This window comes from Nicotiana tabacum, chromosome 6 (genome assembly GCF_000715075.1).
Source record: "Nicotiana tabacum cultivar K326 chromosome 6, ASM71507v2, whole genome shotgun sequence".
In the NCBI taxonomy this organism is placed as follows: domain Eukaryota; kingdom Viridiplantae; phylum Streptophyta; class Magnoliopsida; order Solanales; family Solanaceae; genus Nicotiana; species Nicotiana tabacum.
In genome coordinates, this window is record NC_134085.1 from 116354829 (window position 1) to 116426917 (window position 72089).

Sequence of the window (72089 nt, forward strand, 5' to 3'; positions counted from 1 at the left end):
TGGCACCATACATTGTCAATGGCAAGGTAGTAGTGAAATTAGACAAAGAGGAGGTCGAGAAGGAAATCATAAAATGGAAGAATGCTCTAATTGTATACATTGTCGGTGAGACACCTGGATATAATTACATGAAACAGTTTGTCGCTCGCACCTGGTGCAATGTGACTGAACCAATTATTTACTTCCACGAAGAAGGTTATTACATTGTGAAGTTCCAAAATATAGAAGATCTTCGGGAAGTTTTGTATGGAGGGCCTTATACTATCAATAGCAAACCTATGATCTTAAAGCAATGGGCACCAGATTTTGATATATCAAATGAATTCCTAACAGAAATTCCTTTGTGGGTCACTTTTCCCAAATTGCCAATGAACTGTTGGGGATATAAATCACTTAGTAAAATGGCTAGTGCAATTGGTAAGCCTCTATTTGTAGATCAATGTACAGCTAACCAAACTAGAGTATCATATGCTAGGATCCTAATTGAAGTGAATGTTACTAAAGAAATTCCAAGAGAGATAACAATGGAGGATCCATCTGGAAGACATTTTTAGCAAGCCATTTTTTATGAGTGGAAACCAGAATATTGTGTTGAGTGCCTCAAACTTGGGCATGATTGTAGCAAGGCCAAGAAAGAAGTAACAACAAGGCAGGCACAAAGAGGCAGAAGACAAAGGAGAGTAATTCCAACTTGGATACCTAAGGGCACAATCACACAAAAGGAGAAAGAGGATACACAAGATCAGCCACAACCAAATACTAAAGAGAATAGAGGATCTCATCAAGCTCAAGAGTACAAGGGCCAGGCACAGCATATACATGACACTAACCAGCAGGAGAATTGGCAATTAGCAAATAAGGTGGTAGGGAGCCCAAAGAAAACAACAATGCTTACACAAGGAGGAACGCAACACAATGAGGCAATTGATGAAGGATATGCTATAACAATCATGAATGGATTTCAATCACCACAAACTGTGGAAACTAAGACAGGAAAAGCCAAACCTCCTAATATAGGAGGGAAATCACAACATCAACAATGACTTGGTTAATTTGGAATGTTAGAGGATTGAATAAGAGATATAAACAAAAAGAAATAAAGCAGTATCTAAAAGAAAAATACATAAAAATAGCTGGGCTAGTGGAAACTAAAGTCAAGGAGAAGAATGTTGGGGCTATATCAAAATGGATTGCACCAGATTGGAAGATAATCAGCAACTACAACAATGCCTCCAATGGAAGAATTTGGATCCTGTGGGATGAGAAAGCATACAATGTGCAAGAAATTGAGAATGATGCTCAATTTATACACTGCTATATCACAGATACAAAAAGTACTTTTGCCTGCTATATGACAGTGGTGTATGGATACAATGCAATGGAGCAAAGGAAAGATATGTGGAAGAAGCTACAGAGTTTGGCACTTGGGAAACAACCGTGGCTGATTAGTGGAGACTTCAATGTTATGCTAACTCCACAAGACAAAATTTCTAAAGTACCTGTGACTCTAGCAGATATTCATGATTTTGCAGAATGGTACCATAATCTATATTTAACTGAAATCCCATGGAGAGGTGAATACTACACTTGGATAAACAAGAAACAAGGAGATGATAGAGTCAGAAGCAGACTGGATAGAACATTTGGAAATGATTGCTGGATGATGCAACATGGTCATCTTACTGTCAATTTTGAAGATCCCTTTATTTCAGACCATACACCAATGTTGATCCCCATTACTCATCCCACCACCAACATCAAAGTACCCTTCAGATTTTTCAATGTTTGGGTTGATCACTCGGAATTTCCCCATATAGTGGCTGCAGGATGGAATCAAAATCACGTCAGGGAAAGAATGAAGAGTATATGGTACAAGCTGAAAGAACTTAAACTAAGGTTCAAGCAACTGAATAAAGAGGAGTACAAAGAAGTTACAGAGAGAATTGATCAAGCAAGGAATAAGTTGAAGAGCATACAAGCACAAATGCACAATCAGTATACTGATTCACTAGGTGACCAAGAAAGGGATTGCTTGCAACAGTTGGAATCCTGGTCCCTAATTGAGGAAAGCATACTACAGCAAAAAGCTCAAGCTAATTGGATTCAATTGGGAGATTCAAACAATAAATACTTCTCAGCAATCATGAAAGAGAAGAAACAGAAAAGCAGATCACTGAACTTAAATCACTAACAGGAAGGAACCTTAATGAAGCTGCTGATATCAAAGAGGAGTTGATGCAATTCTATAAAGCTCTAATGGGAACATCAGCCAAAAATCTTCCTGCAGTTAATAGAATGGTTATGAAAAAAGGGCCAACCTTGACTCATCAACAACAAGTGGAGTTGTGTGCCGAAGTGACAGATACAGAGATATATACAGGATTATGCTCAATAGGCAATGAGAAGGCTCCTGGAATAGATGGCTACAATGCAGTTTTCTTCAAAAAGGTTTGGCTAATCATTAAGGAGGAGGTTTGCAATGCAATTAAAGAGTTCTTCCGGACAGGTATTATGTATAAAGCAATTAACTGTACAACCATTACTCTTCTCCCCAAAGTACCTAATCTAGAAACAGTAAGAGAATACAGACCTATTGCTTGTTGCACAATACTATACAAGCTGATTGCTAAGGTGTTAGCCAACAGAATGCAAATAGTGATGTCATGTATTATATCTTAAGCACAAGCGGGCTTTATTCCTGGAAAAAGAATCTTTGATAATATCATATTAGCTCATGAACTGGTGAAAGCTTATAATAGGAAATACATTTCTCCTAGGTGTATGATTAAAGTGGACATGATAAAAGCATATGACTCAGTTGAATGGGTATATATCGAATAGCTGATGGAGACATTACAGTTCCCAACTAAGTTCATAAAATGGATCATGGCATGTGTGTCCTCTGTTATCTACTCTATTTTGTTCAATGTTAAAGCAATGGAACCATTCCCAGCAGCAAAAGTCCTAAGACAAGGGGATCCAATATCACCTTACCTATTTGATATAGCAATGGAGTATCTGAGTAGGCTATTGGGTAATCTCAAGCAGAACAAAAAGTTCAAATATCACTCTAGATGTGGGAAACTAGGCATAACTCATCTTAGCTTTGCGTATGACTTGTTACTATTTGCAAGGGGTGACTTAGACTCTGTACAACAATTGCAAGAATGTTTTCTAACCCTTTCTGGTGCTTTAGGGTTACAGGCAAATACCTCTAAGAGTACAATATATTTTGGGGGTGTTACACCAAATACTCAGACAATCTTGTTATAGAGAACAGGGTATGCTCAAGGGGAGATGCCCTTCAGATACCTAGGGATTCCTTTGGATACAAAGAAGCTTATATTAGCACAATGGTTACCTCTCATAGACAAGATCACAGCAAAAATATCATCCTAGACAGCCAAGAAATTGTCATATGCTGGAAGAATTCAATTAGTGTAATCAGTATTATTTGGCATGCAAGCATATTGGGCCCAAATGTTCATATTACCTGTCAAGGTCGTCAAATTGATTGAGGCATACTGCAGAAGTTATGTGAGGTCAGGAGGGAATATCATCACAAAAAAGGCATTGTTGGCCTGGAAAAGAGTATGTCTACCTAAAGCAGCTGGAGGGTACAACATCACCAATATACAAGTGTGGAATAAAGCAGCAATAGCAAAGACATTCTGGGACATTACACATAAGGCAGATAAAATGGATTCATCTCTATTATATCGAAGGACAAAACATCTTCGAAATGAGCATACCAAACCAGGCAAGCTGGATGGTAAAGAAGATATTGGGGGCAAGGGATGATATCAAGCAAATACAAAGGCCTACTGTATAGAAGAAAATTATTATCAGATACAACTACAATCAACTACTAGGGGATCATCCTAAAGTTGAATGGAGGAGATTGATATATCATAACAGAGCCAGACCTAAAGCTACCTTCACTCTATGGTTGCATTGTCATGGAAAAATTGCTACTACAGACAGACTTCGCAAATGGGGTATCAATGTGCAATCACTTTGTGTGTTGTGTCAAGTCTCAGATGAAAGCAGGGATCACCTCTTTGGGGAATGCAGTTTTTCAAGAGGATTGTGGAGCAGACTACTACAGTGGTTGCAAATGCAAAGTCCAATAGGACAGATATAGATTGATCTCTTCACATGGATAATGCAGAAGACTAAAGGGAGAACAACTACATCAAAGATCATCAAAATGACATATACAGAGTTTCTACATGCAATATGGAAGGAAAGAAACAACAAAATTTTCAAAGGAGAAACTAGAGATCAAGAGAGCATAGCTAGAGAGATAGCATGTGTATGTAATATTAGAGGCACAAGTGATATAAGGAACCAGCTACAGAAGTTGAGCTTTTAAAGATACAATCCACAGCCTAGCTTACCTATATAGAATTAGACTACTGGATAGAAGAACCAACAGGAGGTAGGAGTTAGATTGTTTGTGTTCTCAGAGAAGCTAGTTGTGCATAGCTATGCTTGATTTGTAATGACTTCACTGGTGATTAATATAATATTTTAATTACCAAAAAAAAATGTCTCTATCACTTTCTAGACTGAGCGAGACTACAATTTCGCATTGCAAATACACAGGGCAAGTTCTAGACATCAAATGACATGCATAGAATATCAACAAACCTTACTTACACCTTGGCACATAACTTACTCAGCATCGGATCTATCCCCACTCTCTAGTCAAAGCAATTAAGCATAATTCAAATCAAATATTTTAAGGCACTTATACACGAGTCAAGAAAGGAGCCTGGGCGTCACAACAAAGGTGCTAACTGCTCTTAAGGCATAGCAAAGTCAAGAAATATTGTTTCACATTAGTGCAATGACACCAGATTTCCTACTCCTAAGAAAAGAAAAAAACTAACTACACCCAGTTCAATTGAAATCCTTGAAATGAACCACGGCAAAAAAAACAAGGGAGAATTGTTACACTACCTAAAAAATAAAACAAAATAAAAGACACTTTATTTTTTTCAAATTTGTTTTTTTTTGGTATGTGTGTTCAGATTTTGAACCCTCAAAAAAACTGTCTAGGAGATCCATCATCGGGAAAAGTCTATCTTTTTATTTTCTAAGAAAATGATGAAAAATATACCAAAAAATTATGGCATCTTCCAATGACACACAAATAAAAAAACAAGAGATAAAAAAAACTCCCCTGAATTTTTTTCGTTTTCGAGAACTTATAAATTCAACCCCTAATTCTGAATTTATTCCTTCTTTTTGCTCCTTTGGATTCGTTATAGAGCTCATTAGGCCAAATTTATAAAATGATATTTGTACACGCTCTTTTCTTTATTGCTTGGACTTATTTTGAGCGGTAAATTATTCTTGCAGGATGATACTCAACTTGTTTTTGTATTCTTTTACAGGATCACTCCATGCATTTTCCTGTAAATTCTCAAAAATAAAATCTACATGATCAATGATAGAATAAGAAGAAGAAAAAAAAGAAGAAAGGTCACATGGATATTCTTCTAGTATGTTTAGGACCATTTATTTCTCATTCTCTTCTAATAAAGGTTGTAAATATGGAAAGGTGGATGGAGGTTTCAACTCTTCTTTTATTGCTTCACAATCAACCAAAGTCTCATTTTCAATCATCTCAATTAAATCATAGTCTTCTTGCATAGTGGAAACTCCAATCTGTAGATGCTCATCTTCTTGGGTAGGCTTATTCTCATAGGGTATCTCCTCTATATATTCATTATCACCATGCAATGAGCTTTCTAGAAAGTATACTTACTATTTGACTCACTTGCGTTGTTAGGTTCTTAATGGCTTCATGATTTGTATAAGTCTCTCTTCAACATTATTCATGTACCTAACATAAGCTCTTCTAAACTATCATCCTCCTTTTAAGGTGGTTGACTCACTTCGCTTTTATTTCAGTCATAATAATAATATTCGTTCCATCTAGAGTTAAGATTGTGCCCATATAAAACCTCATACCTGTAAGGACTAGAAACAAAGTGAGATTTTTCAAAAGATGAAATATAGAAGGAATACTTACCTACTTGACAATCAACCTATAGATAATTTTCACTACATTTAAAAAAAATAGCACATTTGTGATAATCTTCAGTTGCTAGCTCTTCAACTGTTTTCTTAGGCTGGTTGTACTCCATATCCAGAGCATTTAGAGTTCAATATCAAGAGTATTTTCTTCAAACCTTTCTCCTTAGTACTTGTGAGGTACTATAAAAGAAATTTTGAAGACAAGTCAACTAATTAAAAAAACATAAAGAGGAAAAAATAAAAAGAAAAATAAAAAAATCTAATTCTCGAATTAGCAACAAAAAGAACACTATTGATTGACAATTCCTGACAACAGTACCAAAATTTGACGAGCGCAAAATACAACACGAAATTAATGCTCGCAACCAAAGATAGTACTTATAGTTTAATTATTGTCTCCACGGAAATAAAATTTAAACAATGTTCAAGTAATATCTGTCTTAAACACAATTCAGGATGATTAACACTTTGATTTGAAGTGATTACTTACTACAATTAACTACTAAATTAAGATTACTAATAATTAGACTTGATCATAGAGAATGAGCATTGAACTAAAACGGTTTGTAAACAATATGAGAAATAAGGGTTGCAACAAGATAGGTATAGGATAGCTATTCGGAAACTAGTTCTGGTTGAGTTCACTTCTAAGGTTCTAATGATTCTCACGAATTCACTCGACAATTAGCTTAAACGTAAGGTCAAGATTTCTCTTTCGATTAAACTCGGACTCTACAGAATAACCCAATATGAAGCACGGTGAAGATATGCAAGAACACGTTAATAGCGTAGTCTTAGAAAAATATCTCTTGAATATTCTCTTAAATTGGTTTAATCAACAATTCAGAATGCTCTCTCGATTACTTAGATGAATCCCCAAATTAAACCAACCCAGATAATGCACAGAAAATCATCAAATATTCCTCTTTCAATTTAAATAATTCGGTGAACAAAATTGCAATCAATTCAAAGTTCCATAAACGAATTCATGCAAAATAATTAGATTGAAAATTAACAAATATTAATTAAAATACCATATCCATCAAAACCCTAAAGTAAACTACTCCATAATCATAGAGAAAATCATCACAAATAGAATTTAAGAATAAGAAAACATGAATTCAATCCAAACTCGAATGTTGAGTTGAGGAAAGAATGATAAATCCTTGTGCCTTAAAGTCTCCAATGCTTTCCCAAATTCCGTAGGTCATAAGTCCTCTAAAGATAGTATTTTTTGTATATTTATACCATATAAAACGGGCCCAGATAAAACTATCCTTTCCAAGTTGAAGTGGGAAAATTAGACAGCGAAAATACACAAGCACAACGCGCCCTACGTCGCGCACTGCATCGCGCTAGCAGGACTTTTCAGAGAGTAGATTTTGTCAGACAAACCACTTTGCACTACCGCAACGCGCCTCGCGGCGCCCCATGCGGCGCGATAGTGCAAAACTCTCAGAGATTTTTTCACTTTTTGATATCCAGACTTGGTTCTCGACCCCCGAACACGATCCCGATTTAAATCCTTGGGCTTTTACTCAGACTTCAAAGCTCCAAATCATTCAATTTAGCTCCAGAATATCTTCTTAACTCGGAATCATCTCCTAGAAGGCATAAAATACACAATAAGTGCAAATCATCATCACTTAAGCTCAAACACGAATAAAGTGCAGTAATCAAAGTGCAAAATACTGACTAAAATACGGGTTTCTAGCCTACCATCAGCCATCACCGTACAAAACATGGTAACTAATTTGAGTACGCTAAAGTTGTTATGATTGATATATAAGAAAAAATATTCAAACATGGTGTTTCTTTAAAGTCATATGTATCAGTTAACTATAATTATATTAAAATGATGAGTTTAAAATTTTGCATTTGTTAATTATGGCTAAAAGATAAAAATATAAATAAAAGACATATGTCTTCTTTTTCTTTAATTTGATGTACACTGAAAACTAAGTGCAAAATATATATTTTTAGTGATATATGAATGTATTAGAATTTTACTCAAAAAAAAAATGTATTATAAATAATTCAAAATGGAAACATAAAACACGAACGAGAAGAGGCAAAAGAGATAAGGGAGAGAAGAGACAATGGAAACAAATGCATGTTGGGAGTCGGATGTCTTAGAATCATAATCCATGTGATTTGGGATTTTCACACGTTATCGTAATCCCCTACCCTTTGAGCAAATTCACCGGCCCCCAACCCCCCTCTCATTAACTCTTATTAATCTTCTGATATTCAAATATGATAATGAGACTTGTAACGCTGTCAATTCTATATCTCATCTGATCTCCACCTCTTCAAAATTTCCACCTAATCATTTACATAGGTTTCAGTATCCTAGTGATTTTGTTGAATGGATTGAAATAGATATTCATCTCTTTTTGGATCTCAATGTTTTAAAATTTATTGAGTTGTCTTTGATAGACTTAACATTATGTTCATTCCTTGTCCCATATATAACTATATCTCCAATGTAATAAGTCGAAACCGTCACAATATTTACCCAAACACAATTAAAAATCTGTTGGTCATTTGGAATTCCTTATACCGAAATATCAAATAGCTTTCTAGCTCTGGTTTTGGTTTCTTCAAATCCTATTTGTAGACCTTAGGTACTAATGATATTAACTCCACCTTTCCTGACACGAGTCTTAATGAGATCATTCTATCACCAACTTCATTTACTTCTACAAATTTATCCTCAAGTCATGGTTCCATAATAACAAGTAAACTCAACTTTAAAAACAGATTTTGAGTGGTTTCTTTGCGAGGTTGTTTGTAGCAACAAACCCTTTATCTATTTAATAAAAATAATATACGTGAACAGTTTCCTAACATCAGATTTTAGCATCAATGCAACAGGCTATCTTCTCAACCCACATTCATCCATCATACATGGTGTGAGAACCTGTGCTTATACTCTCACATCTAAGCAAGCCACGTAAGAAAAATCTTGCATCAAACAAATAATCTAGTGAGATAGTAACAAAACTCTACCAACAACCAAGTTACTTCAGATACAGGATTTAAACTTGTTAGATTCAACCTTTAATATTTTTAGCACTAACTCATTGTACTTTCACAATTGAGTTTTAGGTCTATGCAAAGTTACTGGGTTCACGAAAACATGTAATGTTTGTTCTAGATCAACCCCTGCGGCCAATGTTCATGACAAGGCACCCCATAATACGTCTTCTCCAATTTATCGTATATCTCATGCCTCGTAATAGTAATTGGATTACGCGATGCACAATTTTAAGTAAAAGCATTTTGTCAGCAACAAAGCAGATATATCGGTAAAGTACAATCAACTTCAAATTTCTGCAAGCTAATTATGCAGCAGATATAGTCCAAGGTGTAGAGCGGGTGCGCATATTAACAACACTAGCATGTACGCTCACGTCAAAATGAGGAGTTATGCGCTTACTGGATATCTTATGCAAGCTAAATTACTTACATAAAACAAAATGCCACCTGCAAAATTAAATGATACAGAAATAAGCCAAAAATTGTCGCATTTGCTACTTATTCAGAAAAGCTAGGGTGTTAGACAAGGTTACAGCCCAGCTCAGAGAGCCTACTGGGGAGAGTATATCAAACAAACAAGATAATTAGAATGTATCAGGGATAATATTTTCTACATATTGGAGGGAAATCAGAATTTATACAGATGGCGCCGAGCATCTGCAAATAGAAGAAGTGCATCAACATTTAGGACAAAAGTAAATGGGAGCATTTAGACATCAGAAAGAGAACTTTGAGCAGAAACATAATGTGCAATTATCAAGTTACTGCAAGAAAAATTACATTCTCACCATCTTGTGAATCACTTGTTCTTAGCTGCAACTGTTCTTTGCACTGTTGAGACGCCATCCACAAATTTTGTTCGGAAGAGAACATTTGCATTGTTAAACATACCCTCTTTCAAGGATACAACAATAAACTGCAGAATCCAAAATAACAGAAATTGAAAAAGGAATATTAGCAAAAGCTTCACAACAGTTGACATTTTCCATCTGACAACTATTTATGCCTTGGAGTTCTCTTCGATCTTTAGCCACTACTTAGTCATGTTATGAACATTAACGACTGTCATACATTTCACTTTTCTACAAAAGCATATGTCAACGACATAATCTGTTCCTCTCCAGACCAAAAGAATTGCTCAAGAGATATTTGTCAAAATTCAATCATAGATAGCTAATGCACCTGAGAATGTGGAAAGTGACTCTTGATCATTCTTCCAATGTTCTGTGTGTGACTTAAATCAAGAGCTGCATCAACCTGCCAAGCAAGCACAGGCGAAAGATGCAAATTACTAACAAAGTTTGTAGGTAAGTATGGATCAGTTAAAAGGTTCAGCAACCATTCCATATGCACCACTTACTATCACCAAAGTTGAGTTTGCAATAGGAAATGCCCAAACACATCATAAAGCAAGAATAGAGCATAAAAACAAATTATTCAATATGTTAAGGTGCTCCTTTATATCTTACAAGATGAAAACTTTTTGACATGACAATTATTCAGTAAGGCTAACTACCAATAGGTCAGTATTGATTATGCATATTTAGAATTTGGTACTACATAAATATGCAACATTTCCTAAAATTTCAAGTGAGTAGGACATGCAGATGGAATTTGAAGGAAACCTCATTATAACGCTGGTTCAAACCTTAAATGGGTCCTCCATCCCACATTTATGTGACACCATTTGACACGGCGCAAAGGAGAGTTGGTAATTAACTTTTTATTTAATAACACTGGTGGAAGAAAATTTTCAGGTTATTCTTTAAATGTTTGACAGAGAAAAAATCAAATTAAATATAAATTTGCCTATAACAACTATGCCTCAATTCCAAACAAGTTGATAGCGGCTTTATGAATTCTCGCTGCAAATGTCAGAGAGGATGAATTTAAATAATTGAAATTCAGGAAGCTATACAGAATAATGTAATTAATGGACAGATACCAAGTACTTTGGATGTTCCAGAGGGACTACAAATTTCTAGTTTGATAAACATCAAATATTATCTAAAAATGGAGATCACATGGATGAGAAGACATATCGTAGGAGTCACCTCGTCTATCTTAGCTTCTGCTATATGCTTCTTACAATTAAAAATATATGATAGAGGAAACCAAAAGAACATCACATTGGTGCTTTCAGTCATATTTTTCAAATAGATGTTTCTGTCACAGAATCAAAAGACATTCTCCTACGATTCACAGATAGAAATCCTTTCATTAATTCTAGGTAATAGCCACTGCCATAAAACTACATGATGCATTCTGCCAAAATAGTAACTCGCAGCACACACTTTAGGAATCTGGAGCTCATCACTGACATTACTTGGCATCTTATGAGTAGTGATATGATTAATGATCAAATACTCTTTCTTTATTATGTAAATCTCAGAGCATGTTAGTTTAAGAAATTTTAAGTACCTCATCCAGGATATAGAGTGGGGCTGGCTTGAAAAGAAGCAAAGCCAGAATGAGAGAGAGTGCAAGTAGAGATCTCTGCCCACCACTAAGCTCAGATAATGATTGTTTCCAAACTGCTCCAAATGCAACACGAACCTCCAAGCCATCTAAGAAGGTGCCTCCTTCAGGTGGTTCTAACTTTGCCATTGTGCCAGGTAACAAAGTAGAAAAGATGGATCCAAAATCTCTGAAGAGGTATGAAATATCAAAGTGAGATTTTGTAGAATCTGAAGAGTAGACTCTTGAATCAAAAGTAGAAATATATGTCAAATTAGCAGATCTTATGCCATCACACAATGAACCACTATGCTACCTGTTAACTTTCTCCCAAGTAACTTTAAGTGTTTCCTTCTTCTTCTCATCAAGCTCCTCAATCACCTTTTTGATTTTTGATTTGTCATTCTGCAACAACACAAGATAAGTAAAACAAACAACAGCAGAAAAGTATAGCTACACTGATTATACCAACCTCAATAATGTTCTTCTTTGACATTAAGTCATTGTACTCGTCTTCAGCTTTCTCAAACATCGACATAACTTTCTTATTAACCCTTTTCTCAAGCCTTCAACGGAGAGATAAACTTAGCAGTGTTAGTACTGGGAGGTAATAGAATGTTCTGCAACATTGGATATATATTTGTTAAATAAACTAGAAGGTTCTCACCCTGACTGATCGGCTTGAAGCTTTTCAAAAGTTTCCCTTGCATTACGGGGATCACAAGATCCAAAATCATAATCAGTACCACTTCTTCCAAAAAGTTGCTTCTCAGATGCAATCCAGGGATGTTTCTCGATCAATTTCTCGACCTTCAAGGAGCAATCCTTTTGGTCCATCTCCATGCGCTTCTCCTGTGACCAGGTTAGGACGAAAGAGGTTAGTTTTCCCAATAAGGACATCAAGAAGAAGAACAAGCACACAAGGATAAACGGTCAGCAAACCTCATTTTCCATTCTCTTCTTCTCAAGATTGGTCTCACTAATTTTATTCTGAAGTCGCTGCTGCTCCTTGAGAATGCTTGAGATTTGAGAATCACATTCCTTGATCTTCACACGAGCTGAGTTAAGTTCTGACTGGGCCAAACCATGATCATCTTTCAAAGAAGCAACCTGCAAGAGAAAGTCGAGAAAATTCACAACAGAAGCAGACGGAAAAAAACATATAAATATTAATGTTCTTCATTTTAATTTAGCAACAGAAGTAACTCTTCTGTTATATGTAGGTTGTCTGCAAAAATCACCTTCGCCTTTTGGGAGTCCACTTCAGATGCAAGATCATCAATCTGCTTGTTCAGAGAAACTAACTGACTCTCAAGGGATGCATGTTCCTGTTTGACAGCTTCCATCTCCATTACAAGCCTCTCCCTTTCATTGTCATGCCCCTTGAAGAATAAACAATCATGTTGTTAGGGATGACAGATTCAGAAAATCTTCGTTTGCAGTAGCCAAACTATGTCTGACAGAAGTGTCAACAATATGAAACTGAAGTATATCAGTCCTAGGATATCCTCATCTAGTCAGCTAAATTCCCAAACTGGTAAAATCTGAGACATTGTCCTTGTCTTCTGCTATTCAGATGAAAATCTTGCAATATTGTAGAAAATAAATAACTATTGGATAATTAAAAGGCCTTCAAAACTAATGGCTTTGAAAACAAAGAGACGTCTAGGAGGAGACATTCAGGAAATACCTCTGGGTTCCATGAATGATATATATTGTCCCACAGCACTATTCCATCTCAGTATGACATTTCAAAATGTTCAGATATGCATTGCTGTTCATTATTTTATTCACTTTTATATTAGTTTCTCACTAAGAAGCTGATGAATGGAGCAACATGAATAATAGGATTCATATGGGATTGAGGCACAGTTACGTTGTAAGAAGCTGGCGAATGCTCAAGTGCTACAAGAACTTTGAATTCTACAAGTGATACCAAGCTTAGAATGAAAACCATAAGACCTATCAATCATCATAAACTAGCAACAAACTGACAAACCAAAGATTGTGATGCTGAGAAGTTACTTGATTTTGAGGATAATAACTTTTCAATCAATAGGTTTCTTGTCCTTTTCCTTATCAGTTATATTTTTCATGTAATATAAGTCTAACAAGAGGATAAGGAAAACCAAGAACTGACAAAATTGTTTAATATGGACATTCAAGACATCAATCATTCTAGAAATTTGCTCCTAGTGCTTATAACTTTTACAAGTGTTGGAAACATTAAAAACCTACCTTTAGGTCCTTCAGTGCAGACTGCATCTGATTTTTTATAGTCTTAACCTTTTTTTCTAGATCTTTCAGTCTGCTCGCCCTATTACCAGCATGATCATGAATTGACTTTTCAAGACATGACACTTTGGCCAGACAGCTTTCGTAGACAAGTCTTTTCTCCTCAACAGCTGATTTTGCTTCTCCAAGCTCCTGTTCTAACCTTTTTACTAGTTCACCAAGCTACATGACAAAATAACAAATGCAAGAGATGTTACAAGCATTAATACGCTTATATTTGAAGAAGAAATAAAGGCCATACAGGAAATAACAAACTACAAAGGAAACTGAAATACCGCTCTCTATCTTTTAAAAAAATGTTACTGAATAGAATAAGGTGAACAACCTTGTGATGCTCGTTTTGCTCAGCCCTGCTCTGGGACAATGAAAGATCATATGATGCAAGTTCCAGCTGAGCCTTAAGGTCTTTGAATTTTCTTTGAAGCGGAAGGAGCTGATTAATCTGAATGCCAGAAACAAGAAAAGTTAAGTCCTCAAATGAAACCAAAAATAGACCCCGACTAATCCCACATAAGAGGGGGAACTAAGGGTCAGATAATGGAGCTCAAGCTTGTCTCCAGAATTCCATTCTACACTGCCAGACTGATCTTCAAAAAGAACTGTATAACTGAAACCTACTTTGGCACATACTATCCAGCTAGTTCTGTATTAAGGGGATTGAAGCAATAGCTAATAGAAAAGATGGTCATTGACTAATACTGAAGCAAGATTATCCCAAGAGAATCTTAATAAACCTTAGAAATTTCTCTTATTTGACAATGATTAAACCTTAGAATTTGCAATCTATCCATGCATCAAGATTCAACCCTAGCACATCTTATGGTTTCATGCGAAAAGCAAATGCATGTTACAAATGTTGACGAAAATTGCTAAGTGTTTCACATAGATCGAGGAATGGGATAAGGTCCATTTTCTTAACTTGATGTCAAAGCCAGGCCCATCCCTATCCTTTCTTGGTTTACCCGATATTGGGTGTTGTCCATGCTCAACAAGCCCAGGGCATGGGGTGGGTATTAAGTGGCCCACATTGGTTAATGAATGGATTGCCATCTCCTTATATGGTTATAGGCAATCCTCACCTTATGAACTAGCTCTTGGGCTTGAGTATGCCCAAGGTCCATTTTATTAAAACAATCTAATGACTACACCAACAGCATGACCTTGAAATTCACCTATATTGTGACTTCTCCCTTCCCCCAACCCAAAAGTATAAATGACTATTTTCAGGTGTGTACATGATTTGGAAGAATATGATCCACCAACCTTGGCATCGATTTCAGAGAGACATTTTTGATGAAACAAAAGTTTTGATTCTGCCTCTGCCAAAGCATGAAGTTGTCTCAATAAATCACCACCACCCCTGTAAAAAGTTGATATTACTTTAAAATTTCACATGTCATCATAAAAGTAATAAGGTCCTCAAAACACTAGAGATATTTGAAAAGTTATTCCATAAAATGAATCACAATTGACCATATGAAGCAGCAGATGATTGCTTACCTCCGACTACCACCAGTTAAAAGTCCACTAGGCTGAAAAATATCACCTTCAAGTGTCACACTGGGTATTCCAACTTCCCGACTAAAAGCAACCTACAATTCATTTTATAAAATACAGATCAGATAGCAGGAAGTACCAACATGAAGGTGGACAAAAACAAGTTCTACTTCCTTATTCCCATCACTGACACATTCATCTTGCCAACGATATTATGTTGTTGTTAAGAGAGAATCAATGGGCATTGGCACTGTGTCTGCAGTAAGACGCTGACTTAACGAGAAGAAGCGCCAAACTTGTGTAGCACCAAGCTTCAGGACTAACATGCACCTCAAGCGGGCCTTTAACAACATTAATGGTAAGCAGCAACTCTCTATTACTAACAAGTAAATTTACTACACAAGATATAGAGTTTCCTACGGTATTCTGGAGAATATTATGAAGTATTCTCTATATTTTCCTGCTTAAATTCAATAAATCAAGAGATGTATAATATTACCAATTCCCTTTAACTTTTAACAGGCACAAAGCATCAGTAGTCTTTCTTTAGTTGAAGATAATTATTGTCAGCAGACTTATATATACTTGTTATTCAGATTAAAAAACAAGAAGGACAATTAGAAATACATATAACATAAAATCACCAATGTACCAATAACTACATTTGACACCTTACCTCTCGTGCTGCATCAATAGTTTTGCAAACAAACGTTGAACCAAATACGTACTCCATTGCACTCTGTCATTGACATAGCACTGAAAATTAGGCATGAAACAGATGAATCCAAAATTTTCCAAGTCAGAAACCAAAGAAGCCAAATCAATAATGAGATATCAAAAACATGGTATCAGACTCAGAAGTTTGTTTTATAAATCTGCAAACATCAGAAACAAAGAGTTACTGGCAAAGGCATAGGCATACTTTGAGTTCTTCATCATATCCAATTAGAGAAATTGCCACTTCAGCATTGCCCTTTCCAACCTGTAAAATAAACACTTGCGTTCTAATAAAACCACCAATTGATGGTCACTTCGTATCATGGAAATTGCAGTGACTGACCAGTCTAGTAGCAGCATTTTGATATCTTGGTTGAACGGGATGAGTTTGAATTTTGTTTAAGGGTATAATGGTCACTCTCTTCCTAAGACCACCTTTCTGTAGAAGTTGCTTTCCTGTATCTTCTGTGTCTACCACAATATTAAACAGCTTCCCACCAGCAGCTACCTGCAGTAGATAAAATAGTATAATGCCACAACCCAACATACTACTCAGCTCAGTAAACCCTTATAGGATTAGACTATCAGAGAACTAAACAAAATATCAGAATACATGCACAAACCTCTAGAGCAGTCATTGCAGAACTATCCTTCACTTTAATGAGTTTTGCAACTACGCCTTTCACCTTTGACCTATTAAAATTCTTCACTGGGTCACTATATGTGAAGTCAATATTGGCCAGACGAGAGGAAAGAACACGTATTTCATCTTTTAACTTTTGTATAGCCTCTACTTCAACGGCACGATCCTGATTTAAGATACAGCATCAATCAACAACAAGAAAAACATAACCGATTTAAAAATACTGATTTTTGTATGAATATTTTAGATTTTAGTGGGCATCATCGAGAGAAGTACACTTTGAAATGAATCCATCTGCTCCTCTTTGTATGAAAGAGATTCCAAAGCTTTCTGCAGTTTTTCCACTTGTTTCCTTCCATTGTTAAGCTCCTTTTCCACTGCAGCAGCTTCTTCTCGCTTTGATAATAGCTGAGTTTTCTTCCCTTTTAGCTCTTTCTCACAATGGTTTATTTTTGTTTGCAACTGTTTCAATTCCGTTTCAGCATTTCCAACTTCTACTTTGGCATCAGCTAGTTGTTCTTCGAGGCATTTCTCCTCATTCCCGCTACTCTTACCAGCCAGCACACCCTACAAGGGAATGGAGATCATCTGATTGAGATATGATAGGATTTGATATGTATTGTGCAGCGATCCCCATAAAAGTATGGTATGCTCACCTGGTACTCCTTTTCATGCTCTTCTAGACTCATAGAAAGCTCCTCAGCTCTTTTCTTTAGGTCTGATGCTCCTTCTTCAGCCTTTCTTACAGCAGCAACTTTTTCTTCTGCTGATTGCTTCAATTCCTCGAGATTTTTTTCAACCTGCAACATCAGTGCATGATTTTTTAATCCAAGAGACATAACAGCAACACAGCTTAAGAAACTGACAAGTATCAGAAACATACAGTGAAATTTCTGGGAGGAAAGAAATAGAAAATAGAAAAAGATAAGACTGGAAAATATGAAGCTCTGACCTTTACACAATTCTTTTTCTCTGTCTTTAGAATGTCCTCTTGATTTTTCAGGACAGATGTTTCCTTCACCAGATCACATGAAAGAGCATCAACCTTTTCAGTTAAAAGCTTTATCTCCCCACCCATGTTTGCCTCTTTCTCAGCTTGCAATTCTGATGCTCTCTTTTCCATTTCCTGTATCTCTTTGTTCATCTTTCCCACATTATCATCAATTTCGGTAATCTTAGACTTCATACCTTCTAAACCCTGTACGGCATCAGCCATAATTTTTTCAGCTTCAACATACTCATAGGCAATGCAAAAGCGTTTAAGTCTGTCCAATTCTGCATTCCCATTCGCCCATTGCATATACTGCATCCTCTCTTTCCTCAGTTTCTCCAAAGCAGGAAGAATTTCCTGGTCTAAGAGCTTGTCAATCTCATCAACTTTACTTTGTTTCTTTTCAAGAGTTTTCAGGGCAGCTTCTTTCTTTGTCTCATACATTCTTGTACCAGCAGCTTCTTCAAGCATAGACAAGATTTCAGGGGGTTTCATGTTCAAGACTTTGGTGATGCGCCCTTGCATAATAAGAAAGTGTGGATTGTTTACATTTAGCTGCACGGAGTGAAAAAGATTCTGAACTCGACTTGGTTGAGCAAGGTGCCCGTTGATCAAATATTTGTTCCTTCCACCAACCACAATCTGCACGTATACGATCAATTATTAATTTACACTATGTTAACAAATAAAAGCAGATACTTTTAGAAAAGGATATGCAGAATAAGAATTTCAGTCTCTGACTGCCTTGCTTATGACAATACCAGGTTGGATCTTGATATCCTCTATTTAATATAGAAATACTACCTACTGACAAATATGATATACAATAGTAAAACTAATTATAGGATTCTTCACCCATAGTCATAGTTAAGCCTGATAAGAAAGAGCAAAGCGAAGGAAAGGCAGATGGTTCATATTACAATGTGAACAATAGAAGCCCTAAAAATGTCCTGTAAACAACCCCATAAATGAGTCATGTAATCGAGTTGGTTACCTTTAAATTATTTGACAATTCACTAAACAAGAGCAAATAATAAAAGCAGTGGCATTCATTCTTCCCACAATCAAGATACACAATTTTTGGTTTGCACCAATTAAAAACAAACATATTATTTATGCTTGTTGTGTCCATGAAACTCTTTCGCGAATAGCGGGAGCTTAGTGTACCGGGCCGCCCTTTTATGTCCATGGAACTCTTTCAATCACAATTATCCAAGTTCAACTTCAAAATGAAGATTTTCACAAGTAAGAACCCATTAGCCAACTATAGGCATACAGCGGCAGAGCTAGCATTTCAACTTATAGGTTCAGCAGGACCTAGTAGCTTTGGCAAAGACCCTGTATTTGTGTAAAAAAATTTACTTAAAATGTATAAATAATTGATCCGGACCCAGTGAGTTGCCTTTTCTAGAATCTAAAACCCATAACCTTAAAATACTAGCTCCGCCTCTGTACGCATTTGCTTTCCAAACACAGTAAAAGAAAATGGAATTTACCTGACGGGTAACAGTGATTTCGGTACAATCTTCGTATCCCAAAGGACTTCGACTACGGTCTGAATTATCAAACACAACGGACACCGTAGCCTTAGTGATGCCAGCTTGGCCTTGCTTGTACACTAACTCCTGTAGATTAGAAGCCCTAACCTGCTGCAAATTCGTAATCCCTAAAACAAAGCAAATTGAGTCCAAAATGTTGGATTTCCCAGACCCGTTCAACCCCGTTATAGCATTGAAAAACGGGTCGAAACCCGAGACGACTGTTCTTGTTGCGTATGACTTGAATCCCTCCAAGCAAATTTCTTTAATATACATAGTGACTACCGAGAGCGAGAAGTTCCCAGAGAGGGTCGATATCAAAACCCTAGAAAATGGAAGTGGCACAGGGCTTTGGAGATCAAAACCCTACTGAAAGAAAATTCGATGAAGATGAAATTTTGCTTTGGAGATGTGGAGTGATGAATTTAGTTCATTTTGGGAAAGCTTGTTGGACTTGGTGAAATTTAGGCGGGAAAACGGATTCTTTTCGACACCTTTTCTATTTTTGAAATTAAGGGGTTCCTGTGTTTTAATTTCAAAATTTATTTTTTAGTTTTATATGTACGTTAATATTTTATTCTAGTACCTCTATAATTCTTTTTTTTTTTTTTTGGATAGGGGTCAACTGATTTTGGTTATGGGGATTGACTTTTTCTTTGCAGAGAAAATATGGTTATCAGTCTCCTATCTTGGTTAATTCTTATCTCAAACTAACTTTTGAGGTTATTAGGTTTAAGTTCATTTTCTTTAACATAAATAAATTATATCAACGAACTATAGTGCCTTTTGGTTACACTATTTGGTATTGCTCAAACCTTTCCCCAGACATTCTTCATTATATTCGAGACTGTATGCATTTACTTGAGAAAGTGCCGAACATGAAAGATACAATTTTGTAATTTCATTTACAATAGTTCCTATAACCCTATATCAGAGGATTTAATTATCTTTTTCTCTAAACCTATGTTATTCTTTATATGAAAAATATTATTGAAATTGCTTAAAAATCATCTATTTCTTTGGAGCCTATGATCTTGGTAGTAATGGTACACCTAAAAGGAAGATATTCTTTTCTTTTCTTTTTTTTTCTTTTTCTTTTGGCAATGTTTTTCTGATTTTGGATTGTCTCTGATGCAAGTGCAAGAATGCAGAAGAAATTGAATAAGGCATAATGGAATAAGGCAACTGGCATTGAGTTAGTTATAGGTGTTAGCGAGTTAGTTACAAGTTAGTTAGAAATTAGTTAAAACAGTTAGTTGGAAAATGCACTGTAGAGTGAATGGTAGTAGCTCATTACTTTCAATAATTATGATATAAATACATTACTACGTTGTAAATTGGAGGAAATCGTGAAGAAAGATCACTCTATTCTCTCTTCTTACATCTTCTCTCAGCTAATTCTCTCGGTAATCCGCTAAGCTAACTATTATCGTCTTCAAGCTTGGCTCCTAGATTAACAATTTTCATCGCGACTTTGACTAATTGCATCAATTGGTATCAGAATGATCGATTCTCGGCATAATCAATGATGACTCGCAGTAAAAATCAAGACAAACTAGTTGATGAAATGAAGGAAAAACTATCACAGATTCAAGAGCAGTTACAAAAGGTAATGAATGGCATGATGAGTATGAATGAAAGGAATTCGCAAGCATATGGAATTGTTAAGGCTTAAAGAGGCTATCGGGATTATCACTCAAAGGGGAATGGAACAAATTGTAGTCGAATCTTCGATCAACAGAGGGGAATCAATGGAGGTGAGGAACAAGGAGTCACATAGTGGTTCTGCTCATCAGGACATGGTAATTCCTTTATTCGATTCTCAAAATTAGATTTTCCTCGATTCTCTGGTGTAGATTTGTGTACATGGTTGTATAAGGTCGTTCGGTACTTTTCTATGGATGAAATTTATTTTGAACAAAGGGTAAAGGTGGCCTCCATTCATATGGATGGTGATGTCATTGCTTGGCATAAGTCTTATGTGAAGGTACAAACTTCTACATTGGATTTATCATGGATTGAATATGTACTGACTTTAAATGAAAGATTTGGTAATAATTCTGAGGATCCCATGGAAGCCTTCAAAAAATTTGGGTCAAACCGATGGGGTTAGGGAATACCAAGCAGAATTTGATAGATTATTAATTGTAGTTAATCTAACAAGTGAGAATGCCATTAGTTGTTTTTACGGGGTCTAGAACCATAAGTGAATACAGTTGTAAGAATACAAGCACCAAGAACATTAATGCAAGCCTATAAAATTTCCAGATTATAGGAAGAAGTCTTTGATGCCCAAGCTAAAATATGGGGTTTGAACCCTATTTCTAGACCTTTTCAATCTAATTCCAATTATATTTTACCTACCCCTACTTTTTTCAAACCATATAATTACCAAAAACATGTTGCACCAAACTCCACTTACCAAAGAAATGTTGATATCAACTCAAACAAACCTAACATGCCAGGTAGAAGGCTAATTGCTGCTGAGATGGATGAAAAAAGAGTCAAGGGCTTTTGCTTCTTCCGTGTTGAAAAATATGAGATGGGGCATAAATACAAGTCTAGGAAGCAGTTGTTTATGGTGGAGGTGTTAGAAGAAGAAGCAACCACAACAATTGAGGTTGAAGAGGAGGTATTGATCCAGGAAGTTGTGTAGAAGCTAGCAATGAGTTCATGACTATATCTCTGCATGCTTTTAATGGGGTGTCCGGTTATCAAACAATCAGATTCACTGGTATCATGAGAAGAGGCCCTAACATGTTCTGATTGATACATGGAGTACCTACAATTTCACTGACCAGGAAGTTGCTAAGAAATTCGGGTGTCAATCTAGCTCTATAATGGAGCAATCCATCAGTGTGGCTGATGGTAGGAAGTTACAGATTGTTGTTGTATGCAGGAACTTGCAATGATTACTACAAGGGACAACATTCTCTTCAGACTTCCTGCTGTTACCATTAGGGAATATGGATATGTACTGGGAGTTCAGTGGCTTAGTACTTTGGGAAGAATCCTGTTTGACTTCAGAAATAGAACCACTGAGTTTGTGCATCAAGGCAAGAAGCATGTACTGAGAGGTGCTAACAACCAACTTAAATCAACTAAAGCCATTTCCTTACCTAAACTAAAGGACTCAAAAGCTCAGTTTTTTATGATTTCACTAATGGATATAGATGCAGAAGAAGTGCAATGCCATAACATACAAGCTACACAGGAAGCTGAACTCACACCAGCTTTAGATACTCTCATCAAGCAGTATTCAGGTATCTTTGAAGTGCCCACTACCTTACCTCCTCATAGATTCTCTTTTGACCACAAAATTCCTTTGATAAAATATGCAAAACCTGTGAACAAGAGACCATATAGATATCTTGGAGTTAAAAGGATATTATTGAGAAGCTAGTTCAATAAATGATGGACCAAGGGGTGATTCAACATAGTACTAGTCCTTATGCGTCACTTGTTGCGTTGGTAAGGAAAAAAGATGGTAATTGGAGGCTATGTATTGACTATATGGAACTGATGTAACGACCTGACCGGTCGTTTTGAGCATTCGTACTTCGCTCGGTGGTTTGAGGACATGAATAGCTCCGTATGGTATATTATGACTTGTGTGTATCGTCAATTTTGGTTTTCAGGTGATTCAAATTAGTTTGTACGAATGAATTTCATGTTTGAAGCTTTAAGTTGGAAGAGTTAACCAAGTTTGATTTTTAAGTATTTGCCCTCGAATTGGAATTTTGATGGTTTTGTTAGGTCCGGATGGTGATTTTGGACTTGTGTGTATGCCCTGATTTTGCATTTGGATATTTCTAAAAGGTTTCGGCACTATTTTGGCGAAAATTGAAAATGTGAAGGTTTAGAATGTTCATAAGTTTGGCCGGGAGTTGACTTTAATGATATCGGATTCGAATTATAGTTTATGGAATTGGAATAGCCTTGTCATGTTATTTGGGACTTGTGTACAAAATTTGAGTTCATTTCGAGTTGGTTTGATATGGTTCAGCACGAGATTTTGGAAGTTGAAAGTTCAAAAACTCATTAAGTTCGATTCGAGGTGCGATTCATGATTTTGATGTTGTTATGTGTGATTTGAGACCTCGAGTAGATCCGTGTTATGTTATGGTACTTGTTGGTATGTTCAGACGGGATCTCGAGGGGCTCGGGCGTGTTTCAAATTGATTTCGGACCATTTTTCTTCATATTTTCATTGTTGGTTTCTGCTGGTGTCTGGTGCCTCAATTGTTCTTCGCGATTGCGAAGATGAAGACACGATCACGTAAGGTAAATTCTGGAGCTGGGATTTTCTGCTTCGCGTTCGTTTAGTTAAGGGAACTGGTGCACCGCATTCGCGAAGGACAAACCGCTATCATGTAGTGTTGAGACGGGGAGCTCGAAGATGGTGATTCTCTTACGCGTTCGCGTGGGTCAGTCCTCATTCACGGAGACTTGGCATTTGTGGCCATCGCGTTTGCATGAGGAGGCTCACAAACGCGTAGAGTATTTCATGGCAGTGTAATTTTTCTTCTTGGCGATCGTGATTCATAAATTCGTCTACTGATTGTAAGTACTCTATTTTCAGAGTTTTCAGGCGTTTTAGCATATTTTGAGATATAGAGCTCGGATTGAGGCGATTTTTACCACATGAAATGGGATAAGTATGTTCTACTCGGTATTAATTTTATTTCGTAATTCCATCTTCATTTTTGGCATTTGATTGATGATTTCAAAAGAGAAATTGGGGTTTTTTGTCTAAAATTTCATAAAGTGATTTTTTGAGTTTTGGACATCGATTTGAAGTCGGATTTGAGTGATACTAGTATGGTTGGACTCATAATTGAATGGGTTGTCACATTTTGTGAGTTTTGTTAGGTTCCGAGGCACGAGCCCGGATTTAACTTTCTGGTTGACTTAGGCTTTTGATTAAAGATTCGACCTTTATCGATTGGTTTTTTCCCTTTGGCATTGTTTGATGTTCTTGAGTTTATTTTGGCTAGTTTGAGCCATTTGGAGGTCGGTACGCATGGGGTGGCGTTTCTAGAGTATTGTTTGGCTTGTTCGGTATTGGATTCGGCTTGTTCGAAGTAAGTAACATATCTAAACTTGGATTTGAGGGTATTTGACCCAGGGAACTGTGTTATAAAAGATGTATTGAGGTGACGCACATGCTAGGTGACGAGCGTGTGGTCATACACCGAGGAAATAATGATTTTAGCTGACTATTAGACTATGAACGGACTTGTTTTGCTTTTATATCTTGTTACATCCATGTTCTTCCTATTTGTTTGATTGTATAAGATATGAATCATGTTAAAAATCATATTTAGGCTATATGCTTATTCTGTTTGGACCACTGAGTTCATCTCTATTGTTGAATTATTTGCTTAAATTGCAATTACATACTCAGTCATATTCATCCATTTGCATATCATATCTCAGTCTTTGTTATCATTTGTTGTCACAACATGTTATCATTATTTGGGCTGATTGGCATGAGATTTGTGAGCCCGAGAGACTGGAAAGATTGATGACTGAGTTGGGCCATAAGGGCCAGATTATGAGTGATATTTATAGGACCGGGATACACGCCGCAGCGGGTTTTATTGATTCATGATGAGATTGGGTCGCACGCCGCAACATGTATTATTAATTCATTATGGGATCGGGCTGCAGCTGTAATAAGTTTTATTGATTCATGATGGGATCGAGTTGCACGCGCGCCGTAGGCTATGTTGGCTTATATTAGCGCTTGGGCGAGATCTGCCCCTCCGGAGTCTGACATACCAGTAGTGAGCGCAGGTACCGAATGCCGAGTGATTGAGTGTGAGACAGTGAGATTGAGTATTCTGAGGGTGTGAGTACATGAGTTCATCATTGTGATGCATTACATTTGACATGCATACTTGGCATGTAGGCATAGAGATGCATTTCCTCATGCTAAACGGTATTGTGACATTCATGGCTTCACGCGCACATTGACATATAGGCATAGAGGTGTACTTTTCTCATGCTATATGATAATAAAACATCTTATCTGTTGTTTAAAGTTTCTGGGAAAAATCACAGTTTTTTGATATACCCATATTTTGGTGATTTCGGTAAAAAATCTGTGTTTTACTGTTATACCCGAAGCATGCATATTTTTCATAACTGGGAACGAGCTGAGCATCCTATCTTTGAGTTATTGCTTGTACTACTTTTATTATATTGTTACTAGTTGTTCTTGGCTATTGGTGTTGGACTCTGACCGTTGTCCAAGCTCGTCATTGCTTTCAACCTAAGGTTAGGTTTTTTTACTTATAGAGTACATAAGGTCGGTTGTACTCATACTACACATCTGCACCTTGCGTGCAGATTTTGGAGTTGATGTTGATGTGTATGGCGGGAGCTGGCATTGAAGATGTACCTGCGTTCCGGTTATAACTGCCTTTTGTTCTTGGTAGCTTTAGATTTATAAATCCATTTATGTATATTTCGAATAGATGATGTACTTATTTCATACCAGTTTTGTAAAATCTAAATCTTAGAAGCTCATCCTTAGATTGTTGTATAAAAGATCAGTTATTTCATCATTTATTTCTCAGTAATCTCATTTAAATTGAATTATTGTTAATTGGCTTACCTAGCGGGTTCGGTTAGGTGCCATCACGACTAGTTGTATTTTTGGGTCGTGACAACTGAAACACGTGACAGTCAAAGACAAGTTTTCTACAATGTTTTAAAAGGCGAGGGCGTGAGACGAGGCATTTTACCTCTGACGAGGCGAGGCGTAAGCCTTGAGACATGGGGCGTAAGTCCCAAGGATCTTTAAATTTTACTAATTTCAAGAATTTTAAGATAGTATAAAATTTTAAAAAATATATAAAAATCACATTAAAATCACAAAATTATAACAAATAATCTATTTAAAATATTTATAAATTATAATTCAACTATGAATAATACGAAAAGGATGAGATATATCATAATATGCAAATTAGATGCAACGTCGTTACAATTCAAACATCAAAAGTAATGTATTCGATACTAAATCTGATATGTATCTCTTAAGGAATAAAGAATCTTAAAAGAATTTCGATATTATAATTTGATATTTTTTTAAAATACTCCTTTTATTAATATACTTTCTATTTGAAAGAGAATTTATATAAAAACATAATCCACAATTTAAATATGATTCTCTAGCATCATTTATTTTTAAGTTTCAACAAGTTAATAAAGGGACACATAATTCACCATACTATACCACGATAACTAATTATTTGTAAATAATTACTAGTTAATATTGAGTTATTAAATTAATAAGTATTGTATCTCGTAAACGTAGAAAAAAATATTTAGGAAAATAATTATAATTTTTTTTATGGATTATTATATATTAAAGACATAACAAAAGTTAATAAACAAATACTTTTTAAATAAAAGATTTATTTAAAATTTACTATCATAGCAGTCTTAGTAGATAACGTGCAATAATTTTTCTTTTAATTATGACATAAAGTACTCTCAACTTAATGATTTAAGATTAAGAAAAAAGTAATTTTGAATAGTCAATAATTTATTAAGAAAATTTGAGGATTTACAAGGTTAGTTACACGCAATTGCATAAAGTTCTATTAGGCGAACCCAGTACGCTGGGTGTTGGGCGTGTCCGGGGCGTAAGCTCCGACGGCCGAAGCGTAAGTGTCATGGAACTAAGCCCAATGACGTTTTACGAGTGCTCCGCCCCAGGGCGAGCCCCGAGCGAGATCCAATTATGCCTTTTAAAATAGAGGTTTTCTATACCCATTATTGAGGACTTTCTTGATGAATTGGGAGGTGCAGTTATGTTCTCTAAGATAGATTTGAGAGCAGGTTACCACCCGCCAAGAATGACAAAGTAGGATACCCACAAAACAACTTTCAAAACTCATGAAGGTCACTATGAGTTCTTAGTTATGCCTTTTGGGCTAACTAATGCTCCATCTTCATTTCAGAGTCTTATGAATTGTGTTTCTAAACCTTTATTGAGGAAGTTAGTCCTAGTGTTTTTGATGATATCTTGATCTACAGTAGAAGTATCTATGCTCTTGCTGATCATGTGAAGGCCGTCTTTGAACTGATACGACAATATCAGTTGTATGCTAAGATGGTTAAGTATGCATTTGATGTGCCTAAGGTAGAATACTTAGGTCACTTCATCCGTGTTCAGATAGTTTCAACTGATCCTAAGAAGATAGTGGATGTACAATATTGGCATGTTCCATGTAATATCAAACAACTGAGGGGGTTTGAGGCCATTTGTTGTAGAGACTGATGCTAGTAGGAAAGGAATGAGAGTAGTCCTGATGCAACAGAGGCATCCTATAGCTTACAAAAGTAAGTCCTTAGCCTCTAGACATCAAGCAATGTTAGTTTATCATAGGGAACTTCTGACTCTCATTTTTGCAGTCACCAAATAGTCTCACTACTTGCCGGGAAGACCATTCATTGTGAAAACATGTCAGAAGGCACTAAAGCATCTGTTAGATCAGAATGTTCATACTGATTTTCAAGTGGATGGTATTTCAAAACTCATGGCCTTTGATTTCTCTATTGAATATAAAAAGGGGAAAAGGGCCATTATTGTCCATGTACTATTGGAAATAATGCACGTTTGTCCCCCATTTCACTTTACCTTCAATACCCTTCCTACGATTAACAAAGTTGATTTAACTGCCCCTAACCCTAACAGATGGTCGATGTGGCAGCTGACCCACTCTATTTTTTCCAAGTCAGCTTTCCATTAAGTTGAAAGCCCCTAATCGACTCCCAAATTAGATCGACCCAATTTCACTCCCAAAATTTTGACCCGTAACCCATAAATTTTTGTACACCAAGAAAAGTTTTGACTGTGAATTGCTTTCCTATAATGATTAGTGGATGAATATGTTTCTAATCTGGCGTATATAGGAGTCCAACAATTGATAGTTAATGGTCCTTCTGGTACATACAATGAAAAAGAAGGTGATTATGGCATTAGGACTTTATTGGACTTTGTGAACAACCAATTATGGGTTATGGGTCAAAATTTTAGGAGTGAAATTAGGTCAATCTAATTTGGGAGTCGATTTGGGGCTTTCAACTTAATGGAAAGCTGACTTGGCAGCTGACTTGGAAAAAATGGAGTGGATCAGCTGCCACATCGACCATCTGTTAGTGTTAGGGGCAATTAAATCAACTTTGTTAATGGTAGGGTGGGTATTGAATGTAAACTGAAATGGGGACAAACATGCGTTATTTTCAATAGTACAGGGGCAATAATGGCCTTTTTCCCATATAAAAAAGGGGTGGAAAACAAGGCTACAGATGCTTTGTCCAGAAAACCTGATACTGAGTTGTTAGCTATTTCCCTGCTAACTCCAAATGATTCTTTGTTCATTCAGATTCAGAACACTTGGCTCACTGATCCAGCATTACCAAATGGTGATTGCAAAACTCCAAAAACAACCCTATAAGTCATATACTTGGTGTAACAATCCGTTAACGTAGAAGGGCAGACTTGTGATTGGAGACAATGTGCAATTGAGGAACACCATTATTAAAATATGGCATGCAACTCCTCGAGGAGGTCATTTTGGCATGGATGTTACCATTAAAAGACTGGAGTCCTTATTCTTTTGGAAAGCTCTCAGCCAAGATACCAGAACTTACAACAACAAGTTTGATGTGCACAAATATGATGCTGCTGCATCTCCTAGATTACTGGAACCCTTGCCAATTCCTGAAGGAGTTTGGACTGATATATGCTTAGATTTCATTGAGGGTTCACCCAAATCCAATGGCAAGGAAGTGATCTTGGTTGTGGTTGACAGACTGAGCAAGTATGGCCACTTCATGGCCTTGTCCCACCATTATACTGCCCAATATGTAGCCCAATGTTTCTTGGATAATATTTTTAAACTTCATGGCATGCCTGTTACTTTAACAAGTGATAGAGATCCTGTTTTCCTTAGTAATTTCTGGCAAGAACTTTTCACATTCCAAGGTGTTCAATTGGAGAGATCAACTGCTTACTATCCTCAAACTGATGGTCAACCAAAGGCTTTGAACAGAACTTTGGAGACTACTTAAGGTGTTTTTGCTCTGACAAACCTCATGAGTGGTCTTCTTATTTGGCTTTAGCAGAATGGTAGTATAATACGTCCTATCATACAACAATTAGATGCACTCCTTATAAAGTCTTGTATGGTCAAAAGCCTCCCATCTGCCTGCCCTATCTTCTTGGTGAAGCCACCTGAGATGGTCGACAGATCTTTGGAGGCGAGAGAGGCAGTGATTCAGTTGCTGAAATTCAAAGGATAAAGGATATTGCTAATAAGCACATGACAAATAAGTGTTTTGAGGTGGGTGATTGGGTCCACTCGAAGCTTCAGCCTTACAGACAAATCTTAGTTGCTATCAGGCCTTTCAACAAACTAGCAACCACGCATTTTGGTCCCTATCTTATTGTTGAAAGGATTGGTGTTGTTGCCTAAAAGTTATTATTACCCGATGATGTTCTGATTCACCCCAACCTTTCATATTTCTCAACTCAAAAGATGTCTTGAGGTTCCTACTACCATCAACCATCCACTAGTTTTCCATCTTTCAAGTCCCTATTGTCCCTTGCCTGAGTTTGTTCTTGAAAGGAGGATGGTTTAGAGAGGCAACAAAATTGTTTGTTAGGTGTTAGTAAAATGGATAAATATGGATGCTGCACAGGCTACTTGTGAGTATTTGACTGAATTACAATACAAATTTCCTGCATTCCATCCTTCAGGACAAGGATCATCTTTAAGGAGGGGTACTGATGCAAGTGCAAGAATGCAAAAGAAAATGAATAAAGCAGCTGGCATTGAGTTAGTTATAGGTGTCATTGAGTTAGTTACAAGTTAGTTCGAATTTACTATAGAGTGAATAGTAGTAGGTCATCACTTTCAATAATTGTGATATAAATACATTACTACATTATTATTGGAGGCATTCATTAATAAAGATCACTCTATTCTCTCTTCTGACAGCTTCTCTCAGCTAATTCTCTCGATAGTCCCCTGAGCTAGCTATCATCTTCTTCGAGCCTAGCTCCTAGATTAACAATTTCCATCGACTTTGACTAATTGCATCAGTCTCCCTCAAGTTATAACAGTGTTACTGTACAGAGTACTAGGAAGTCAGATCTATAATCCCTTTAGTTTGGTGTATGTTAGAGATTAGAAGATCGCCAAATTTATAGATATCCCCTCCCAGGGTCATTTGCAAAAGAAGTAGCATGGAAGTTTCTCACACCACACGCACAATATATATTTGGGTTGAAGACTTGAAGCAGTCTGAATCGATTTCAAGAGTATTTAATTATACGGAAAATGGTTAAATATACCTCTGCAGTATTAAAAATAATTTAAAATTTACCTCCATTCCACTATTTGATCATGTTATCGTTATACTATCATTCAAATATAGCATTCAATTGGACGGACTGCCATATGGCTTCACAGGATTAAAATGACCCATCCCCATTTTTTTACCCTGTTCATTTTAATATTACCTGGTATCCGACCCATATTCTCCCCCATATACCCTTCAATTTAACCACTGTTTTATAACCTCTTGCCACAGCTAACGTGCTTTATTTTACAGATAACACTCCAATTTTCTATGGACAATTAAATGTAGTTATCATCTAGCTGACCCATCAATATACAGAAATTAAACTCAAACAGGAGTAGTAACAATCAGAAAAACCATTTGGGTCTAACTTCTGATTCCTCCTCTGTCAACTCCCTGTAGTCATACCACTGTCCTCCAGCTTTGCCAACTGGTAGAGGAGGTCGAACAAAAATCTCTACTGGCTTCGGAACATGGACAACAAAGGTTAGCTCTCCAGCTGTAACTTCTGAAACCGGATCAGATGTTCCGACTGATTTGTTAACTGGTATAACAGAGAACCATCCAAGACCAGATATAGCCACATCGCAGGTAGGTCTATAGAGACACATTAGCAAAAAAATAAGCATATTAGACGTCCAGATAGTGCCACAGTTATAGACATGAATGTGCTCACCTCTCAATATCTTCATATTTAATTTGTAACTGGCGCTTTGTTTCAAGTCCCATCCAGCCATCTGCCTTTTCTTTTCCTGTCGGCGGTGTCAATAAAATTCCTAGTTCTCTCTGCAACAATGAGAGATGTTTCAAACGCAAAGTACATATGGAAAAAGGGTAGTGATATACCATGTTCTATATCAGTTGAATAAAAATTTCTAAAGGGATTTACAGATAATTGACTACTCTATCTATTGTTTAAGGTTTTGAGTTAAATGCTCATGATGAAATCATCATGAATGTAAGCAAGGGTCTGGCAAATGATACTGAAGTCTCTTTTTGGAACAAAAAGAATATGAAATCATGAATTCTATATCTCACTTTTCCTTTATGCAACACTCTTTTCCTTCAAAAGAAAATATATTGAAGGAACTTCCATACTGCTGTATATTCTGTACTTGCTGGTGCAGCGCTCTTTTCTTTTTGTTTTACACTGCTGTCAATATCCCGGAAAGGTCAAAGGCAGGTATAAAATATGAGAGTTTGGCATCACCTGGTAGAACTCATCTGCTTCTTCAGTAGGCACCATATGAAGTTGCAACGCCTTGGGTCCATAGAATGTCAAACAAGTCTCCGGGAGAACCTGAAGTAATATCAAAGTGACCATCAATTGACAATTACTGAATGGGACTGTTAATATATGCAAAAGAGACAAGATTTTTATGAGAAACCTTCAAAACATCGATTCGCACGAGGCCTCCCCAAAATATTGATAATCCACTCAAGCCACTTGATCTCACTCGGTCAGCTATCTGTGACTCCAAGTTTAGCCCAGAACTCTAGTTACATCAGAAAACCAGAAAAGAGAGGAAAATACTTAATTCACATCACATTTGGTTACAAAAATCTCCTAAAGCAAATGTTGGAGAAAGAACATACTGGAAAAGCTTGACCACGGAGACGACTTTGAGGAGCAAGAGTGGGGAGATCTTCTGCGTGAATAACTGCAGCTTGCCTATGATGAAGATGGACTCCAGGAGTATCATACACTTTCTATATTGTAATAAGCGCATAGAAACTGTTAAAATTTCACTCACATTGGAAGAATCGTCAATCTATGAAGTATTCATCTTTTAACATTGAAAATAAAAATAAAAAGAGAAGAAAGTTAGGATTCATTTAGCAAAAAATTAAGGACAATAGCTATGGTGACTTCGAGTAATGTCTTTATCTATTGTTACTCCTTATCATTATTTCAAAACTGATTTTGTCATCCCTATCATCAGCGATGTGTAGGTGTGGTTTCCTGGGCTTCGTTTGAGACTCGAAAAAGTTATGAGCAGCCTGAAGTTTTGGTCGAAGTTTTAATACTATTCTAATAGAGTTTCACTGTTGAACTAAATACTCGAGATTTAGGGGGGGGGGAGGGAATTCTTAATCACAAATTAATTTCCCACGAGTTTAATAAGAGTTCGATAGGATCTCTACCTCTTTAAGATTCAAGAACCACACTTTTACCTTTCCATTTCACCCAGTAATTCAAAAACCATATCAAAAACTATCACTTAAAGGAGTTGAATGATCAGTTGCTAGAGTGAGATATACTTACCCCACCACCAAGGAAAGCATCAATTGGGATTGGACCCAGTGTAGTTCCAGGAACAGCTGATTGTATTGGTTTGTATTTTCGTGCAGTGGCTGCAACTGGGTCATTATATGACATCGTATCTGATTACACAGTCGTAGTAAGATATATTAATAGCAGACAAAAAAGAAAGATCAAAGCATTGGAAAGAGCAGGTTTAAAGAAGCAGCATACATTTAAAAGAGAAGACTGAAAATTACTAGTAGTTCCCAATTTGCCATATAAAGGTAGCACATTAATACAGGTCAAATCAAGATTTCATTGGAAAAATGAAGCAACCATTGCATGGTAAAAGTTTATATTAGTAATCTATTAAATAAGAAGAAATTGATAACTAAAAGAATGCTGTTGGAAGTAATGGAAAAAGCACATCCGCATATGAGGTTATGTTGTGTAGGCAAAGTAGTTGATTGGATCTTTCTAGTGATTCTGCAGAACATCATTTCCAACTCAAGATACATTCTAGGACCATACATACTAGGAGCTGCTCTTGTTTAAAGTGACATAGGAAAACAATAAGAAAAAGCTGAAAATTACAGCACTAGCAACCAAATCTAAGGGATTATGCATTGCAACTCGGATACTGCAGTTGACCCAAAAAAGAAAAAAACACTATAAAGAACTAAACCTATGTACTAAATTGAACCCCTACAGCCTGATGAATACAGGAGTTCATAAAAGACTTACTTAACAGCGCATTGATGAATGCAGATTTTCCCACGTTTGCTGAGCCCTGAAAATTCAGTAGCACTTGACATTTACGTAAGTTGATTCCAAACCACTAAGAACTAAAGTGAAGAATTCATAAAGACCCAGCACAACACAAGAAAATGTGACTAATCATCACGTTCCAAGTTTCTGATAAATCTCAGTCCAGTGGTTTGTAAGCTCACTAACCAGAATGTATACATCCCTTCCCTGCAGGAAAATATTAACAGAACATTAGTAAACCCTAAAATGACGCGAAGAAGCTAAAAGTAAGCCTATCATATGTTTGTTTAAGCAGGAAGAAAGTTCCTTGAGAAAGTAATATAGATCCTTCAAACTAAAAAAGAAAAGGTTCACACAAAAGCTGACAGAACAAACAATTAGGCTTGATGCACCATCCAGAAATACTGTATTGTCTAAGAAAAGACTATTTCAAATTGGAATTTGACTCTCCAAGTAATGAATAATGATCACAAGATATCTAATTTTATTAGAAAGAATTAACAAGCCATTAATGCAAGTTACTAGAAAGATGGGTTGATCTTTTACTTAAGGAGATTGATTTGATTCCATTAGGTGTCTTTATTACTACGTATTCCGACACAACCTCTTTCCTAGTTAACTGTCTAAAGAGACCCGTCAAACAGAATCACGAGAAATGTCTATTTATTTATCAGCTTATCTAGTAATATATGCACTAGCATAAACCATGATATAGTAGTTCCAGAAAATCTGTGGTTTTTCTTTTGGGGGATACGCACAAAACCAAGGCAGTTTTATCCAGAATAGAAAATTGAAATCTTACATCTTCATAGAGAAGAAACTGACCTTTTTTTCTTTTTGGATTTCTGACACCACCCCAGCGATTCCAACCAATGACTTTGAACTAGTTAAATGAACGCTCAGAACACTGCAAAAAGGAGCATGCTATTTTAGATTCTTATCTCATCCTTTTGTTCTCGGGAGTAGAAATCTGACGTGACATTTACCTTAACTAGAACCACTAGTTGAAAATTAATATACATGAAGGTGATAATCAAAGTATTGCAAGTGAACATGATCTCCAAAAGGATGATGAAAAGCAATGCTGGTTATAGATGACTAACTGACAATTAGGAATCTCAAAAGAAGCACGCCAACTAACCCAAGCTGAAGCTATAACTCCTATTGCACGTACCGACAAATCTAATATATAAAGGATACATAATACACCTCAAACTTACTTGAGCTTCTTCTTCATCGTGGCCTCCACAACCCAGTCACCAACACAATTAAGATCAGTTTCTTTTGGAAGAAGATCCACCTTTAAGTGAAATAGAGAGAGATGTTAGTTGGAATTCAAACCTAGTAAGTATTGCTTCTACAATGTTAGCATTTAAGCAGAAACAATGGTAGCATAAACTGCATATTACTTAGTTGCTATTATTACCTTAGTTATAACCAAAATTATGGGATTTGCACCGGCAAGATCTCGGACACGAGCCAGAAAACTGCCATTGAAGTCTACAATATCAACCTACATGTGATGATCCATGAAAGCACATAGAACGCAAAAAAAAAAACACAAATAAACAAGCGTTTAGTAGTCGACGACATGAACAGACAAAATGAGAGCCAACAACTACATTTCTTGGTTTCAACATAGTAATCAACACCAGTGCGATCAATCTTAAGACTAAAATACAAGCTTTCACGAGGTTGGATGGTAACTCTTCAAGCCATTAGATAAGAGCTTAATTTCTCTAACACTGTTGATTGATGAAACCTTTGCTCATCAGTGACTTCATTGCAAGAAACTCACTTGTATGACTTAGATAAAGATTAATATTTTTCATGGTGAACTACATTCTCCATTTTTGTTACACGAAATATGCTACTTGAAATTGTTATTATTCGTCTATTACTTCCTAGTTTCAAGGCTGTCAGCTTCATCTAAGATTCCAAATAGTCCACAAATTCAATGCAGGACAAAGCTGAGTAACAGTATAATCCTTCAAGTAAGACAGTGAACATATGAATAAAGCAGCCAGGATAAGTTTTATCTGCCAACTGCGTGAAGTCTGAACAGAATATAGAAAAACATAGTTAGATATTCAATCAACGCATTATTTGAAATTACATTTTAAAACAGATGATTCAGGTTGAAGAATTCAAATTGATAATAGTCTGGCAGCACCGCAGATTACAACATCATTAAGAAATTGCAAACAAATTTATTAGGACTTCATAGGGAAGGTAAACGAGTAGTTTTTGGGTGGTTACCAATTTAACAATCAAAGCTTTCTCATTGCGTAAATGAGACAGCTTTTCTCGAAGCTCTTCTGCAGTAACAAATTGCTTGCCTCCAGAATAACCTCCATTTCCACCTACTGCAGTAATCATGTGCCCATGAGACAGTAGGCGACATCGTCCACAAAGAACTTTTCTAAGCTGGTGATGCTTCTTTTTCTATATTCCACCAGAAAAATATTAGTTAGAAACCATCAGCAGTAAACTCATACAATCCATATCTGGGAAACAACAGTAACAATCTAATAAATTTAGGGAACATGATACTTAACAAACTTAAAATCTTCTGGATGATTTAGTCCTGTAACGCCTCAAATTAAGGATTTAAGTTATATATACCAATAGCTTAAAGATATTTTCTCTCACTTTTAGTAACCTATTTTTACCAGGTTACCAGTTAATGTTTATTATAGAAATTTACCTGTAATTAACTTATAGATGACCTGATTGTGTAAATATCTTTTACACTGTTTGTTCATACAACTTAAACTCCAAATTAAACTCCCAAGTCCCAAGATTAAATAGACCTTATCACAAATACATGGAATGCGTTAGCAAACAAACTAGGAAATTTCAACCAAGTTATAATACCAAATCGTATGTCTCCTGGTCAACATAACCCGGGGCATCCACTTCCGAGGTGTGTAACGGAGCTCCACAACCGTAACAGCAAGGAGCCAAGTTGGAAATTTTGAAGATTTTATCTTTCTTCTTCTTTTTCTTCTTAGTTGTGGCTAGCACCGTTGAAGATGCAGCCACGGCCTGTTGGCGTTGAAGATATATGTCGCCTCGGGTCGGAGCGGCAGCTCCATAGCCGTCGGGTTCGGATTCTGAGACAGTCTGTGATTCTGTGGATTTGCAGAGGATAAGGTTGGGTTTAGGAGTGTGGAATCTGAAGATGTTAAGCTTGCTAGGTGTAGAATTAGGAGTTGAAATGTGGTAATTAGGGAGACGGAATGGAGAAATGGAAGATAAGGAGGATAGAGCAAGGAGTTTAGGCGCCATTGTCGACGTAGACTGTCAATTGTGAAAGGAAGCTCGAAGAGGAGGATATTATTTGGTCATTTACCGTCATTCTTACATAGTCCGCTTTAATTATAAAAGACAAAATGCATAACTTGACACCGGAACAATTGACCAAATCCCCGTTATACATTTGTTGTGGACACAAATAATATTACACACTCAACCTTTTAAAAGTGTGTCTAATACACACTGCTTTTGACCAGGACTCAGCATGTGTAAAACACCACGATAGAAGCGCGTCTACTAATAAAAATACTGCTTATGGAGAAAGCGTACGATATGGTTCATAGGGAGGTCTTATGGAGCTGCTTAGAGGATAAAGGGGTCCCGGTTGACTATATTAGGGTGATTAAAGACATGTATGCTGGAGCTAAGACTCGGGTTTGTCACACCTCCTTTTTGCGCGCCCGGCCCCGAAGGGTTAAATGCGCGGGGGGAGTTTTTCCAATTTAAGTGACAATATTCGAAATGGGATTATTTATTTAATTCAGAGCCGCCACTTGGGAAAGATTTGGCTTTTGGTGTCCCAAGTCACCGGTTTATCTTGAATCCCAAATCGAGGAAATTTTCGACTTTTCCAAATGAAGTCTGCGAACCAGAAATTCTAAGTAAGGAATTCTGTTGACCCGAGGGAAGGTGTTAGGCACCCTCGAATCCCGTGGTTCTAGCACGGTCGCTTAAATTGTTATAATGGCTAAATATCTGATTTAAATACATGTTATGACTTATGTGCTTTTATTAAGTTTAAACCGCTTTTATCATTATCACTTATTTTATAGAATTGCAACGTCGTGAAAATGCATCTCGAACCACGTCACATTCAATGCGCCCGGGATCGTCAACACATTTTGACTTCGTTGAGATTTGGATTTGGGTCACATCAATGTGCACCCGAATTTAAGAATATGATTTAATTAAGCCGCGCCTAAAGAGTCTAACGCGTTATTATTTTTTGAGAAGGCCATGAGATTCACTAAACGGCCTAGCCTGAATTCTAAATATTATGATTAGTTGTTGAGGGCCCCGCAATTTGCATTTTTATTTAGCAAGGCTCGTCTCATTATTTTAGAAGAGGATATCCTAAAGTGACTACATTTCTATTATTTTTGTTTCCAGAAATAGAAGAAAGAAAGATGTATGCCAATCGAAGTATATGCTTTGGCCTAAACCGGACTCCTATCAATTTCTGATTAGTTGCTTATAAAATGAAAAGACATCATACCTTACGAAAATGCTTTAGTTGAACAAAGAAATTATATATGAGATTGATGAAATGCAACACTTAATCCAACAACATCCTTAAGTTGAATCTAAATCAAATTGCTTAAACAAGATTAATCGAGTTCCTTATTAAAAGGTGTTACTGATGATGTTCAAAACTAGTCCTATAAACTGCCTAAAGAAATCGAAACTGGATGATTCAAGACTGTATTATATTCGGGCTAGATTCAGTAGCCATTTGCCCTTACCCATTCAAGCATGCTGAAAGGATGAGTTTAAGTTTAATGATTGTATAAATAGTGTCACATTCCATGGATCGTATTTACCTCCTTGTATGCTAACTAGACAAATCAAATTACCGCAGTTTCAGATTAACATACACTTTATTTAAGTACAAACTTACCAATGTATTTTCTATTAGCTGTAAACTAAATTTACACAACCTAATAACATTTATGAAGAGGCAGTCAGTAAATAACAAGTAATTGTAACTCCTTCAAATCTTTCTATTCATGCTTTTCAATGTTACAATCAGCTACACCAATGTGAGACTTGAGATGTGTACCTGGAAATACTGAAAATGCCAAGGAGAAGAGGAAGAAGATAGGGAAATTAGCAGCAGCAGGAAACAGAATAGCAGCAGCAGCAACGAACAAAATAATTGGAGTAGAACTAAGATCCCAGCTAGACCAAATCCTAGAGTAAAACAACACACAAACAGCAGACTCAGTTGGATTTAGAAGAAATCAGTGTTGGACAAACAAGTCGAGACCATTGGAATCAAGACAACCAGAAGAATGCAATTTCTAGTTTTGTCTGTTTGTGTTATCAAACAGAGTTCTTTCCAGTTTTCTGCTTTTCAGACCTTCAACCCTCAGCCTCCAAACTAAGTTTCTATGTGTATTCTCTTTTCTCTGTCTGTGTGTGTGTAATCTATCTGATCTTAAAGTCTGTATGCCTGTCTATGTGTGTATGTGTGTGTATTTTGCTCTCCTCTTATCGGATCTATCTGATCCTGTCTCTCTAATCTCCTCTCCTCCCCTTTTTTTGTCTCCCTGTGTCTCTCTATGTCTGTATGTATATATCTGTATGTATTTTTTCTTTTTTCTCTTATCTCCAGCCCCTCTTTTATAAGCCTAAACCTCAGCCCTTTAACAGCCTGTTAGACCCCAAAAGAACACCCCTCCCATGTGCCCTCTTCTTTTCAGTTCCACTTAGTTATTTAAGTATTAACCCCCATCAACATTCCCTGGCAGATTTGCCCTTTAAAAGGTTTAATACTTCTTAAACTAAAGCAAAGTATGGGCAGTAGAATATATCTGACAGCATATGCTGTCAAACCATTTTTAAATCAAAAGCCCTTTTATGCAGGAAACAGGCTGTGCACAATGCACATGCTGTGCACAAGTGCACATGCCATCAACTCAAATTTCAATTACAGACCAAGCCTTAGGTTTCTGAAATCATATTAACAACTATAAGTAACTGAACTTGGTTCTTAATTGATTCAGGCAATGTTCAACAGAAGCAAATCGATTTATTTTTGTTCAGACAGTTGAAACTAATTGACGACACATGTCGACTCGACTATATTAGTTATAACACATACAATCGACACCAAAATCAGACATTCAAAAGTATGGGACACATGATTCAAATTGTACTGACTAAACAGAATTGTACTTCGAGGAATCAGTTAATCAGTACAAATTTGGAATTCAAACTAATTGCACAACAAATACCTACATACACACTATCAGAACAAGTAGAAGAAGATACTCAACCAAACAGCAAAGGTTCAGGCAAAGTGGACAGGGCATAGTTGATAAAATTCGGGGACACAAACAAAACATGAACAGACCTTCACCATAAATCAGATGGACCAAAACAAATAAAGAAATAAGAAAGAAACTCACCTTAAACCTTGAAAAATCAAAACCTTAACTCGGACAGACCTTTCTTAAGGCTGAACGGACTTTAATCGAAGTGTTTCTCAGATGAGAAGCACTTTGATTAAAGTCCATTAGACCTTAATCTCTTCGGTTGAACGGATATGGACCAGTGACGAAGAATCACAAAGTTCCAAAACTCAGATCTGGGATTCATGCTTCCCTGATCAGATTCGGACCAAACCAAGTATGGTTTGGTCACGAGGGGGGTCTGGGGAGTGTCTGGTGTGAAGCTGGGGTCGGTTGGTGTAAATTGGGTTCCGACTCGAATCTTCAAATGAAGATTCGAGAAGGTGGGATGGGATTCGAGGTGTGTGGTTGGTGCATTTGGGTTCGGGATGGTGAGGAGCATCTATGGTGTTGAGGGTAGGGTCACCGGCGTCCATGCCGCCGGCTTTCATGGTGAAGGATACAGGGGCGGCTCTAGGGTTTGATGGGGAAGATGGTGAAGACGGGAGCTGGGGTATCAGATGGGGGGCAGGGTAAGGTTAAAGGGCTTATATATGGAATGGGTGGGTTGATCTCAGCCGTTGGATCAACTGAAATCAATGGCTTGGATCTAAGGGCTTAGGGGAAACGGTGTCGTTTCAACTAAAGGGGGTTTGGGTTGGTCCGGGTGGAACGGGTCGGGTTTTGTTCGTGGGTATGGGAAATGTGATCTTGGCCGTTGATCAATCTGAGATCAACGGCCCAGATCAGGCTGGATTAAAACGGCGTCGTTTGGACACCCTGGGTATCAACTCGGACTGGACCGGGCAGGCCTGGTTTGGGCATTGTTTGTTTGGGCCAATTTTAACAAATTGGCCCAAATCCGGAAAAAGGAAAGGCCTTTTTTTTTCTTTTTTTTTCTTTTTTTTATTATAAAAATACAAAACTAAGTAAAATCAAATTAAAATAAACACTTAATACAATTATTTGCACACATATTAAAATAATTCAAAACAGGTAAAAATCAAACAAAACAAAATCACGGACAAAGATGCCTGTTTATGCTTTTCTATTTAACAACCATGTTACGGTTCAGATTATGTATGACACGTACATTTTTTTGTATTTTGTTTTAATAAAGTAAAATTGGGCCAAAGTCATAAACAATTAACGAAGTGCCATGTAAAAATCCCAAAATTGTACAACGGGATCAATTGTTGTTATTTTTTATTTCTTTTGGAGCGATTGTCTCGTGAAGCAAAAATCACGTGCTCACAGCTGCCCCTCTTTGTTCGGAAACACGAAGAGTTTTCGTGCAAAGATAAAGTGAGCGTGTATGAGCGATTTTTTTGCCTATGGACTACTCCGTGTGAAACACATTTTTTGAAAGATCTGACCGAATCTTGCTTCAAAGATTTCCTACATATCCTGGGCTAAACAGGAATCAGGTCAATGTAGTTCGGGAAGTTTTGGTAGTTGGGACTACCATGGGATTGCAATGCTTGCTGCTACTGCTGCTGCTGTTGTCACTGCTGCGTCACTGACCGTCTTATTACAACCAAACGAAAATTGGAAACTGAACTAACTACTTATATGCATGTCAACTGCTAGTTACAAGATTCCTATCTATGATTCTTTTATGACTTGATCTTGGGTCTTAGCTGATTCTGCTTGTAGACTCCAATCTGAATCTTGATGCTTACGAGTTGCGGCGACTTGTTCAATCTCTGGGATACTGAGTGAGACGCGATTGGCAGGGTTCAGGATCTTAACCAAATGTTGGAGTCAATCTGCCTTCCATTTACTCCGATATCTCGGGACATCTTCTTTTTTTTTTCTTTTTCTTCTTTGATTCCGAACTGGGACTCATCTCGTGGGTCGTTTCGATCCATGTGGCTCGAGGTTAGACCTGCAGGAGAAAACAAACGAACGAAATTTTCTGCCCCAGTTTCACTAGGAAAATTTTGTTAATTATTCGCCAGGAAGTTCACAAAATTGATGAAGGAAGATAAAAATGCTTGGTTCAGGACTGGAGCCCTAATAACGACTAGCTGGGGAAAGGTTCAGTTTAGGGTTTAAAACCCTAATGCCAAACAAAGGAAGAATTCAGTTTAGGGTTTAAAACCCTAATGCTGACTAAAGGAAAAATTCAGTTTAGGGTTTAAAACCCTAATGCTGATTGCATGGAAAAGCTCAGTTTAGGGTTTAAAACCCCAATGCTGGCTGAATGGAAAAAGTTTAGTTTAGGGTTTAAAACCCTAATGCTGACTAAAAGGAAAATTCAGTTTAGGGTTTAAAACCCTAATGCTGATTACATGGAAAAGCTCAGTTTAGGGTTTAAAATCTTAACGCTGGCTGAATGGGAAAAAGTTCAGTTTAGGGGTTTAAAACCCTAATGCTGACTAAAAGGAAAATTCAGTTTAGGGTTTAAAACCCTAATGCTGATTACATGGAAAAGCTCAGGTTAGGGTTTTAAAACCCTAATGCTGGCTGAGTGGAAAAGTTCAGTTTAGGGTTTAAAACCCTAATGCTGACTAAAAGGAAAATTCAGTTTAGGGTTTAAAACCCTAATGCTGATTACATGGAAAAGCTCAGTTTAGGGTTTAAAACCCTAATGCTGATTGATTGGAAAGAGTTCTCGGGTTATGCCAAAAAGATTCATCGAGTTATGCCGGGAGGATTCATCGGGTTATGCCGGAAGGATTCATCGGGTTATGCCGGGAAGACTTATCGGATTATGCCGAAAAGATTCATCGGGTTATGCCGAGGGGATTCATCGGGTTATGCCGGGAGGATTCATCAGGTTATGCCGGGAGGATTCATCGGGTTATGCCGGGAGGATTCATCGGGTTATACCGGGAGGCTTCATCGGGTTATGCCGGAAAATTCATCGGATCATGCCGGGAAGATTTATCGGATTATGCCGAAAAGATTCATCGGGTTATGCCGGGAGATTCATCTGGTTATGCCGGGAGGATTCATCGGATCATGCCGGGAGGATTCATCGGATCATGCCGGGAGGATTCATCGGATCATGCCGGGAAGGTTTATCGGGTTATGCCGAAAAATTCATCGGGTTATGCTGAAAAGATTCATCGGGTTATGCCGGGAAGATTTATCGGGTTATGCCGAAAAATTCATCGGGTTATGCCGAAAAGATTCATCAGGTTATGCCGGGAAGATTCATCGGGTTATGCCGGGAAGATTCATCGGGTTATGCCGGGAGGATTCATCGGGTTATGCCGGGAAGATTCATCGGGTTATGTCGGGAATTTGGGTAGATAAAGCTCCTTGGGTTATGCCAGGGAGAGCCATGGTTTATACTGGGGATAGTCGAGGAATGAGGTCCTACGCTACCATCGAAGCATTTTTTTTTAATCAAAATGCATGAAAATATTATGGGAAACTTACCTTTGGTCATTTTCTGCTGCAAGGTTGTTTCAATGCTTGCGCGCTTTATCTCTTTTGGGCTACACCTGCTTCTTGCACAACTGCTTTGTGTCGCACCTGTCTCAATTTTCCTAAACAAAGAAAAATTATTAGTTTGAAAACGGCGGTTGGTTTGGGGGCCTTGACTGTTCCAATTGCTTTGTCTTGGCCTAATTCTTGTTGAGAAACTCTGCTATTGATTGGATTCACATGCGAAAACCTTTGGACTACTCAGACTTGCGTTTCCAGATTTTGTGATGATTTGCCTTATAAGGCTTTGGTTTTTCCGCCCCGTTCTGCTTGGGGATTTTGGTGGGGATTTTATCAGGGAGACTCTGTGGGGATTTGTACAAGGGAAACTCCGTGTGGATTTGTCCAATGCGAACTCTGTGAGGATTTTTTTTCGTAGCAAACTTGCTGGGGATGTGCTGGGGTGGACTTCCTTGGGGAATTGTACAAGGGGAGATTCCATGGGGGATTTGTAATAAGGGATACCCTGTGGGGATTTGTCGGTTTTGGAAGCAAATCAACTACCATGGCCAGTCGGGATGGGACTGACGCGCCACTGAGGTCGTACATTTTATTTGACTCTTGCCAAACGGAGCCCTGTAAAACCGGTCCTGCCACCTTTCTTTGTGATTATTACGGAATTAAGAGTTAGATCAAAAAGAACTCAAAGAAAACTATGTAAAGGAGAACATATTAGTTTAAAGAGCAACGCCCCTCTCGGGGAGAAAAGAAGGACTTATCTGGAGTGTATGCCAGTTTCAAACCGACATGACATGCCTTTTGGACTGGATGCCCGACCTCCGAGAACTTGCATTTCCTCATGAATCAAAACAGATCTATATTTTTTTTCAAAACCCGGGAACCTTGCCAGGACTTTCTGAGGTGGAATCATCTTTTTGGCCGACAACACCCTTTGCGGGTTTTCGCTAGTCGGCCTCTCTCATTTCTCTTCTTACTGTCTCCTGCTAGCACTCTTTGCGAGTTTTTTACTAAACAAGCTCTCTCATTTTCGATTTCCCTTCTCGCGTCGCCTCACGGTGCCCAAAGGTTTTCACCGACAAGACTCTCTCATTTTATTCTCCTCATTTCGTTGTATCAGACCCAAATAATTCCATCTTCCCATTTTGAAACGCTTTGCTGATTGATCAGAAGGACTTGGACAACGGCTTGGGGTGAAAAGAATGTGGATTGAACTACAACTTTGGAACCTTTTGGGTGGGATTATTGCCGAATTATTATAACTTCTGCCCCAGTTTTACTTTCGAGGGAATTCCTGGATTTTATTGTTGGTCTGACTGAACCCCAAGGAGAGGTTGCCTACGTATCCTTTCGGAATCAAGTCAAACGTAGTTCAGGCTACTTTTTTTTTTTTTGGATTTTTGTTGTTGTTTTTCTTTTTTTTTCTTTTTCATTTCAATTTTTTTTTTATTTTCAATAATAATTTAGGTTCCAAAGAGGGTAATCAAAGAAGAGTAACCAGCTCAAATGGGTTTGCAAAGGGTTGATATTGTTTGGGTAGCGAGAATGAAAGCCTTCGTCATCTCAAACTGTGCAAAGATATCGCCAGAGTGATTTAGACATATCACTGCACCTGCTTTCCAAGCAAGGCTGACGTCGTTTCTTCCGACGTCGCCCAGATACAAATGCTCCATTTGGTAACGTTTTTCGATGACGTATGGACCCTTATTTCTTGGTACAATTGCTCGTGACAAACCGCAGTTATTAAGGTTATCATTCTGTACGGGTCTAAACCCATTTACTGCTCTCAAACTCTGCTTTAGTGACAGACATTTTCCAAACCATGAACCACTTTTCTTTAGTTGTTCCTACTTTTCAAATTCTTTATATCTCAAATTTTTGACTCATTATTTGAAATCTGATCGGAGTTCTCATGATCCGGGCATGAAGTCCGCAAACATGTCATGTTATTTAAAGCTGCATTTATCAGAATTGAAGAGAACACAAAAGAAAACATAGAAGGAGAAAATGAGTAATGAAACATGATTTCATTTCTTGGCGTTTTGGGGAAGATAAGGAAAAAGGTTGACATTCAGGAAATTAAAAACATGAAAAATGAAGAAAACATCTGAGTCACCCTCTGGGGTAATTCGTAATGCAGAGAAGGTGGCAAGGCAGGTTCATTAGGACTTCCGTTTGATCAAGAATGGCGTAGCCTTCTAGTTTTGAAGCTTGGTGCTTGGCCCCATGTACGATGCTTCAATGGTGCTAGTGCCCTCTCCTGGCTGGACCATGTGTATTTCGCATAGCTTTTCCCTTGTCGCCTCACATATTTCCTCGCTCTCGTCGAGCGGGGACACCTTATCATCTCCCTCTTTGTTGTATTTTGGTTCCTGTGGTATGCGTCCGACAAACACTGGCTCGTTCGGCCGAGGTTATTTGATCGTCCCCCATACCATGGAGGCCTGCTTGAATACATCACTTATTCCTTTTTCTTGCTCCGGAGTTACCCTGGGTCCTTTTTCTGTATCAGCAATAGCAATTATGGCTTTAAGTGCCGGATCATCTTCCTCGTCTTCACAAATCATCCCAACTATCGGCCCGTTATTGTGGGCGGGCAGCGGATTATTGGTCACATTTGGGATATCCTCGTCTCTCAACACAATCTTCCCTTGGTCTAACAGATTCTCTACAGCTTGTTTCAATGTCCAACAGTCGTCGGTGTCGTGCCCTTCTACCCCTGAATGGTATGCACATCTGACACTCCGCTGATATGATGGTGATCCCGGGTTCTGCCCGTTCGGTGGTATGGGCTGCAACAAATTCATTTGGACAAGCTTAGGGAATAGGGTGGAATAGGGTTCACCGATTGGTGTGTAGTTGGGTCTCCTGGGTGGTTCCCTAGGACGGAAATTATTTGGAGGAGGTCGAGGATTGTAGTGGTTTCAGTGAGGAGGCTGATTCCTAGGATGTGGGGCCTGCCTCCGATTGACTGGTTGTGACCGCTGGATATAAGGCTGGGTGCTCATGACCATGTAGGGTTGAGGAGCGTAGGTCGCATTTCGGTGGGGGAAATAATGTTGCGAGGTTCTTTCCGAAGAACAAAGCCCGGGATTATGATATTCTCCCACCTCTGATACCGCCATGGATGTTTCCTCTTTTTTCTTCCCTCTTGCCATTCCTCCAGACCCGCTTTGGATGGCCTGGGAGGTTGCCCTTATGGCTGCCTGACTCAAAATTCTTCCCGTTTTCAAACCGTTCTCCACCATCTCTCCAATCTTAATCGCTTCTGCGAAAGGCTTTCCCATGGACGACATCATGTTTTGGAAATAGTCGGACTCTTGAGCCTGGACAAAAGTAGTGACCATCTCTATCTCGTCCATGGAAGGTTTTACCCTCGACGCTTGCTCACGCCATTTGATGGCGTATTCTCTGAAACTTTCCGAGGGTTTCTTCTTTAAGTTTGACAAAGCATTTCTGTCTGGTGCGATGTCAATATTATATTGAAACTGCCCTATGAAGTCTCTGGCAAGATCATCCCATATATGCCAGCGAGATATGTCCTGGTCCATATACTATTCCGAAGCGACTCCCACCAAACTTTCTCCAAAATATGCCATTAGCAGTTCTTCTTTTCCGCCAGCTCCCCGCAATTGATTGCAGTATTTTTTAAGATGTGCAATGGGGTCACCGTGCCCATCGTATTTCTCGAACTTTGGGGTCTTGAAACCTTTTGGCAGGCGCACGTGAGGGAACATGCATAGGTCGGCGTAAGAGACGCTCTTCTGTCCGCTCAATCCTTGCATATTTTTCAAACTTTGTTCAAGGCTTCTCATTCTCTTGGCAATCTCATTTTGTTCTGCAATTCTGGGGTTCTGATCCTGTCCGGGTGCAAGCTCGCACTGAGGCGGTAGAGGATTAGTGCTGGTAGCGAACCTAGTTGGTTCCTTTGAGAACGATGGTGCTTGGAGTGTAAAAGAGGATGATTCAAAGCTTGGCTTGTACGTGGCAGGCTGTGCCGTGATCGGGCAAGGCGATGTAGTAAAGATGTTCATGCTTGCATCGGTGGCTGACATTCGGGGATGAGGGTCAGAAGGCGATCCAGCAGAGAAAGCTGAGGTGGCTGGGTACCCGAATGGGGTAGCAGGATAATTTGTGGGGACATTAGAAGTCCCACTTGACCTGGAGAATAATTCAGGGAATCCGGGGACGACGCTTGGCGGCTCTTTCCCATTATTCCAATCGTCCAGCATTTCCAACATGCGGAGCCGTAAGATTCTATTTTCCTCCGCAGTTGCGGATTCAGGTGTGAGGACGGCTGAGATCGAGCTCTCCTCGGAAAAAGGGATTGTTTGCAATGGAATTTCTGAAGACATTTCCACACTTCCTTTTGACCTGGTGAAGTAAGTGTGAGTACTGCTTCTGGTCCTAACAACAGGTAGTTGAACACTTCCCCTTGACCTTGTGAAGTATGAGTGCGAGGCCAGACTTTCACCAAACCAACCGTCTTTTCAAAAACCCTGGAAATACTCAACGACAAACGCACGGTTAATTTGCAGCAAATAACAGATAGTTAATCTCACGTTGGGCATGATGCACCTATACAGTTAAGTGGATTACTATATGTTTGCTACGAGAGCATGCGTCATTCCGGCATTTTTCCTCTTATTAGTTTTTCCCCTTCTTTTCTTTTTCTTTTTTCTTTTTTTTTTCTTTTATTTTATGTTTTTTTTCTTTTATTTTATTTTGCAGTAAAAGAAAATTTTGTTTATTTTGATTTTGGTTTTATTTTTTAAAGAAAGACTTCTAAAAAATTTATTTGCTTTTGACTTGAATTCTGGAAATTTATTAAAAAAGAAAATATGTTTGGTTGATTTTTTTTTCGTTTGTTTTACCTTTTCTACGGAAGAAAGAATGTATATGATGTTGCCCCTTAAATTTTGAAAGAGGGACTTTTAAGAAAAATGATGTGGAATTATGAGTTTTATTTATTTACAAAAGCACTTCTAAAGAAAAATCCTAATATTTTGAAATTCAATTTTTCAAATATTTTTTTTTTCAAATATTTTACAAAAGAGAGACTAAAAAGCAAAGAGTATTTTTTTTTTGGATTTTTATTGCTGATTTTTAATTCTTATCACATTATTTCACATGAAAGACTTTAGAAAGAAGATACTATTTTTATTTGAGTTTAAAGAAAACTTCTATATTATTTTTTATTTTTTATTTTTTTTTTGTATTTTCTAAGGAAAAATTTATAAAGAAAGAACTAAAGGGAAATATATTTTTTCGGATTTTTGAAAATTGGGGCCGGAACCGATGAGGTTTGCCTACGTATCTCACATCCGGTGAGAATCAGGCCCGCGTAGTTCGGTCATATCATGAATAGAGAAAATCAAATAAACCTAGAAATCAAGAATAAGTATTTTATTATTTTCGAAAAGAGATAAATATTTATTATATTTTTTTTAGGCAATATTTGGACTATTAGTCTGAATTTATAAAAGGGGTACTACAAAAGAACAACATATTTTTTTGAATTATGAATTTTCCGTTTTTTTTTTACTTTTAAATAAATACCTTCTTTTTTTTTTCTTTTTTGATTTTGGAAAAGAAAAAAAAAAAATCTATTATTTTTTTTTAACTTTCAATAAAAAGACAAAATTTTTTAGAAAAATTCCAGCGAGGTTTTGACACTACTTGGACATTGGTTTTATTTTTCCAAAATATGTAATTATCTCCCCTACGCTGCTATTTTTCCCTTTTTAGGAACCGGTCGACATGCGGAACCGAAGCAAATAAATGCACAACACAGATAGGAATGCAACATGATGGTCTTTTCATTTCAGGTTGCCTGTCCTAGACGGACCCAACACCTGTGTTGAGTCCCCTAAGTCAAATGCAACATGATGCAAATAAGCGTTCCTACTAGGGATCTGGCATGAAGTCAAGTTATTCTAGGTTCGTAACCTGGGTATTTGTTCTAGACTGTGTACCCGAGCGGACAACTCGAGTCGAGGAGGGGGCTACGTACCGGGGACCCGCGAGATCGTCCGGCTTTGTAACTTGTCCGACCTCTTTCTTATTTCAGGTATTGACACTAACAGAATAGGGAGTCTCGACCAGCGAGCTTCTCCCCGGAGGTAAGAAGAGAAAGGTTTCGGCACAGTTTATATACAGTTCAGATAATATCAAAGCGGTAAAAGACAACATTTAGCACGTTAGGCAAAAACATGTAATAAAGATCAGATAATAAAGCCAAATATAACGATTATTCTAAGCTCGAATTCTTGAACCCTGAACCAGTGGTTCTGGGTAAATATCCCCAGCAGAGTCGCCAGAGCTGTCACACCTCCTTTTTGCGCGCCCGGCCCCGAAGGGTTAAATGCGCGGGTGGAGTTTTTCCAATTTAAGTGACAATATTCGAAATGAGATTATTTATTTAATTCAGAGTCGCCACTTGGGAAAGATTTGGCTTTTGGTGTCCCAAGTCACCGGTTTATCTTGAATCCCAAATCGAGGAAATTTTCGACTTTTCCAAATGAAGTCTGCGAACCAGAAATTCTAAGTAAGGAATTCTGTTGACCCGAGGGAAGGTGTTAGGCACCCTCGAATCCCGTGGTTCTAGCACGGTCGCTTAAATTGTTATAATGGCTAAATATCTGATTTAAATACATGTTATGACTTATGTGCTTTTATTAAGTTTAAACCGCTTTTATCATTATCACTTATTTTATAGAATTGCAACGTCGTGAAAATGCATCTCGAACCACGTCACATTCAATGCGCCCGGGATCGTCAACACATTTTGACTTCGTTGAGATTTGGATTTGGGTCACATCAATGTGCACCCGAATTTAAGAATATGATTTAATTAAGCCGCGCCTAAAGAGTCTAACGTGTTATTATTTTTTGAGAAGGCCATGAGATTCACTAAACGGCCTAGCCTGAATTCTAAATATTATGATTAGTTGTTGAGGGCCCCGCAATTTGCATTTTTATTTAGCAAGGCTCGTCTCATTATTTTAGAAGAGGATATCCTAAAGTGACTACATTTCTATTATTTTTGTTTCCAGAAATAGAAGAAAGAAAGATGTATGCCAATCGAAGTATATGCTTTGGCCTAAACCGGACTCCTATCAATTTCTGATTAGTTGCTTATAAAATGAAAAGACATCATACCTTACGAAAATGCTTTAGTTGAACAAAGAAATTACATATGAGATTGATGAAATGCAACACTTAATCCAACAACATCCTTAAGTTGAATCTAAATCAAATTGCTTAAACAAGATTAATCGAGTTCCTTATTAAAAGGTGTTACTGATGATGTTCAAAACTAGTCCTATAAACTGCCTAAAGAAATCGAAACTGGATGATTCAAGACTGTATTATATTCGGGCTAGATTCAGTAGCCATTTGCCCTTACCCATTCAAGCATGCTGAAAGGATGAGTTTAAGTTTAATGATTGTATAAATAGTGTCACATTACATGGATCGTATTTACCTCCTTGTATGCTAACTAGACAAATCAAATTACCGCAGTTTCAGATTAACATACACTTTATTTAAGTAAAAACTTACCAATGTATTTTCTATTAGCTGTAAACTAAATTTACACAACCTAATAACATTTATGAAGAGGCAGTCAGTAAATAACAAGTAATTGTAACTCCTTCAAATCTTTCTATTCATGCTTTTCAATGTTACAATCAGCTACACCAATGTGAGACTTGAGATGTGTACCTGGAAATACTGAAAATGCCAAGGAGAAGAGGAAGAAGATAGGGAAATTAGCAGCAGCAGGAAACAGAATAGCAGCAGCAGCAACGAACAAAATAATTGGAGTAGAACTAAGATCCCAGCTAGACCAAATCCCAGAGTAAAACAACACACAAACAGCAGACTCAGTTGGATTTAGAAGAAATAAGTGTTGGACAAACAAGTCGAGCCATTGGAATCAAGACAGCCAGAAGAATGCAATTTCTAGTTTTGTCTGTCTGTGTTATCAAACAGAGTTCTTTCCAGTTTTCTGCTTTTCAGACCTTCAACCCTCAACCTCCAAACTAAGTTTCTATGTGTATTCTCTTTTCTCTGTCTGTGTGTGTGTGTAATCTATCTGATCTTAAAGTCTGTATGTCTGTCTATGTGTGTATGTGTGTGTATTTTGCTCTCCTTCTATCGGATCTATCTGATCCTGTCTCTCTAATCTCCTCTCCTCCCCTTTTTTTGTCTCCCTGTGTCTCTCTATGTCTGTATGTATATATCTGTATGTATTTTTTCTTTTTTCTCTTATCTCCAGCCCCTCTTTTATAAGCCTAAACCTCAGCCCTTTAACAGCCTGTTAGACCCCAAAAGAACACCCCTCCCATGTGCCCTCTTCTTTTCAGTTCCACTTAGTTATTTAAGTATTAACCCCCATCAACATTCCCTGGCAGATTTACCCTTTAAAAGGTTTAATACTTCTTAAACTAAAACAAAGTATGGGCAGTAGAATATATCTGACAGCATATGCTGTCGAACCATTTTTAAATCAAAAGCCCTTTTATGCAGGAAACAGGCTGTGCACAATGCACATGCTGTGCACAAGTGCACATGCCATCAACTCAGATTTCAATTACAGACCAAGCCTTAGGTTTCTGAAATCATATTAACAACTATAAGTAACTGAACTTGGTTCTTAATTGATTCAGGCAATGTTCAACAGAAGCAAATCGATTTATTTTTGTTCAGACAGTTGAAACTAATTGACGACACATGTCGACTCGACTATATTAGTTATAACACATACAATCGATACCAAAATCAGACATTCAAAAGTATGGGACACATGATTCGAATTGTACTGACTAAACAGAATTGTACTTCGAGGAATCAGTTAATCGGTACAAATTTGGAATTCAAACTAATTGCACAACAAATACCTACATACACACTATCAAAACAAGTAGAAGAAGATACTCAACCAAATAGCAAAGGTTCAGGCAAAGTGGACAGGGCATAATTGATAAAATTCGGGGACACAAACAAAACATGAACAGACCTTCACCATAAATCAGATGGACCAAAACAAATAAAGAAAAAAGAAAGAAACTCACCTTAAACCTTGAAAAATCAAAACCTTAACTCGGACTCGGACAGACCTTTCTTAAGGCTGAACGGACTTTAATCGAAGTGTTTCTCAGATGAGAAACACTTTGATTAAAGTCCATTAGACCTTAATCTCTTCGGTTGAACGGATATGGACCAGTGACGAAGAATCACAAATTTCCAAAACTCAGATCTGGGATTCATGCTTCCCTGATCAGATTCGGACCAAACCAAGTATGGTTTGGTCACGAGGAGGGTCTGGGGAGTGTCTGGTGTGAAGCTGGGGTCGGTTGGTGTAAATCGGGTTCCGACTCGAATCTTCAAATGAAGATTCGAGAAGGTGGGATGAGATTCGAGGTGTGTGGTTGGTGCATTTGGGTTCGGGATGGTGAGGAGCATCTATGGTGTTGAGGGTAGGGTCACCGGCGTCCATGCCGCCGGCTTTCATGGTGAAGGATACAGGGGCGACTCTAGGGTTTGATGGGGAAGGTGGTGAAGACGGGAGTTGGGGTATCAGATGGGGGGCAGGGTAAGGTTAAAGGGCTTATATATGGAATGGGTGGGTTGATCTCAGCCGTTGGATCAACTGAAATCAATGGCTTGGATCTAAGGGCTTAGGGGAAACGGTGTCGTTTCAACTAAAGGGGGTTTGGGTTGGTCCGGGTGGAACGGGTCGGGTTTTGTTCGTGGGTATGGGAAATGTGATCTTGGCCGTTGATCAATCTGAGATCAACGGCCCAGATCAGGCTGGATTAAAACGGCGTCGTTTGGACACCCTGGGTATCAACTCGGACTGGACCGGGCAGGCCTGGTTTGGGCATTGTTTGTTTGGGCCAATTTTAACAAATTGGCCCAAATCCGGAAAAAGGAAAGGCCTCTTTTTTTTTTTCTTTTTTTTATTATAAAAATACAAAACTAAGTAAAATCAAATTAAAATAAACACTTAATACAATTATTTGCACACACATTAAAATAATTCAAAACAGGTAAAAATCAAACAAAACAAAATCACGGACAAAGATGCCTGTTTATGCTTTTCTATTTAACAACCATGTAACGGTTCAGATTATGCATGACACGTACATTTTTTTGTATTTTGTTTTAATAAAGTAAAAATGGGCCAAAGTCATAAACAATTAACGAAGTGCCATGTAAAAATTCCAAAATTGTACAACGGGATCAATTGTTGTTATTTTTTATTTCTTTTGGAGCGATTGTCTCGTGAAGCAAAAATCACGTGCTCACAGGGTTAGGACAGTAGGAGGCGACTCTGAACACTTTACAGTTATTACGGGGTTGCACCAAGGGTCTGCACTCAGCCCATTCCTATTTGCCCTGGTGATGGATGCACTGACTCATCATATTCAAGGGGAGGTGCCATGGTGCATGTTATTTGCTGATGACGTTATTCTAATTGACGAGACACGAGGCGACGACAACGAGAGGCTAGAGATTTGGAGAAATGCTCTTGAGTCTAAAGGTTTCAAGTTGAGCAGGACGAAGACGGAATACCTCGAGTGCAAATTTGGAGTTGAGCCGACGGAAGCGGGAGTTGAAGTGAGGCTTGACTCTCAAGTCATTCCCAAGAGGGGTAGTTTCAAGTACCTTGGATCGGTTATTCAGGGGATCGGGGAGATTGACTAGGATGTCACACACCGTATAGGGGTGGGGTGGATGAAGTGGAGGTTAGCGTCGGGAGTCTTGTGTGACAAGAAAGTGCCACCGTTACTAAAAGGTAAGTTTTATAGAGCAGTGGTTAGGCCTGCCATGTTATATGGAACTGAATGTTGACCGGTAAAGAACTCACACATCCAGAAGATGAAAGTAGCAGAGATGAGGATGTTGAGGTGGATGTGCGGGCATACAAGGATGGATAAGATTAGGAATGAAGATATTCGAGAGAAGGTGGGCGTGGCCCCCATGGAGGACAAAATGCGGGAAGTAAGACTCAGATGGTTCGGGAACATTCAGAGGAGGAGCACTGATGCACCGGTAAGAAGGTGTGAGCGACTGGCTGTAGTGGGCACGCGGAGAGGTAGATGGCGACCTAAGAAGTATTGGGGAGAGGTGATCAGACAGGACATGACGCGACTTAGGATTACTGAGGACATGGCTCTTGACAGGGAATTATGGAGGTCGAGCATTAAGGTTGTAGGTTAGGGGAAACTTGTGAATATTTCTATATCACAATAGAGTGAGACTAGCCAGTTAGGAGTTAGACTAAGAATGGCATTGGTCGTCTATTGATGCAGGGCTTTACCTGCTAGTTTTACTATACCAGCCATCTATTTCGTATTTCGTATTCTGTATTTCATATCTCTTATATTGTTGTTATTTTATTATGCATTTTTATGGTACTAATATATCGGCTCCTGTTGCTTTTTTGAGCCGAGGGTCTCCTGGAAACAGCCTCTCTACCCTTCGGGGTAGGGGTAAGGTCTGCGTACATATTACCCTCCCCAGACCCCACTTGTGGGATTATACTGGGTCGTTGTTGTTGTTGTTGTTGTTGTTGTTTTTAGTCAAAACGGCCTAAATGTGCAAAATGATGCCAGCCAACACCCCCCCCCCCCAAACCAAATCCCTTCTTTTTCTTTTTCTTTCTGATTTTCTCTTAAATATACATATTTTGCATTAATCTCAAGCTTCCAATCAGAGGAGGTTGAATTTTTTATTCTGAACGTTGGTGGTGGCGATGACAACCATGGAAATGACAAACAAAATTTTGGAAGAGAGCTATAAATGAAAATAGTCCGTTTATGTCTTTGTAGATGTAGATAAGCTTCAAAATAGATATGGTACCCAAGCAGTTGTAATTTTTGATCTACCTTTGCCATTGTTGCATTTTTTTAACAATGGCCTTTTTGTGGTGATGATACGGTGGTGTGAGCCATGACTTATTGGTTTTTGATGTTTTTATTTCTTTTTGGGATTAAATCACTTGAGCTCCTAATTTTTGGGTTGAATTGTGTGTTCTAATTTTTTGGGTGGTCCGTAGGAGGAGATGGAGGTGGAAGAGATGGGGTTGGAGAAGATGAGGGTATATGTATAATTTTATATTTTTTGTTTTATTTATTTATGTTAATGACACGTGTCACGACCTTATTGGTGCGTGACATTACCCATATTTAGGTAAAGTGGTCAAGAAAAAAGTGGTGTGTATTAGACACACTTTTAAAAGGTTGAGTGTGTAATATTATTTTTGCCCATAAAAAATGTGTAACAGGGATTTGATCCATTGTTCGGGTGCCAACTTATGTATTTTGCCTAATTGTTTCTTAATAAAAGTCCCAAAATGCAACACAAGTATACACAAGTATAGATAGAAACTTATATATTATTCAACTTCAAATTTATGTACATAAGGGCATCTCCAAGGGTGCACTATTTTTTATACCAAATCAATTTTGGTGTTTTTTTGCTCCAATGGAACACCAAATCTTGCACCATTATAGTGTTTGCACCAAATTTGGTGCAATATTCATCACACCAAATTTGATTTATTATTATTTTATTCATCTTTTTATTTTTTGGACTTTTAATTTATCATATATTGTGTATATAATTAATTTTTATATTAAGATCTTTATAATTTTAATTTTATATCCTATTTTTTTGATATATTAATTTTTGTATATATTATATTTATATAAAATTATAAGTTAATTTTATTATTATTATTATAATTGTTATTCAAGGAAAAGAATATGATTTAAAAATAAAAAAATGCAAATATAAGATATCTAATGTTGCTAAAATTGAAAAGTAAAAGCTAAAATTTAAAAAAGAAAACTAACAATACATAAAATAAAAATATATTATAATTAAAGTACATCAAAGGAGGATACATTAAAATTGAAATTACATTAAAAACATAAAACATAAGTTTAGTTTTTGTAATAAATGATTTATCCTTTAGTTGATTTATCCTTTAAAATAATTTTGTAATAAATGATTATATAAGTGGTGAATGTGAATTATATATGATGAATATGGAAAAAAGAAAAAAGATAGAATTTGTTTGAAGGAAATAAAAAATAAAATTTAAATAGAAGATAATAATATAATATAGAAGAGAGAGAAGAAATATTCTTTTTTGGTGTAAAAAATGGTGTAATGGTTGGAGTAAATTTGGTGTTACACCATTTTGGTGTGAAATTTGGTGTTAGGGTTGGAGATGTTCTAATAAACTGAAATCTACTCTATTTATAGAAGAAATGAAGTTGTTGTATAAGCTGTTACTGTGCCAGATATAGATAATCTTCAACTAGAGGTAATATTTATCCATAATGGAATACCGAAAGGATAAGCTTATTGTACCATGTATGGATAATCTTCTACCGGGGATAATTTATCCATAATGGAGTATCAAAAGAATAAGCTTATTTGTACCAGGTATGGATAATATTCTACCGGGGGTAATATTTATCCATAATGGAGTATCGAAAGAATAAGCTTATTGTACCCGATATGGATAATCTTTTACCGGGGGTAGCGTTTATCCATAACGAAGTATCGAAAGGATAAGCTTATGGATAATCTTCTACTATGAGTAATGTTTATCCATAACCGAGTACCGAAGTGATAACATTTTTCAGGAGGTTTATTTCTAATAGAGTACTAAATAGATAAACATATTTACGGCGGAGTCTCATATGGATAAGCTTCTTCAGGAAGTTTATTTACAACGGAGTACTAAATAAACATCCATAATATAATATATTTATACCACTTCCCCTTGGATGTTCACTAAAAGATAATATGCCTCATTAAAACCTTGCTAGGAAAAACCCCGTGGAAAAAAATTCTAGTAAAGAAAAAAGAGTACACATATTTAGTAATACGCATTGCTAGGTGCCTTATTAAAAACAACAACAACAACAACAACAACGACCCAGTATAATCCCACAAGTGGGGTCTGGAGAGGGTAATATGTACGCAGACCTTACCCCTACCCCAAAGGGTAGAGAGGCTGTTTCCAGGAGACCCTCGGCTCAAAAAAGCAACAGGAGCCGATATATTAGTACCATAAAAATGCATAATAAAATAACAGCAATATAAGAGATATGAAATACAGAATACGAAATACGAAATAGATGGCTGGTATAGTAAAACTAGCAGGTAAAGCCCTGCATCAATAGACGACCAATGACATTCTTAGTCTAACTCCTAACTAGCTAGTCTCACTCTATTGTGCTGTAGAAATATTCACAACTTTCCCTAACCTACAACCTTAATGCTCGACCTCCATAATTCCCTGTCAAGGGCCATGTCCTCAGTAATCCTAAGTCGCGCCATGTCCTGTCTGATCACCTCTCCCCAATACTTCTTAGGTCGCCCTCTACCTCTCCGCGTGCCCACTACAGCCAGTCGCTCACACCTCCTCACCGGTGCATCAGTGCTCCTCCTCTGAATGTGCCCGAACCATCTGAGTCTTACTTCCCGCATCTTGTCCTCCATGGGGGCCACACCCACCTTCTCTCGAATATCTTCATTCCTAATCTTATCCATCCTTGTATGCCCGCACATCCACCTCAACATCCTCATCTCTGCTACTTTCATCTTCTGGATGTGTAAGTTCTTTACCGGCCAACATTCAGTTCCGTATAACATGTATACCATCTTCTCAAAAGTTGAAGTTGGCAAAGATTCATAAATGCATAACAATTGCACTGAGATAGAATATTTCAGTACCAAGGAGTTCCTCATCCTCTTCTAGAGGTCGGAACGGATCCTTATTCACTTCAAGTGATCGAACACCCATTGGTGTACTTAATGGGTGCGCTTTGTCCATGTAAAGGTGTTTAAAGACCCTTTATGTATAGGCAAATTGATGGATAAAGATCTCGTCTGCTAAATATTCAATTTGCAGACCAAAGACATATTTTTATTTTTCCAAGATCTTTCATCTCAAATTCTTTCTTAAGATATTCAATTGCCTTTTTGGAGCTCTTCTGGAGTTCCAACAAGATTTATGTCACCAACATAAACAATAAGTGTAACAAATTTTGATGACATTTTCTTTATAAAAATACATAGACAAATAACATTATTTATGTAACTTTCTTTCAACAAATATTCACTGAGGCGATTATAGCATATGCGCCCAGATTGATTTAAACCGTACAAAGATCTTTATAATTTGACCGAGTACATTTATCAAGACTTTGAATTATATGCATCAAGTATTTTAAATCCTTCAGGATCTTCATATAGATTTAATCAAACGAGTCACTATGTTATGACTTGCATTTAAATGGCATGACATCATGTGTCTGGATGACTGGAATACAGGTCTGATCCTCACAATCTTTTACAATATTGTACACTATATTGTATCAAATATATTGTCGATGATCATTTTGTATCGGTTCCTAAGTGACATAACTTGTTGAGATCTCATCACTTTCTTTATTTCCAGGTACCTAAACTTCTTCCGGAGTTTCATGAAATGTTATGTCGTGGGCTAAGGGGAGTTTTTCCAATTAAAGGACAATCAAAACGGGATTTATTATTTAATTCAGAGTCGCCACTTGGGAGATTTATGGTGTCCCAAGTCACCGGTTGAATCCCGAATCGAGGAAAAGATTGACTCTGTATTACAGTCCGCGAACCAGAAATCCGGATAAGGAATTTTGTTAACCCGGGAGAAGGTGTTAGGTATTTCCGAGTTCCGTGGTTCTATCACGGTCGCTCATCTATCATATTCGGCTTATTTATCTGATTTTAATACATGTTGAACCTATGTGCAAATTTTAAATTCAACCGCTTTTTTCTTATTTTAAAGGAAAATTGCAACGTCATTAAAACAAATCTTGAACTACGTCACATAAATGCACCCGTGGTTTTTGACATATTTTAACATCGTTGAGATTCGGATTTGGGTCACATAAATGCGCACCCGAGTTTAGGAAGGTAATGCTATTAAAATATGCGCCTAAAGAGACTAACGCGTTATTATTTTGGGGAAGGCCGTGAAAGTCGCTAAACGGCCCGTCTCGAAATCTAAGTATTTTAATACGAACCTTGAAAGAAGGCCTCGCAAGTTAGGCATTTTATTTGGCGAGACTCGTCTCATTTGTTTTAAAAGGGTATCCTAAAGCAAGCTATAATTTTCTTCTTAACTTGTCTCTAATAATAAAAATAAAACTTAACTAATTATTATCTTTTAAGAAATACTACATCTAGACCTGCAAACTCCAAACAGTCTACGTGAGGGAATCATAATCCAGGCCCAGCACAAACTGGACCAATCACAGGCATGGGTCCAGGCCCCAAACGGATATGCATGTCAGACCCAGGCCTGGGCCATTTATTTCGGCCCTGAAGCTTACATTTTATGTAAAGGGGCTGTCAAGCCCCAGCCGTTAAATTGAACAATGCTTCAATTCAATGTGCACAAGTGTTCGCTGAAAGTTTTAAACCATCAAGTTTAATGAACTAACTCAACGAAACGAACAATTATTCTGATTCTTTACCCCAGCCCTTATGCTAACCAAAATTACCAACTCGAGTTCATGTATCTATCAGATTTAAAGTTGTTGTTCATGCTAGGAATTAACACGGACAATCATGAAAAAGCTTAACTTGTTGAAGTGATTAACTACTATACCATGTTATTCGTACAATTAGTCATGTCTAATTTATACCCGTTTGTGATCCCAGCACCCTAAACATGGAAGTTATAGTAATCGGCTATTACAATCCAAATCCACCTTCACATTAACGTCACAGTTAACTAAATTAACTATAGCAAATCTGAGTAACTCCATACAGTCCAGTACAGATATAAACAATAATCCAAAGTCTCTCTAGTTTAATTACAAAACAAGTTTCAGAAATTCTAATTGATACTAATGCGTATCTGAAATCTATAACTACAAGCTATACTAATAGTGAAATGCAGAAGCAAATTCATATGATAGCAATGCCTCGCCATATGATTTCATAATCGTTCAGACACATCGAATGAAACTTCAAAGCATTAGAGATAACAAGGTACCTGGAAATATAATCGAGTAGAAGGAAAAGCTAGCAACAAAAGAGCAGACAACAACAACCAGGAATTCAAACAGCAACCATCACATTTCGAAACCAATTTTTAAAACATAATCAACCCGACCTCGGCCCAGAACAAGTTGTAAAACCAATAGCAACAGCAAATACCAAAACGAACAGGCTCAATAGAGTTTGAATTAAACCAAAACTTAATCAGTAGACTACTGAACCACTTCAGCAATGAGAATCACTATCTAGAATTCGAAGTACACCTATGAATGCAATGAAATAATATGTTTTTGGTTTTCTGTTCTTAAACTCTCCAGAACTCTAAAAAAACTGAATGCCTTCCTTTTAAAATGCTGTCTAAGACTGTTTTTAAAAGAACTTTCAAAACTCTGAAACTCTCTCCACTGATCAAAAGACAGACCCCTAGCTCTGTCCTAAGTCCCTCCATTTATACCCAAACACTGACCCTGCCAGCTCGTAAGAACACTAGGCAGAATTAAGAAACTAATTCTGCCCATGATACCTTTAGAACTCCACTAGAGTATGTTTTGTTCCCCATTAACCCTTGTCTTTTCTTTATTTAAAGTTCAAGCAGGTATGAGCAACATATTTTAATCAATGCCTTTTAAACCTCCCCATACCATTATGTTTTGTTCCCCACTAACATATTAGATTAATGGTTAATTAAGTACTTTACTGACAGCCCACTAGCAAGACCATTTGCCAAACTTTTAAACCCCCCACATTACCCTCCTGATATCCCTGAAACTACTGTCATATCCCAATTCCCCCTTCAATCGGTACCAACCCCAATAGCTATAACCAATTCAACTCATCAAATTCAATCAGTAGTTCAAGCTAGAACTTATATCAGATCAAATAGCATAAAAAATAAAGACCAATGAATCCGAACAAAATCATATTGAACTACCAAGGTCAAATTTCAGACCATGATTGACACAGATACATGGGAATGACTAACTATATTCATAATTCTAAATTAAACTTAGGCAAAATGAATGATCACTGTAAACGCACTAAATCGACAAACAAACTAAAATCATATGCAAAAATGATGAACAACAAAGAAAAGGGAACCAAACATCACACAAAATGAAGCAATTCGAACCAATAATAACAGCAAACACTCATAGTTCTAAATTAACCTTAAACACAAAATGTAGGAACCCTGGGGATATACTGAATGGAGCCCTGATGCTGAGAACAAAACAATCGACACCAAACAACTTGACGAGAACTACTAAACTACAAACATGAACGGATTAATCGACGAAACTATTTATAACATATATTAATCAACAGAAGAAAACTGGACCAAGAAAAAGGTCCGAAAGAGGAGGAAGAACTACTTTACAAAAATGACGAATTAATCAGTCAAAATAAAACAACAACAAAAGAAAAAGGAAAACAAAAGAAATACCTCGAAATTTCAGACCAAACTCAATCCGTTTCAGTCGACACTTCGTCTTGAAATTTTGAAGCCAAAACGGACCTTAATCGAGTATTCTCGACTGAGAACACTCGACTAAAGTCAGTTAAAACCTCAAATTTTTAACTTTGTACACAGTCTGAAGTTTGGTTCTTTTAGGGTTTGCCTTCGATTTGAAATTCGAAAGGCTCTAATAAGATTCGGACAGAACTGGGGTGGGATTTGGGACGAGGGTAGCTAGATGGTTCAGTGGTGTAACTTTGGGGTCAAACGGACGAACTAGGGTTTTGGACTGATCTTCGATTGAAGATTCGAAGAGTATGGTACTGATTCGAAGAAAGCTGATTCGGGATTTGGAAAGAGGACGTCGTGGGGAGGTTGTGGTGTAATTTTGGGGCTGTTTGGACCACCGGAACCGCTGTGAGATAATTTCCGGTGGGTGGAGCACGGTGGTAAGGGGCGGAGGGTTCATTTGGTCTCTAAGGCTTAGAGACGAAGAGGTGGGGGGGGGGGGGTTGGCTTGGGGCGGGGTATGGTTTGGACTTATATATGTGGGGAAATGATTTGATCCTAGCCGTTGGATCAAATGAAATGGACGGTCTGGATCGACAGGCTTGAAACAGCGTCGTTTCTTCGATGTTAGGGGTGGACTGGACCGTTCAATCTTAGGAGATCGACGGTTCAGATTGAACGTGGCCATACGACGTTGTTTGGTTAGCTTGGTCGATTAGGCCAGATAGGTGTAATTTGGGCTGGTTTTTGGTGGGTTGGGTGTTTAGGCTTGGGAAATTAATTAAATTGGCCCAGATTTATTTCCTTCCTCTTTTCTTTTCCTTTTCTTTTTATTTTCTTCCTAAATTATTTTCTAAAATTATAAACCAAGTTAACTTATTAAAAATACTAATTATCTTCTAATAACATTTATCACATATAGTTAAATGTCAATTAACGATAAAATCACACAATTCAACATTAAATGCTAAAAAAAATGCAAAGTACATTATTTTTTTATGATTTTTCCATTTTCGTAAAATAAGTTACTTAATTAATCCTATTTGTAAAAATTAAATCCTAAATGCACATGCAACATGTAATTTTTGTATTTTTTCATTAATCAAAACAAAATAAACATGCCCAGCCAAATACAAACAATTAACCAAAAATGCCACGAAAATTCTCAAAATTGCACACAAAGGAAAATTGTTTTATTTTGAATTTCTGGGAGTAGTTCTCCTAGGGCAAAAATCACGTGCTCACAGCTGCCCCTCTTTGTCCGAAAACACTAGGGGTTTCATGCAAAGATAAAGTGAGTGGATACGAGCGATTTTTGCCCGTTGGAATACTCCGTGCGAAGCATTTTTGAAAGATTTGACCGAACCTCTGCTTCAAAGGTTTCCTACATATCCCTGGCTAAAAGTGAATCAGGTCAATGTAGTTTGGGAAGTTTCGGTAGCTGGGACTACCAGGAAGCTGTGGTTTTGTTGTTACTGATATTGCTGCTGCTGCTACTTGCTTACCGACCTCCTTATTACACCATATTAAAAGAAAATAAGAAGCTAGACTAAACTAGGAATTACAAAATCTTATGTAGATCTTCAAACTTGCTCTTGTTGCCTTGCTTTCTTGTTGGCTTGTGTTTCCTCTGATGTTTCTTTTTTTTTTCTTCTTGTGAAATCCGAATTGTTTCTCTTTCGACACGCGAATTATCTTTCTTTGACCATTGTTGCCTCTCTTTTGACTTCTACACTTGAGTTTATGCTGGGGATTTTTGTTGTAACCCTCCGCCCTCTGGGCGGGCTCCTGACTTCTACTACGACTTCATTCTCCAGGCGGACTCCTGACTTCGACTACAACTTGAAAATATAACAACCTCCACTCTCCAGGCGGGCTCCTGACTTCAACAACTTCTTAAAAATATAACACCTCCATTCTCCAGGCGGGCTCCTGACTTCAACAACTTCTTAAAAATATAACACCTCCATTCTCCAGGCGGGCTCCTGACTTCAACAACTTCTTAAAAATATAACACCTCCATTCTCCATGCGGGCTCCTGACCTCAACTACAACTTAAAGGATAACAACCTCCATTCTCCAGGCGGGCTCCTGACTTTGTCAACGACTTAAAAATATAACACCTCCATTCTCCAGGCGGGCTCCTGACTTTAACAACTTAAAAATATAACACCTCCATTCTCCAGGCGGGTTCCTGACTTCTACTACGACTTAAAAAGATAATACCTCCATTCTCCAGGCGGGCTCCTGACTTCGTCAACGACTTAAAAATATAACACCTCCATTCTCCAGGCGGGCTCCTGACTTTAACAACTTAAAAATATAACACCTCCATTCTCCAGGCGGGTTCCTGACTTCTACTACGACTTAAAAAGATAATACCTCCATTCTCCAGGCGGGCTCCTGACTTCGACTACAACTTGAAAATATAACAACCTTCATTCTCCAGGCGGGCTCCTGACTTCTACTACAACTTAAAAATATAATACCTCCATTCTCCAGGCGGGCTCCTGACTTCAACAACTTCTAATTTGAATTATCTTTTTTCAGAACTGCTTTCCTCAAAACTGGTGTTTCATTCCTCTGAAAACTGCTGGGGATAACACCGGTATTTCATTCAAAAATATGTTATTTTCCTCCTTCAAAGACTACTTCCCTTAAAGCTGGTATTTTCCTTCCTCTAGAACTACTTCCCTTAAGACTTGTGTTATCTTCCTCCTGAAATTGCTTTCTTTAAAACTTGTTTTGCCTTCTTCCGAAAACTGCTGGGGATACCGCTTTTCACCAAACTTGTGTTATCTTCCTTCTTCCCCAAGTGGGTACCTGACTTCCAGAAAATTTTCAAAATGAAAGAAAATTTTCTGCCCCAGTTTGACAATCTTTCTTGTGGCATGTCTTTCTGTCATCAATAACATTTCCTGTCCCTGCTTAAAATCAAAGAGAATTTGTTAGTTTAAAACGGGGGGATGCTCCTGCTGGGGACGGTTTTCCCTTTCGCTTTTTTCCATGCTCTGCGTTGTTCGACCATCTTGAACTTGGATGATAACTTCCGACCTTCTTGATGATTCTGTATTCACCAACCTCTCAACCTCTCAACTGTCCCCGAAAACTTAGACCAATCCATCATTTGGTCTTACAACGACGTCTTCCTTGTCCCATCACATTATCCTCGCCTGTCTTATCCCCATTTACCTTGCACCATGTTGGCAACTGGTAGTTATCTCTGAAAATCCTTCTTAAAAACAAACTACTATTGATCAAAAAGAAATGGAAAATGATGACTTTGAAAGATAGAACAAGAAAAATCTTTCTGAACGATTGTTTGAAGAGAAAATGACTTATCTGAAGGGTATAACCGATCCCAATGGTCATGTCGTGCATTTTTAGATCAATCAACCTAGTCTATTTACACCAATCAATCTTTCTGATGTCCCTTCCTTACATTCAAAAGGTCCCGCAACCCATCTTCTTTTGCCAAAACAACATCTTTATTCTGCTTGACGTCTCGACGGATCCTTTCCATCAAGCTTATCTCGTTTGCTCCTTTTAATTCCTTGTCGCCTTATAGTGCGTTTCGAGGGGTTTTCACTAATAAGACTCTCTCATTTCTCTCAACTCCCGTCTCCTTATGGTGCCTGTGAAGGTTTTCACCGATAAGACTCTCTTATTTTATTTCTCTCAACTTCTGTCGCCTTATGATGCCTGTGAAGATTTTCACCGATAAGACTCTCTCATTTTCATTAATTTCCCTGCTTGGACCGGAGTATTACCCTGATACGAATCACCTTTGTTTGTTCGACTCGTCATCTCTCGAAAACTGATCAGAAGGTCTTTCTTTGGACCGTAATGTGGGATTTTGGATGAGATTAGAAAGAAAGGGTATCAAAGGCTCAAAATAATTTGACATGGGTTTAAAATTACAACTTTTGGAATCACATTTCTTATTAAAAAACAACCTCTGCCCCAGTTTCTTGCTTGGGGATCTTTTGACTTTTATTTTACTATGACCGAGCCGTAAAGCTGCCTACGTACCCTTAACAGGGATCAGGTCAAACGTAGTTCACACCTGAATTTCCTTGTTGTTATATTTTTCACTTTTTTTCTTTTCTCTTTTTCTTTTCTTTCTTTTTCTCTCTTTTTCGTTATTGATTCCAAAAGAGGGGTATGACAGAAATAAATAAGTCTCAAAAAGGGGAACAAAGGGTAAAGTATTTAGATAGTAGAACAAATTGCCTTCGTCATTTCAATCTTCAAAATAATGCCAAATACAAACAATCAACAATTATACCAAAGAAATCATACATAATATCTTTTTACTGCATCAGAATTGATAGCCATGTCTATGCATTTTCCTTCGATATCTGTTAAACATAAAGCACCATTGGACAATACTCTGGTTACAATGAATGACCCTTGCCAATTCGGGGCGAACTTGCCTTTTGCTTCAACCTGATGTGGAAGGATGCATTTCAGCACTTGCTGACCCACTTCAAATTTTCGGGGACGCACCTTTTTGTTGTATGCTCTTGCCATTCTCTTTTGATATAACTGGCCATGGCACACAACTGCCAATTTCTTTTCATCAATCAAGTTCAACTGCTCCAAACGGGTTTTAACCCATACATCATCATCAATCTCAGCCTCAACGACAATTCGAAGGGACGGGATTTCAACTTTCGCCGGTATTACTGCTTCAGTTCCATATACCAACAAATAAGGAGTTGCACCTACTGAAGTACGAATAGTAGTGCGATAACCCAGCAACGCAAATGGTAATTTTTCGTGCCATTGCCTAGAACCTTCCACCATTTTTCGAAGTATTTTCTTTATGTTTTTGTTGGCTGCCTCAACTGCTCCATTCGCCTTGGGACGATATGGGGTAGAATTATGGTGTGTAATTTTAAACTGTTGACATACCTCTTTCATCAAATTGCTATTAAGATTAGCACCGTTATCTGTGATGATCACCTTCGGGATTCTAAATCGACAGATGATATGTGAGTGAACAAAATCGACCACTACTTTCTTGGTCACAGACTTGAAAGTTTTGGCCTCAACCCATTTGGTGAAATAATCAATGGCTACCAGAATGAACCTATACCCGTTGGATGCTGCTGGCTCAATTGGTCCAATGATATCCATGCCCCAAGCGACGAAGGGCCATGGCGCTGACATTGTGTGTAATTCCGATGGCGGAGAATGAATCAAATCTCCGTGTATCTAGCACTGATAACATTTGCGCAAAAAACTAATACAATCTCGCTCCATGGTGAGCCAATAATAACTTGCTCGGAGAATTTTCTTTACCAACACATATCCGCTCATATGTGGTCCGCAGACTCCTGAATGTATTTCGGACATGACAGACGTAACTTGTCTAGCATCTATGCATCTTAACAATCCCATGTCTGGTGTTCTTTTATACAAAACTCCTCCACTCAAGAAAAATCCGCTTGCCAACCGTCGAATTATTCTCTTTTGATCCCCCGTGGCTTGCATTGGGTATATCCCCATTCTGATGTATTCCTTGATATCATGGAACCACGGTTCGCCATCAAATTCCTCTTCAATCATGTTGCAGTAAACATGTTGATCTCGCACTTGAATATGCAAAGGATCGACATAGGCTTTGTCCGGATGGTGCAACATTGATGCTAGGGTAGCCAAAGCATCGACGACATCATTATGGACCCTTGGAATATGCCTGAACTCCACTGATCTAAACCGTTGACAAAGATCATGCAAGCATTGTCAGTATGGTATGAGCTTCAGATCTCGCGTTTCCCATTCTCCTTGAATTTGGTGCACCAAAAGATCCGAGTCTCCCAAGACCAGAACTTCCCGGACATTCATGTCTGCAGCTAGCCTCAAACCCAAAATGCATACCTCGTATTCAGCCATATTGTTAGTGCAATAAAACCGAAGCTGAGCCGTAACAGGATAGTGATGGCCTGTTTCAGAAATAAGCACAACTCCTATTCCGACTCTTTTCATGTTAGCAGCCCCATCAAAGAAAGGTTTCCAACCTGGTTTTTCGGCATGTTCTAGTTCATCAATGTGCATCACCTCTTCATCAGGAAAATAGGTCCTCAATGGCTCATACTCTTCATTGACCGGGTTCTCGACCAAATGATCGGCCAATGCTTGGGCTTTCATCGCAGTCCGAGTCACATAGATTATGTCAAACTCTATGAGCAAAATCTGCCATTTTGCAAGTCTTCCTGTCGGTATAGGCTTTTGAAAGATATACTTCAACGGATCCAAACGCGAAATAAGGTAGGTAGTGTAGGATGACAAGTAATGTTTCAATTTCTGTGCCGCCCAAGTTAGGGCGCAACATGTCCTTTCCAGGTGAGTGTACTTAACCTCATAATCTGTGAACTTCTTGCTAAGATAATAGATGGCTTGTTCTTTTCTGCCGGTGACATCATACTGCCCTACTACACAACCAAATGAATTTTCCAAGACTGTCAGGTAAAGAATCAAAGGTCTCTCTGGTTCTAGCAGAACCAGCACAGGTGGGTTTGTCAAGTAACCTTTTATCTTATCAAACGCTTCTTGACACTCATCAGTCCACTTGATCGCAGCGCCCTTCTTCAACAACTTGAAAATAGGCTCACAAGTTGTCGTGAGCTGAGCAATAAACCTGCTGATGTAGTTCAGCCTTCCTAACAGACTCATCACTTTAGTCTTGTTCCTCGGAGAGGGCAATTCTTGTATGGCTTTGATCTTTGATGGGTCCAACTCGATGCCTCGCCGACTGACTATGAATCCTAACAGTTTTCCGGATGGAACACCAAATGCACACTTGGCAGGGTTAAGCTTGAGGTTGTACCTACGAAGCCTCCAGAAGAATTTCCTCAAATCCTCGACGTGGTCGGCCTGATGTTTTGATTTTATGATCACATCATCTATATATACCTCAATCTCCTTGTGTATCATATCATGAAACACAGTAGTCATTGCTCTCATATAAGTTGCCCCAACATTCTTCAACCCAAATGGCATTACTTGGTAGCAATAAGTTCCCCATGGCATGATGAAGGCTGTCTTTTCCGCATCTTCTTCGTCCATTAAAATCTGATGATACCCGGCATAGCAATCCACAAAAGATCCAATCTCGCACTTGGCACAATTGCCAATCAGAATGTGGATATTGGGTAGTGGGAAGTTATCCTTCGGACTTGCTTTGTTGAGATTGCGGTAATCGACGCATACTCTGATCTTGCCATCCTTCTTCGGCACATGCACGACATTAGCTAACCAAACAGGATATCGGGTGACCCGGATAACCTTTGCATCCAACTGTTTGGTAATTTCTTCTTTAATCTTCACGCTCATATTAGTTTTGAACTTCCTCAACTTTTGCTTGACGGGAGGGAATGCTGGATCAGTAGGAAATTTGTGGACCACTAAATCAGTGCTCAAACCCGGCATGTCGTCATATGACCATGCAAAAACATCTTTGTACTCGATGAGTGCTTTGATTAACTCTTCCCGGATCTCTGGCTCGAGGTGGACACTTATTTTAGTCTCTCGAACCTTGTCTATATCCCCTAAATTGATGACTTCTGTATCATTCATGTTGGGTTTGGGTTTTTCTTCAAAGTGAATTAACTCCTTACTAATCTCTTCGAAGGCTTCATCCTCATCATCGTATTCTGATTCGTAATCAAAAACTACTTCTTGAACTAATATTTCAGAATCAGATTGATTTTTAAGACTGGGCTGAGGATTCCTCATGCATGACATGTCATTAGAACCAGCGTAAAACGAACTGTATAGAAAAGAAAACAAAACAAAAGGAAAACCATCAGGAATGATGAAGAAAGGGAAATTGTATTTCATTTATTGATAAAAGATAACAAGGTTTGCACACCCAAACAGGCAGAAAAAATGAAATCTAGATTACAACCCTGGAATAAACCGTACAAACTTAAAGGAAAATCAAAGCAAACTACCAAGACTCCTTCCGAGTAGGGAGAGGAGTAGCCTTCCAATTATTAAGCTTTGTTTTTGGCCCGACAAATTGCACTTCCGCGTTGCTAGAACCCTCTCCAATTTCCACCATGTTCACACTGCCGAACAACTTCTCAAATCTTTCAATCAACTCCTTGTTAGGATCAATCACAGAACTGGGAATTGCTGTCACTGGGCGACTCCTTGTACCAGACTTGACAAATGTCCTAGAAATACGTGGGACCGGCTTTGAAAGGACCCATGCCCTCTGTTTCAATTTCTTGGCTCTTTTTATATCTGTGGCTGTGGGCTTGAATCCTAGACCAAATGTTCCCAAGTTTTCAGGAAGAGACACGGGCTGTATGATGCCTTGCAACGCTGATCCCAAGCCCTTTCATGGTACAAAACCATTCTTCAACATTTCATACGCTACCATGATTGAGGCAGCGTTTATCTTTGGATTCGGGATACATTTCCCCTCTAGAACATTCTCGACTGACATTGCGTCAGAAACTTGGTAGACCCATGGTCCCTTGACATCTTCCACTTCAATGAATGGCACAATGGTGTTGTTGTGAGTGCACAAATTATCTTCGTCGTGCACCACTATTTCCTGTCTGTCCCATTCAAACTTGACCATCTGATGGAGTGTTGATGGTACTGCTTTAGCGGCGTAAATCCACGGTCGCCCTAATAGCAAATTGTAGGAAACAGCTATATCCAGTACTTGGAATTCCATTGTGAATTCTACTGGACCTATGGTCAGCTCCAACATTATGTCCCCGACTGAGTCTTTGCCTCCGCCGTCAAATCCCCGCACACAGATATTGTTCTTATGGATCCTCTCCTCTTCTACTTTCAGCTTGCTTAGAGTGGAGAGAGGACATATGTTCGCACTGGAACCATTGTCAACCAATATTCGGGTAACCACGACGTCCTCATATTTCACTGTCAGGTAAAGGGCTTTGTTATGCTCAGTACCCTCTACCGGCAATTCGTCATCGGCAAAAGTGACTATGTTTACTTTGAAAATCTTGTTGGCTATCTTTTCCAGATGGTTTACCGAGATCTTGTCGGGAACATGGGCCTCATTCAAGATTTTCATCAGGGATTGGCGGTGTTCATCTAAATGGATTAGCAACGAGAGTAATGAGATCTGAGCGGGCGTTTTCCTCTACTGCTCTACAACAGAATAGTCATGCACTTTCATTTTCCTCAAAAATTCCTCTGCCTCTTCTTTAGTTACAGTTTTCTTTACCGGCGTTGAATTATCTTTAGCTCTTCTTAACTCCTCGGGAGTAAAACACCTTCCGGAACGAGTCAAACCTTGCGCTTCACAAACTTCTTCTTTGACTTCTTTCCCCTTGTAAATCACCGTCACTCGTTCATAATTCCAAGGAACAACCTTGCTGTTGATTACTGGAAGCTGAGTTACTGGTTTTATAATAACAGGCTCTGTGCGAGCACCCTTCACGACCACAACAGATTTACTTGCAACCCCTGGCACTACCACTTTAGTTTTCTCTGGTTTCACTGCAACAATGCTTGACGACCCTCTCTCGGCTATCACAGCTGGATTATCATCTACCCCTCTCAACTGGACCACTAATTTCCTGCTGGTTACCTTTTCCTTTGAGCTGGTTTCGCTGGAATGGATCATCATTACCGTCTGTGAGGGCTTCCTGGGCTCCCCCCTCTTTGTGTATCAACTCAATCATGTGTGTCTCATGGTGAGTTGGCACTGGATTCTAATTGATATTTGGTGCTTCTAGGGCTTGAACCTCGATCCGATGAGTATCAATAAGCTCTTGCACAACTGTTTTTAGTTTCCAGCACTTCTCTGTATCATGCCCAGGGACCCCTGAACAGTATTCACAACTCACAGAGTGGTCAAGATTTCTAGGGGGAGGATTTGGCATTTTAGGCTCAATTGGATTCAACATGCCCAACTGCCTCAATCTGTGGAAAAGACTGGTAATATGATTCCCCCAGTGGAGTGAAAGTCTTTTGCTTCTGTGACCTCTCATTCTTGAGGGCTTGGTTTGGTCTGAAACCTGTCCCGGGGGGATTTCTGTAGGCCATTGGGGGTGGATATGTGTTTTGTGGAGCTGGGTATGGATTTTGTGGAGCCGGCGCACG

The 72089-nt window shown here is 38.0% G+C and overlaps 3 protein-coding genes across 7 annotated transcripts; 1 reads left to right on the forward strand and 2 right to left on the reverse strand.

Moving 5' to 3' along the window:
- Window positions 1-1351: 1351 nt before the first annotated feature.
- LOC142182010 (uncharacterized) lies at window positions 1352-4149 on the forward strand. The gene is made up of 4 exons (XM_075255784.1): window positions 1352-2052; window positions 2139-2506; window positions 2936-3204; window positions 4051-4149. The coding sequence occupies exons 1-4, from the start codon at window positions 1352-1354 to the stop codon at window positions 4147-4149; spliced, it is 1437 nt and encodes a 478-aa protein (XP_075111885.1).
- A 5345-nt stretch (window positions 4150-9494) lies between these two features.
- Window positions 9495-19754, reverse strand: LOC107819727 (structural maintenance of chromosomes protein 2-1). 4 transcript variants are annotated; one of them, XM_016645866.2, is made up of 21 exons: window positions 19187-19754; window positions 17652-18332; window positions 17356-17499; window positions 16976-17266; window positions 16680-16865; window positions 16400-16564; window positions 16262-16321; window positions 16016-16078; window positions 15343-15434; window positions 15106-15202; window positions 14168-14284; window positions 13786-14004; window positions 12789-12929; window positions 12490-12657; window positions 12215-12399; window positions 12020-12113; window positions 11864-11952; window positions 11512-11737; window positions 10273-10347; window positions 9879-10006; window positions 9495-9537 (listed from the first exon to the last, which is right to left on the reverse strand). In XM_016645866.2, the coding sequence occupies exons 1-20, from the start codon at window positions 19502-19504 to the stop codon at window positions 9890-9892; spliced, it is 3528 nt and encodes a 1175-aa protein (XP_016501352.1). In that variant the 5' UTR covers window positions 19505-19754; the 3' UTR covers window positions 9495-9537; window positions 9879-9889. The 4 variants fall into 4 exon arrangements, with proteins under 4 accessions (XP_016501352.1, XP_016501350.1, XP_075111313.1 ...); XM_016645864.2 differs by having other exon boundaries at window positions 9495-9747; XM_075255212.1 differs by having other exon boundaries at window positions 9495-9747; window positions 16400-16560; window positions 16676-16865.
- An 11053-nt stretch (window positions 19755-30807) lies between these two features.
- Window positions 30808-36992, reverse strand: LOC107819728 (putative nitric oxide synthase). 2 transcript variants are annotated; one of them, XM_016645867.2, is made up of 13 exons: window positions 36504-36991; window positions 35886-36071; window positions 35053-35139; window positions 34847-34926; window positions 34452-34533; window positions 33813-33833; window positions 33603-33648; window positions 32880-32998; window positions 32210-32323; window positions 32002-32109; window positions 31824-31913; window positions 31290-31399; window positions 30808-31210 (listed from the first exon to the last, which is right to left on the reverse strand). In XM_016645867.2, exons 1-13 carry the CDS (start codon window positions 36915-36917, stop codon window positions 30961-30963), a joined length of 1707 nt encoding a protein of 568 aa, XP_016501353.1. In that variant the 5' UTR covers window positions 36918-36991; the 3' UTR covers window positions 30808-30960. The 2 variants fall into 2 exon arrangements, with proteins under 2 accessions (XP_016501353.1, XP_075111314.1); XM_075255213.1 differs by lacking the exon at window positions 33813-33833 and having other exon boundaries at window positions 33603-33665; window positions 34448-34533; window positions 36504-36992.
- Between the last annotated feature and the right edge of the window lie 35097 nt (window positions 36993-72089).

Bases quoted from the DNA above. Each gene is read 5' to 3' on its own strand.
- LOC107819727 (XM_016645866.2), bottom strand. From the start codon at position 19,504: ATGTATATTAAAGAAATTTGCTTGGAGGGATTCAAGTCATACGCAACA. The intron at 15,435-16,015 runs GTAAGGTGTCAA...AATGAATTGTAG, and splicing joins CTATTGATGCAGCACGAGAG to GTTGCTTTTAGTCGGGAAGT. The intron at 12,400-12,489 runs GTTTGCTGACCG...ACCTGGTCACAG, and splicing joins AGAAGAGAATGGAAAATGAG to GAGAAGCGCATGGAGATGGA.
- LOC142182010 (XM_075255784.1), top strand. From the start codon at position 1,352: ATGACAGTGGTGTATGGATACAATGCAATGGAGCAAAGGAAAGATATG. The intron at 2,053-2,138 runs GTCCCTAATTGA...AATACTTCTCAG, and splicing joins TTGCAACAGTTGGAATCCTG to CAATCATGAAAGAGAAGAAA. The intron at 2,507-2,935 runs GTATTATGTATA...TCAATGTTAAAG, and splicing joins TAAAGAGTTCTTCCGGACAG to CAATGGAACCATTCCCAGCA.
- LOC107819728 (XM_075255213.1), bottom strand. From the start codon at position 36,917: ATGGCGCCTAAACTCCTTGCTCTATCCTCCTTATCTTCCATTTCTCCA. The intron at 36,072-36,503 runs GTATTATAACTT...GGTGGAATATAG, and splicing joins ACCAGGAGACATACGATTTG to AAAAAGAAGCATCACCAGCT. The intron at 32,324-32,879 runs GTAAGTATATCT...ATTACAATATAG, and splicing joins ATGCTTTCCTTGGTGGTGGG to AAAGTGTATGATACTCCTGG.